Source organism: Maylandia zebra, linkage group LG16, assembly GCF_041146795.1.
Source record: "Maylandia zebra isolate NMK-2024a linkage group LG16, Mzebra_GT3a, whole genome shotgun sequence".
In the NCBI taxonomy this organism is placed as follows: Eukaryota; Metazoa; Chordata; class Actinopteri; order Cichliformes; family Cichlidae; genus Maylandia; species Maylandia zebra.
This window is the reverse complement of record NC_135182.1, coordinates 18169176-18236080: the sequence shown is the minus strand read 5'-3', so window position 1 is coordinate 18236080 and position 66905 is coordinate 18169176. Positions and strand designations below refer to the sequence as shown.

At 42.9% G+C, this 66905-nt stretch overlaps 3 protein-coding genes across 11 annotated transcripts; 1 reads left to right on the top strand and 2 right to left on the bottom strand.

The window, feature by feature from the left end:
* Positions 1–18154: 18154 nt before the first annotated feature.
* Positions 18155–48247, top strand: bcl9 (BCL9 transcription coactivator). Of its 2 annotated transcripts, none has more exons than XM_004557883.3 (10): positions 18155–18344; positions 20276–20442; positions 37761–38217; positions 40884–41188; positions 41375–41482; positions 41626–41812; positions 42428–42524; positions 42654–44817; positions 45326–45598; positions 45707–48247. In XM_004557883.3, the coding sequence occupies exons 3-10, from the start codon at positions 37931–37933 to the stop codon at positions 46747–46749; spliced, it is 4464 nt and encodes a 1487-aa protein (XP_004557940.1). In that variant the 5' UTR covers positions 18155–18344; positions 20276–20442; positions 37761–37930; the 3' UTR covers positions 46750–48247. The 2 variants fall into 2 exon arrangements, with proteins under 2 accessions (XP_004557940.1, XP_004557939.1); XM_004557882.3 differs by lacking the exon at positions 18155–18344 and adding an exon at positions 18385–18726.
* A 404-nt stretch (positions 48248–48651) lies between these two features.
* acp6 (acid phosphatase 6, lysophosphatidic) lies at positions 48652–54581 on the bottom strand. Of its 6 annotated transcripts, none has more exons than XM_076874903.1 (12): positions 54447–54581; positions 53963–54023; positions 53323–53548; positions 53106–53234; positions 52421–52551; positions 52165–52244; positions 51973–52060; positions 51668–51800; positions 51135–51235; positions 50930–51058; positions 50688–50853; positions 48652–50589 (listed from the first exon to the last, which is right to left on the bottom strand). In XM_076874903.1, exons 1-12 carry the CDS (start codon positions 54481–54483, stop codon positions 50455–50457), a joined length of 1416 nt encoding a protein of 471 aa, XP_076731018.1. In that variant the 5' UTR covers positions 54484–54581; the 3' UTR covers positions 48652–50454. The 6 variants fall into 6 exon arrangements, with proteins under 6 accessions (XP_076731018.1, XP_004557946.2, XP_076731022.1 ...); XM_004557889.5 differs by having other exon boundaries at positions 50930–51022; XM_076874907.1 differs by having other exon boundaries at positions 54430–54574.
* Positions 54582–56581: 2000 nt separating this feature from the next.
* On the bottom strand, positions 56582–65219 carry LOC101472662 (gap junction alpha-5 protein). Of its 3 annotated transcripts, none has more exons than XM_076874908.1 (2): positions 64922–65219; positions 56582–58944 (listed from the first exon to the last, which is right to left on the bottom strand). In XM_076874908.1, exon 2 carries the CDS (start codon positions 58842–58844, stop codon positions 57693–57695), a length of 1152 nt encoding a protein of 383 aa, XP_076731023.1. In that variant the 5' UTR covers positions 58845–58944; positions 64922–65219; the 3' UTR covers positions 56582–57692. The 3 variants fall into 3 exon arrangements, with proteins under 3 accessions (XP_076731023.1, XP_004557947.1, XP_076731024.1); XM_004557890.5 differs by having other exon boundaries at positions 64926–65219; XM_076874909.1 differs by having other exon boundaries at positions 56582–58884; positions 64926–65219.
* Between the last annotated feature and the right edge of the window lie 1686 nt (positions 65220–66905).

The window sequence follows — 66905 nt, the reverse complement described above, 5'->3', positions numbered from 1 at the left end:
TGTTGGCAATAACAGAGGTCAAACGTTTACTATAGGTCTTTACCAGGTTTGCACACACAGTAGCTGGTATTTTGGCCCATTCCTCCATGCAGATCTTCTCGAGAGCAGTGATGTTTTGGGGCTGTCGCCGAGCAACACGGACTTTCAACTCCCGCCACAGATTTCCTATGGGGTTGAGGTCTGGAGACTGGCTAGGCCACTCCAGGACTTTCAAATGCTTCTTACGGAGCCACTCCTTTGTTGCCCGGGCGGTGTGTTTTGGATCATTGTCATGTTGGAAGACCCAGCCTCGTTTCATCTTCAAAGTTCTCACTGATGGAAGGAGGTTTTGGCTCAAAATCTCACGATACATGGCTCCATTCATTCTGTCCTTAACACGGATCAGTCGTCCTGTCCCCTTGGCAGAAAAACAGCCCCATAGCATGATGTTTCCACCCCCATGCTTCACAGTAGGTATGGTGTTCTCGGGATGCAACTCAGTATTCTTCTTCCTCCAAACACGACGAGTTGAGTTTATACCAAAAAGTTCTACTTTGGTTTCATCTGACCACATGACATTCTCCCAATCCTCTGCTGTATCATCCATGTGCTCTCTGGCAAACTTCAGACGGGCCTGGACATGCACTGGCTTCAGCAGCGGAACACGTCTGGCACTGCGGGATTTGATTCCCTGCCGTTGTAGTGTGTTACTGATGGTGACCTTTGTTACTTTGGTCCCAGCTCTCTGCAGGTCATTCACCAGGTCCCCCCGTGTGGTTCTGGGATCTTTGCTCACCGTTCTCATGATCATTTTGACCCCACGGGATGAGATCTTGCGTGGAGCCCCAGATCGAGGGAGATTATCAGTGGTCTTGTATGTCTTCCATTTTCTGATGATTGCTCCCACAGTTGATTTTTTTCACACCAAGCTGCTTGCCTATTGTAGATTCACTCTTCCCAGTCTGGTGCAGGTCTACAATACTTTTCCTGGTGTCCTTCGAAAGCTCTTTGGTCTTGGCCATGGCGGAGTTTGGAGTCTGACTGTTTGAGGCTGTGGACAGGTGTCTTTTATACAGATGATGAGTTCAAACAGGTGCCATTCATACAGGTAACGAGTGGGGGACAGAAAAGCGTCTTACAGAAGATGTTACAGGTCTGTGAGAGCCAGAGATTTTCCTTGTTTGAGGTGACCAAATACTTATTTTCCACCCTGATTTACGAATAAATTCTTTACAAATCCTACCATGTGGATTCATGGATTTTTTTTTCACATTCTGTCTCTCACAGTTGAAGTGTACCTCTGGTGCAAATTACTGACCTCTGTCATCATTTTAAGTGGGGGAACTTGCACAATCGGTGGCTGACTAAATACTTTTTTGCCCCACTGTACTTCTTTGCCACTACGGGCTTCCTTCTCCTAAATATTAAGGCTGATTGTTTTTCACATTTCTCAATTCCCAACCTAGCTTGAGTACAGCAGAGGGCACATTTTGAAGCATTTGCACAGGTGTTCCTGAGCAAACCACTGAAACTTGAACTGCCCTGCAGCTGACACGATGTAAGGGGGGAAAGAGAAATTTTCACTGTAATAATTACAACTGATCAAACCAGACAAAGCACTCTGCATAAGCATCACGTTTTAGACTTGTCTTTTACTCACAAAACACATTTGCGTGAATCAACAGGATATTTGCTGGAATATTTCACATAAATGCCATGGGAAATAATAATAATAATATTTTTTAAGTAGAAACTTGGGCGCTTCATTAAAAAACAGTACCCAAACCCGACACTAGATGGCAGCCTACACTAGTGGATAACAATGCATGCTCAGTAACAATAAGACTACAATGCAAAATGGTTCCAGCAGAGCTCTGAAAACCTTCAGACATCGCCCAGTGTAGAGGGAAAATAAGCACGGTGTAATTATTTCGTGAAAAGACTTCATAAATATAGCAATTACCTTAATTTTCCAATAACTAATTATTCACACACACACACACACACACAATAGGAGAGCATTACAGCGATTCCCGCGAAAACTGCAAATAAGGTTAAAAATTGTGGTTTTGAGTGAGACTCAACACTTTGCATTTGGGAGTTAATTAAGCAAAGACGCTGAATAAAAGTACGTTGACCCCGCACTTCCATTAGCCTCGGTTCCCGGTGCAGCTTATTATAGTATAAAACTCCTGAGTGGCCTCACACTGCAGCATTATTCGGGGGCTTGGGTGTACTTTTTCAGACTCATAACCAACAGAGCTTACTTAGGTTACCCTTGCTTCACCGCCGACTGCATATGCGGGCTTATGTGAGTTTAGGGAGCCATGGAGAGTACGCCCAGGAACAGCTGACAATTTATGCTAGTGGGGCCCCCACATTCTCAGAGAGAGAGGGGGGAGTGAGGTGGGTAGGTGGGAGAGAAAGAGAGGGAAAGAGAAGAAGCTAGAGGAGGAGAGAGGGGGGGAAAGAAAAGGAGGGGGGACCGAGAGGGCAAGAGGGGTGAGGAGTAAGGATGGTTGGGGCGCGAAGCAGACGTGAGTTGTTGGGGCGCGAGAGAGGGGGGAGGAAAAAAAGGCGAAGGAGAGAGGGGGAAAAGGGAGGCTGTCTTGTTTGTAGCTTGTCAGCAATTGCTTGAGACAAGCTTCCCCTCCATGTGTGAAAGCTACTTGGCATGGAATGCTTGGACTGTACCAAGTGCTGGCAGGCTGGAGGGGGGGGACAGAGGAACAGACCCGGATTGAGGAGCCAGTGTGTGGCTGAAGTAATCCTTCGGCAGTGTCGGCTCTTTGATGTTGTATCTTTTTGGATGTGTGTGTGTGTGTGTGTATGTGCGTGTGCTTGGAGAAAGGAGGGAGGGAGTTGTGTGGGTGTGAATGGGGCTGGAGAGAGAGCGTTCTGTATGGATATGTGCTCTCTCTCCCCAGCAGCAACAAAAGAGAGGGAATGCTCCCCCCATCGCCGGCTCTCAAGAGAAAGAAAGAAAAAAAAAAAAGGAAAAGATGATGAAACCTGAAGTGGTCATGCAATGTGATTTGTGTGTGTGTGTTCATATAGGCACACCGACATTATGTGCGGTTGCATATATGTGTGTGTGTGTGTGTGTGTGTGTGTGTGTGTGTGTGTGTGTGTGTGTGTGTGCATGTCACTGTGGATAGCTTCTCCAGTTTAATCTGTTTACTAACAATCTGCTTGAATCCTGTTTGTGCTGTTTATGTTTTTGTGTGTTTCGAACATCGTCTGTGGGTGGGTTTGTGCATGCACAATTGTCCCTGTGCCTCTTTCAGTGTGTTATGTGTTTTCTCCCCAGTAGAGGATGTTATTGTCTTAAGATTATGTTGGCGTGTGTATGTGCATGCACTGGGGGTCAACCTCCAGTAGCCTGTTGCTTTCTGCTGCTGACTGCTCTCTCAGCTTCCCATCAGGAGGAATGCAGACTGAGACGAATTCCTGCAGGATTCCTCATCTCTGGCTTCATTATTCCCACTGCCGCTGCTGAACAAACAAACACACACACATACAAAAAGAAGAAGAAGAATACACACAAGCACACACGTTTCTGCTATTTGCTGACCAAAACAGGAATGGGCTATCCTAAAACCGGGAACTGACTCCAGTCTTAATGATGAACCCAAAAAATTTGAACGGCTTTCTCTGCTTTCTTCCCGTACTTTCCTCCTTATCTCTTCTCCCACTTTTCCTTGCTCCTGGGCTTTCTCACATTCTCCTGATTGCATGGTCTGCTGTTGGTAGGCACACCACTTTTGCTTCCATACTCCTTCTTTCTATCTGTATGTGTGTGTGTGTGTGTGTGTGTGTGTGTGTGTGTGTGTGTGTGTGTGTGTGTGTGTGTGTGTGTGTGTGTAGAAAAGCAGTAAAGTTTGACAACGTCCAGTCAGCAGCAGAAAGCTACAGAGCTGTGTCCTCCGTGTTACACAAGGAACTGAAAGCTCCTCTCATCCCTTCACCCCCACTCATCATCTGTTTCCAGGGCCCATGGTTTAAAAAAAGGGAAAAAAAGGAAGAGGCCAAGAAACTGGATGCAATTTTAAATGAATTAGGCCGTGAATAATTTTCATGATGTCAAAATGTATTGGGGTGAAGGCGTTTATGTAATTGGAGCACTTGGTTCACTGCAGCTTAAGACAGGAAATTTTTTATTTAGATGGGAGCGCATGCAATTCTTAATGAACACACACACACACACAAAATCAGTGGCTTACATGTTTAATTTGTGCACGTATGCACCAGCAAAACACCCACGCAAACACCTGAGTGATGTGATGAATACACTCGGCTGTGCTGACCTCATTTACATGTCCTCTTGAGGAGGTGTACTGTAAAGGAGGGGACAAGGCAGAAGGAAGCATGGGTTGAGGGGAAAAGGAGAGAAAAAGAAAGAGAAGGAGAGGTCGGGAGGAAAGATGAGGGTGAGGAAACTAAGGCACGAAAGTAGGTGTGTTGAAAGGAGGGAACAGGAAAGGAGAAGAGGAGCAGAGACGAGGGGGGTGGGGGGAGAAAAAAGTAAGAGAAGGAAGGTGGCGATGTTAAAAGAAGAAGCACTTTGCCATGTGAATATGTGGCAAAAAGGGGGACAGAAAACACTTGGATTTGAGGAGAGGAAATGATGAAAAGAAGAAGGTGTGAGATGTAAATATAAAGGGTGGGGGGATAGAAGGGGAGGGATGAGGAAATAAGGCAGGGAAAGAGGAAGCAGGTAAGGGCATTTATGGAGGAGTAAAAGATGGGGGGTAAAAGGATAGATGAAAGAGAGGGAAAGTTGAAAGGTAAAGGGGGTGGAGAAATGAATGAAGACTGTGGCCAAGGAAGGCAGGGATGGAGAGAGGGAGGGAGGGAGACTGGGAGAGGAGGGAGGGATAGAGGGAGGGAGCGAAGGGAAAGGGAGGAGGGTTGATCTCTGGGGTTTGAAGCACATTAGTATTCATGGGGAAGAGGAGGCCACAGACAGCAGAGAAACAGAGGGACCAGACTGAGAGCAGCATACCACACACATATACACACACTCAACATAAACACACTCACACCACATTTAAGCAAGCACCCACACTTCTCTCTGTATACGTGCCTACACACAAACACCGTTTTATGTATTGCGTGTTCTTCATTGGTACAGAGGTCCTAGCCACTCCTTGTGCTGATATGCAAACAGTATGCTAAAAGGCAGCAGAGACAACTGCGCTCCATCTATCCTAATATCTGCAGGTTGCGCACATTAACGTGGATATGGGCCCCCGGAAATCCTCCCAGGAGAAGCTTTAGCGGTCGAGGCCTGTGAAACCGCATTCACCCCCGCTGGCCTCGGATCGAATCCCGCCTCAGAAGCATCTCTCCTGTGTTTTCACCACTTTCCCCCTCCCTCCTTCTCGGTCTATGAAAGCAGAAGATACTAGTGGGCCGTGCATGACGTCTGTCTGCCTGTTTTTTCTTATTCTATTAATTTTTTTAAAAAGGAGATCTTAACGGCTACCGTGTACCTACAGACAACGAGAGGAAGTGAAAGCAGTGGAAGTGATTCGTTTCACCGTGGGAGAGAAGGGCCGGTCTGAGCTCTGGGGAGAAGGTGTAAGACAGAAAAGATTCCTATCGTGTTGGAGGCCACTTGCAAAACAACTCTGATGGTGGCAGGAGGAGAGCAGAGAGAGAGAGGAGGGGAGGAAAAAGTGGCAACACTCTCTGGGTGTTCTATTCTTAGTCTCCTCAGACTTTGGATGTATATGTGTGTGTGTGCATGCGCGCATGTGTGGGTGGGCAGGTGGTGTACAGCTGACAGTTGATTTGCTGTGACACCAGACACACTGGCTGCCTTGGACTCCCATGGCCTAGATATCAGAGTCTCCTGGAAGCCCCCTCACACTCTGTTTCACACACACACACACACACACACACACACACACACACACACACACACACACACACACACACACACACACACACTTAATCACATCCACACACTCATCTATGTCACTCTCTTTTCTTTCTTTTTCTCTTTTCCCCCCTACTCTCACTCTCTCATAGACCCACATATCACTTTCTGATTGGCAAGCAGGTGGTCTCTACTGAATGTCCTTAAGGGTTTGGGGAGAGGAGTGGGTGGCGGGTGTATGTGTGTGTTGGGGGGGGGAGCAGAAACTGGTAAAGAGAACGGCAAGGCAGCAGGCAAGACAAGTGAGAGAAGAAGAGGGGAGCTGGAGATGCGAGGAAGGAGAAATGGTGAGGGGAGGCAAAACAAGAGAGAAACAAATAGAGTGGGAAGCAGGGGGGGAGAAAGAGAGGGAAAGGAGTGAAAAAGTGCAGGAGGCTGACAGATAGATAGAAAAGAAATAGAGAGATGGAGTGAGAGGAAAGAAAAGAGTGAGATCCCATCATGTAAACAGACCGAAGCACCGCATAGAGATGGAGGAGGCTGTTGCCATGGCGGCAGAGGCTGCATCCTTTTGTTAAAGATGTCACTCAGGGGGAATCAGGGCTAATGAGGAAGGACTTTGCGCCTGCGCGTGCACGTGTGCGCGCCCGAGTGTTTAGTCAATGTGTATCTGAGCAACACGGTCTGCTGGTATTCTTGGAGCTATAATGGTTTCACTTCAGGAAATAGAAAAAAATAGATAGTGGAAAATGCAGTTGAGAGCAGAGGGATGAGTGGAAAATTAAAAATAGAGGAGAAACGGAGTCAAGCAGGGGTTACACGGTCCGTGCAGAGAAATGTCAATGTCGTTGGTTAGAATGGCGAAAGGCGGTGAATTACAGATGAATGTAACTGTGCGCGTTTGTGTGTCAGACTGAACTCCATTGAGAATTAGGCGAGGGATGTGCGTTTGCGTGTGTGCGTGTCTGTGTGTGAGTTTTGGTGTGGCACTGTGCTGCGTAGGTGGTTTGTTCTCCGTGCTCTTCATCTCGCCGCAAATTAGTGAAGAATCAAAGGGAAACAGGTTTCATTTAATCCTACCCTCTCTGTCTCTCTCCATCTTCCTTTCTTTTTTCCTCTCTTTCACTCTCTTGTCTCTCTGTCCTCGGCAAACAGCCTTGAGCCTCCCACAGAGTGAATGCAGACATCTGCCTGCACTTTCTCTCTCTTTCTCTCTTTCTGTCTCTCCCTCTTTTCTTTTCTGTCTTAGAACCAATACACAAACACACACATACACGGAGCATTTGTTTCCCTGTCAGCTCCATCATCAAAGAGGGTGAGAGAGGTCTTTGCGCCATTCTTCCATTCTACTCCACTTCCCTCTCCTCACTTCTTTTTTCCCTTCTGTTCCTCTCTACCAGTTCCCCTCCTTTTTTTTTTACCCCCCCGATCTTTCTCCCCCCATTTCTTCCTCTGCCTTTATAGACAGGGATAAATAATTTGATCTGGAGGGTTTTGAAATTCCACCACTCTGAGAGGCGTGACGTTAATCTTTTATTATCTGCTCTCTCATTCTTCCTCTCCCTTTCTTTTCCATTCCCTTTTCTCCTTATCTCTCCACCAGACCCTCCCACCCTCCCCTTTTCCCTTACGGTATCCCCCCCCGCCACCAAGCCTGTCCTTGCAGTATTCTAATGATTCATATTTCACATCCACTGCCTTTTCATTTAGCCTGTCTACACCGCTTCAGGGACAGCTACTCACGATCTTAATTGACTGAGGAGATAGAGAGGCTGGGTAGGTGGCAGAGGTAGACCTGCCATCCAACCCCCCACCGTATACAAACACACACACACACACACACACACACACACACACACACACACACACACACACACACACACACACACACACACACACACACACACACACACACACATATGTATATATATATAAATGTGTGCATGTGTGAAAGTGAATCCAGAGAAAGATTTGTACACATACGCTCCCCAGCATCCTCGCATCAGAACAAAAACACATCAGTGCATGGGCACGCACGCAGATTTGCACACTGTGGTAATTAAGCTGTCGATTTTTCTTAGGGTCAGGGGAGTGACGCAGGAGAGCAGAGCAGAAATGATGATGTGAAGGAAAGGATGCTAAGATGAGGAGAAATGAGAGGACTCACTCCCTCCCTTTCTCACCTCTCTCTCGCTCTCTCTCTCTCTCTGCCCCTCTCCTCCTCTCTCTGAATCCCCCACCACCCACCTACCCCCAACCCATCTCTCTGTCTGTCTGTGCCTCTCTTTGATCTCAGCCTCTGTCCCACACTGCATATTAAGATGCCCGGGCCCCTGTTTGGTATTCTGAGGCGGGCACCAAGATGCCAGTCTCCATATCCTCTCCTCGCTTCTCTCTGAAAGAGAGCAAAAACCCCTCTGTCTGTCTCAAGATGCTTATCCCGCTAAATGGGTCTGAAATAGCTGGAGAACAGGGCGGGGGAGCGGTGGTGGCGGCAGGGTAGAGAGAGATGCACAGAAGGGGTGGGGGGTGGTAGTAGGGGGGGGCGAGTATTAGACACACCACAGACGGGTGGTTGTGGTGAAGAAAGGGGGTGGAGGGGTGGGAAGGAAAGCGGGGGTAAGGAAAGAGAAGCAGAGTGATGGGGCTGATTTTAGCTGAGAGGATAATTAAACGCTATTATCACAATGGGCCAGTAATACAGGCAGCCTGTACATAGAGAAGCCAGCCCTCCCATGTTTGATTCGCTAAAGGGAGGGAGGAAGGAATGAGGGAGGGAGAGGAGAAGAGAGGAGAGGAGAGGGAAGCACAGATTAATAGGCAGAGGAAGAGCAAGAGAAACAGAGAGAGGAAGACAGAGAGGCACTGAGGGAGAGAGAGGGAGACAGACGGCAAAATAGGCAAACAGAATTAGAATGAGAGAATGAGTGGGAGAGTGTAGTGGTGGGGTGATTGCTCAGTGTTTGGGATTAGCATGACTCTCTCTGTCTCTCTCTCCACCTCTCACCCCCTTGCTCTCTTTATATATATGTATCTCCCTCTTTCTTTCTCTCCCTCTCCTTTATAAGCCCTGGGGATGGCACAGCTTTAGTTAAACTGCTCTATTAAACGACGCCTGCTGAGAAAATCAAATTATAACTTCCTTTAATCAGCGAGTATCAGTGGCCCACACAGGAGCAGCCGGCTCTGACAGCACATGGAGAGAGAAAGAGAGAGAGAGAGAGAGAGAGAGAGAGAGAGAGAGAAGGAGACTGTGACTGGAGACCTGAGGGAGGCCGATATGAACCTGTCTCCCGTCTGCTTCGGTTCCCATGGCAACAAGATAGAGTGAGGGGGAATATGGGTTGTGGAATGTCTGCATCTATCGTTTCCTCTCGGTAAGCATTCATACACAAAGATAGGAGGGAGAAAGAGAATATGCTCAGTGAGTCAGGGCGTTTGTCTGTTTGGGTGGCGTTTGGAAGCTGGTGCACGCATTCACAACTAATGCCATCCATATCTGCCACCCCTCCATCCCCCCTTGTGACCTGAGCCGTGCTATTAAATAACTAAGTACATTTACGTAGCCAATTAAGAAAAAAAAAAAAAAAAACGGTGTTCATAATTGATTTGATTTTATGTCCCCTCTTTTTTTAAGATACAAAATAGATACAAACATATCAAAGTACATGCTTACATATAACATATGTAAAACCCAGAACTAAGTTTTATTCACAATAGGACTAAGAAAACGTATCAAATGTTTAGACTTAGAAACCATTTACCTTTTGAAGTAAGAAAAAAAGAAGAAGGCAAGTTTAATATTTGAACTTTGATGGCAGCATCATGTCACAGAGAAGTTGGGACACGGCCATGTTTACCAACGTGCAGCATCTAAAGTCTGTAAAACTGTGAGCACTGAGCTGAAATATGCAAGGCCTTCCTCCCATGTCACATGGATGGGAGCATGTGTTACTCTAAAACCTGTATGTATCTTTCAGGACTAATGGTGCCTTTCCAAATGTGCATAGGTACACATTGGATAGGTACCAATACCCCACCATACCATCAGGATATGCAGGCTTTTGAACTGAGCACTAAAAACAAGCTCAATTGTCCCTCTTCTGTTTAGTCTAGAGAATTCTGTACCCATGTTTTCCAAAAGAGACTTTCAACTTTCACTTTGAAAATTAGATTTTGCCGAAAGAAGAACGTGGCGTTTCTGAATCTGAATTTATATACAGCTTCTTCTTTGTATGATGTTCACAGACAGGGGATTCCAGACATGATAATGAGCCTAAGCAGTGATTTCTATCACAGAATCATTACTGTTTTGAATGCAGTGCCACTCAAGGGCCTGAAAATCACCAACACACAGTATAGATTATGCACCCTGGCGCTTGTGCACAGGGATTCCTCCAAATTCTTGTAATCTTGTGATGTATCGCATACCGTAGATGATGAAATATTCAAAGTCTTCACAGTTTTACTTACAGTAACAACATTCAGATATTGTTCCACAATATGCCTCTTTGTAGAGGCAGTACTTAACTGGTGTACCCCTGCCAGTCTTTACTTCTGAGAAACTGTCCTTTTTATACCTAAAAGGGTGTTACTGTTTAGTTTTCCGTTTGTCTTCCCCATCCCAACTTTTGTGAGATGCGTTGCTGTCATCAAATTCAAAATGAGCTAATATTTTTCATAAAAAAATAAACTGTCTTAGTTTTAACATCTGATATGTTGTGAGATTTTCAAATGACCCAATTCTGTTTTTTATTTACATTTTACCTACACTTGTGGTGTTCCAACCTTTTGAGGGTGTGGTATTTATCTAAGACTATTTATGAATTCAACCTGTAAGAGAGAATCTCAAGTTCAGATTAACACATGATTTGATTATGCAACGCACTGTTACGCAGTATTTGCGAACTTCTTGGCTTGTGACCTCTTTTCTTGTTGTCCCATGTCACAAAAACAAATTACTTTTCCAATTACACAATTACTTTGTCCTGACAAAGACAGTTCCTGCCTGGATTGTGTTCACAGGCGGCATTCCCTGAGTCAATGAAGCACTAAATTTTTTTTAATGTCACACCTGTGGTTAGCTTCAAGCATCAAAGGCACTCCCAGTTTCTTTTATATGTTAACAACAGTGTTTGTCTCAGGGTTCCAGTCACTTTGCTCTTTTGTGCTAAACCAAACCTGCCCTGCCTTCCTACACTTAATAATGCTTTAGTTACTACAAACAAGTGCAAGGAAAACAGATGAAATATGTTTCCACTGAACTTCTTACAAAATCAACATGGTTATAACGTTGGAACTTGATCAGCATCTTTAGTAACTTTTGGTACATTTAAGTCGTCATCTGAAATCTTTTACGTCTTGTTTGTGTATATTTGAGTGGAATTGCCTAGCATGTCTTAATCTTGCTTTCTTGATTAACTATACTGGGTTTAACCTTAGCTTAACTTTAACTGGTTTCCTTTGGATCACTACTTGTTTCTACCCTTCAGGACATTTTAAACTTCTAACCAACATCACTGTAAATGAGCTCCAGCCCTCAGTGATATTTTGAATTCCACCCAGCAGTGATTTATCCAGCCACCATTTGGATCCAGCCCCCAGCTTCTGAACCTAACTGTCAGCAAAGTATTTACAACAAGCACCTGAAAGATTTGAAATGTGGGATTTGAAATCGGCACTTTACATAAGTATAAGATCTGATCTTGCAGCACAGTCTGAGTTTGTTTCCTTGTCGTCACAGTAAAGGCCTCCGCCATGTAAGCATAATAGACTCGCGCAATCATAAATCTTTCTCGTTAGGAGGCGATGTAATCGCTCTCGCCTCTGATTAGTCATTAACAGTCCAGTTAGTGAAATGGTGAGACGCAGGTGGGTGGGCAACTGCTTACATCTCCGGGGTCTGCCTCGACTCATTAATGATTAGTTAATTAACATTGTTTCGGTCCTCCAGCTTGTTTACACTAACCTGCCATGGGGAAGAGTTGGAAAACACTGCTGCAGGGGACAGTAAACACAGGGAGGAGGGGGACAGACAGCAGGGCAGAAGGGAGAAAACGAGCTGAAATATGGAAAGTTCGACTCGAAAAAAAATTCTGTCCTCAAGTTCAAGCGGGAAAAGAGCAGAGAGAAATGCAAGAGTGTGTGGAGAGGAGATGGACAGGTGGCAGAAGTGAGGAAAAGAGAACAGACCAAGTGGTAGCATCTCAGCACATCAGCCATCATTAGGGATCCCTAAGGCAGTGCTTGTCTCTGTTACTCATAGCAACACTGCATACCACGATAATAGGCTGACTGATGATTGGTCAGGCTGCCACACTCTGGTAAGTGACCTCACTGCTGTGTGAGTGAGCTCACTGTCTCAGTATTTTGATAAGCCATCCAGTCCTTAGTTTCCTTGGCCTCACAGCCAAACCTGTTAATGAACCAACCCAAATGCAACCAGTTTCTCCTGCTGTCAGCCAACACAGGAGCCCCGCGGATAGGCAAAGCCATTCCCCAACCTCCCGTTCTTCCCACAACCACTGCTCTCTGTCGATCCATTTTACAGATTTGTTAATGTTCTTTGTGTTAATTTGTCACAGTTACTGTCTTCATCCATTAAGTGTAATGCACCTCTGACCGACTACTTCATCCTTTCTGTCTGTGTGTCTCCCCAGCATAAGAGCGTTTATCGAAGCTTTAAATAATGCAGATGGTAATATGATAAGTGAACAGTCAATGTTGGTGTCCTGCTTAAACACACACAGATGATGCATGCACGCCTGTGCATGCAGGCAGATAGCCGTGCACACACAGTGGAATAAATGCGATTCAGTTTTTCCCCTCTTCTATTAAGGTAGCACAGGACGAGATCTGGATTTTCTTCTCCCGCTTCCAAAGCAGTCTGGGTTAGTCATGCCAGAGAGTTGCAGTGTTGGAGGGCCAGAACATCGACCTGAAGAGCTTTGCTAGTGTGCATGTCTAATGCAACCCATTCTGGGAATACTGCCAGTCTACTGTTACTCCACCAGTGGGGTTTATCATACACACTTGCACACCCACATGCTTACACAGTCACACACAGAACCACAGAGAGAGGCAGTGTAGGTGTGTGTTTATGTGTGTGTGTGTCTGTGTGTGAGAGAGAGAGACAGAGAGACAGGAAGAGACACAGCTTTGTGGTGTGTCACTGATCTGTGCTAGCATGCATGAACATGTCCGACGTAGCCATGGCTTGCTTGTCAAAAGTCACAAATATGCAGCTCTCATCCCGTGATTTTTGTGTCCCTCTTACAGAATGTTTCTGCACAGTATTCAGAGCCGTAAAAGGCTTCCATCTAGCTGGCACTCCACATCCATGTTTGCTTAATGTGGAGAGGCATATGGTACCTACAGGGAAAGAAGTAAAGAAAGAGCCAACGTAGAAACCAAACAACTACTTCTTATACACACAAAGATATAGTCCATATGAACTGTTTTCAAAAATGGAAGGATTTGATGTTCTCTCCTCTTGTCTGCGATTGATTTTTGTTGGGTTTTGAGGCTTCAGCTTGAGCTTTCGGAAATTCTGATTTTCTACATTTTTAAAATGTAAACAACAGAAAAAATGGTTAGTTATGGTGCACAAAACATCTTTTTGAGCACTGTAAGTTCAGTGTTGGGAAGGTTACTTTTAAAAAGAATACATGCCCCAAAATGTAGTTTGTAACATATTCCGTTAAGTTACTCAATGTGAGCAACATATTCTGAATACTTTGGATTACTTAATGCATTGTCAAGCTTTTTACAACTGCATGAAGGTAGCAATCACATCCTGCAACTTCTTGTTTCTTTTTCTCTACCAATTGGCTGTTAACCCAAATCTCCCTGAATAGACAATATATTTACTGTACACCAACATTAACAGGATGCTTACATTTACAGCCTCTTATTGCATGTTTTGTTTGGGTTTCCGGCAATGCGTTTAATTATCAAAATTAGTGCGGGGGATAGCCTAACATATGAAACAGGAAATGACTGCTGTGTAATCCATTTATTTCAACTAAGTAACTTTATTTAATTATGACCTATTTAAACAGTTGCTCTAATGAAATACAGTTACTCATATTTTGTATTTTAAATATGTAAGGCCAGTACATGTATTCCGTTACTCCCCAACACTGACAGCAAGTCTGCTGTTACAGTGAGCTGCTATCCCGGTATTTTGATATTTTGAGGCTTTTGAGCAAAGGAGTCCCTGGTGTCAACTCAAATTTAGTGACACGCCACTTATTTTTAAAAGCAGAGTACACGCCCACTTCTAACATGTACACGATACGCTTATACCGTCATGCACAAGAAACTGAGCCCTCACCCATAAAACATCTTTTGAAGAGGAAAGCTTCCACTTTGCAAGAACATCTTCACTTTGAGAATCTAAATCAGTTTGAGCAAAGAGAGAAAACCAAATGCACACGCACGTGGCTGCGCACACAACCACACACACCATAAGGCTAGCTAATAATGTGTGCACTTAAACACCAATTCATTCAATCCCCAGTTGTCTTGATTATACATCTGGGTTAGATTTGAAATGTATCTTGATTAAATATTGAGAAGGACCACTCTCACATCGCTTGTCCTTAATGTTTCACTCTTCCTCTGAGGCTTGTGATAGTCACTCTATGATGAATGTGTATGTGTGTGTGTGAGAGCTTTTGTGTGTGTGTGTGTGTACACTTTAGCTCAACATAATTTTATCTATCAAGTAGCATCTCTCTATTTTTAATGCCATTAGCTTATCATGAGAACTAGTGAACAACCCCAGGTTAAGAGATAAACGTAGTAATATGTTTGAGAAAAGAACAGTGATTAGATTAGTCTTTTTTTTAGTAAATACTAAATTTGCAGAAGTGCACCATCAGTGGTAAAAATCTTCAAATAATTTTAATGTAATGGGCAAAATATGACAAATATCTCTACATACAGCATTGCGCAAAAGTCTCGAGGTAGAAAAGCTTGTGGTACAGCAAATTACACGAGAATTGGAGTAAAACACTGTAGCAACAGGTCTTATAGAGTGATGAATCCAAATTTTTAACTTTTGGCTCAAGTCATCGTCATCATGTACAGAGGAGATAAGGAGAAAGTGTCTACAGTCATCTGTAAAACAAGGATCCCCAACACCACTGATATTTCAGCCAGTGGTGTTGGGGATTTGTCAGCATTAATGGAATTACCATCAAAAAGCACCATCAAATTTTGATCCATCGCCCAATATCATCTGGACAGACTAATTGGCCGGGGCTTCATTTTTCAGCATGACAATGATCCCAAGCATACTGTCAATGCAGTAAAATCATACCGGGAGAGAAAAACACTGACAATGATTATGTGTTGAAGATTAAATGCTGTCAAACTAAATAGTGACTTTAAATATTGACTACAAAGAAATTAAAGGTGTTTTAAGACTTACAAATCAACACCCCCACAAAGCCTTTTGGTAAATAGATATATGCACTATACACATATACAGTAACCAACTTCTTGTATCTCTTCTGGCCTCTTCTGTAAGGAAACCCAATTAGAAACACATTTTTCAGATTTGGAGTCATCACTCCATAGGACCTGATGCTACTGGTTTTCAGTCCAGTTCTTGTGTAATTTGGCATACTTGATCCTTTTCCTTAAGAATGGCTTCTCAACAGCCACCCTTCGGCTGGGACTGCATCTTTCAGGTCCTGAGACAGTACTGGATTTTTCCTGTTTCTTAAGGACATGACTTTCAGATACTGTTCATCTGCTGTAATTTTTCTTGGATATTATTTTCTATGTCTGCTGCTTCTTCTGTCGTCTTCCATTTTTCCAGTTTACTCAGATTTTTTAAGGACACACTGAATGCCATGCTGATATATGCCAAGTTTTCAACTAATAACTCTCTGGGAATCACCTTCTTGATGCCAAAAATAATATGCCTATTTTGTGCTAAAGAAATGGGAACAAATTATGTACAAATGTATGTACTTGTTTTATGCAACAGGCTTCTAGTAACAAAGTGCCTAAAGATACAATTTGGGTTCTAAAAATGGGTGCGGAAGGAAAGCCAATGTCCCAAAAAAAAAAGACCTCTAGAAAGCCTGGAGAACTATTGCTCAAGACCACATTTGAAAATTACAAGAAAATCTGGCTCCTTGGTGGGTAAAAGCTCTATAAATGAGGGGCAATACAAAACTTTTGCACAGCGCTGTAAACCTGAAACTAATACTGCACAATTATACAGGTATATGTGTATGTATATGTGTATATCCACACATGAACCAGGATGTTCATGTGCGTGTGTTAATAGGGCAGGATGGGTGTATCTTTACATGAAACTGAAACCCTGCTAACTTTCACATTTTAGGAAACTTACAAAAATGATCAGACACTGCCCCCACCAAATGTTTCAGCGCTGGAAAGGTATAGATGGGGAAGGTCTGTGAAACTATCCAACCATGTGACAAGTGCCTCTAATGGAGTGCTGGACCATTAGTTTTCTAAAACCACCGAGTTTAACACTGTGGTATTAAAAGATATTATATGTCCTCTTCTATATGATGACATAAACCTAGATGTTTATCAACTTTAGCTTGGGTTTAGGGATTAAATGTTATGAAAGAAAGCTTCTGCTGCAAATTGTATGGATGTTCAAATACATTTCCCCAACAGGATGCAGTCAAAGAAAAGATGCATGCATAATTGGAAGTTTAAGATCCATGTTGTTGGTATTTGTGAACTAAAAGGCTTCACTATGTTGATTTAAAAAAAAAAAACCCTGAGTTTCTCCTTTTAATATAAATACAGCTGTTTAATATAAATGCACCCATTCATAAAACAAGATTTTTTATTTTTATTTTTTAACAAATGTAATACTAAACTTCATCAAGGTAAATAGATGATCTAGACTAGTGATGTCTGGGGAAATTGGCTCCACTTACAGTCCACTTTGATCTCTCAGATATTGTAATATAATTAGAAAAATGGTGAAATTTTAACAGTATGTCTCAGTTTTTCTTATATGATAAAGAAGTGCTGCTGTGGTAAACAAAAAGATCTGTTAGCACAACTCTTTGGGCTTAAATGATAAGAAATAAATATGTAAAATTGTAGAAATAGTCCTGGCAGCTCATTGCCCAGACGGTTCTGTAATTATAAAGTGAAAAGGTTTTGTTAATCATCAGACTTTCTCTCTCCCCCTTCTCTCTCGCTCTCTTTTTAACTATGGGCCCACTGTAAAAACCTCAAATTTACTTAGTAGCTAGTGAAAAAGCAAAACTGTTTCGGTCATTTATTTGCATAATAATTACTTTATTACTTTGGTGTAATATGAATGGTGATGGGGAAAGTCTTTATCATTACCAAAAGCTGTAAAACCTATTAAAATACAGTTAAGAGTCTAAAACGCATGCCCTCCCCCACAATTTCCAAAATCATCCACTGGACTAAATTGCAGTCTTTCCCGGCCGATTCTGGCCCCCGGGCCTTATGTTTGACAATCCTCCTCAAGCATATCAGAGACAGAAACACAAAGCTACGAAATTCCTAAAGCCTTAAGTTTTTCTGTTCACATAGGACAGAAGCAACAAGCTCTTGTTAACTTGCACTCCCCCCCCCCCCCCCCAAAAGATGTCTAGACAAAATAGCTGCTGATTGATTTTATATAGATTCGATTAACCGTTTCAGCTGCTGACACCATGTGTCTTTTGTAGGAGGGGTGTATCAACTTTGAATAAAACGAAAACAGAAAGAATGTGCTGTGAAAAAGTTTCAAAAGTTTGATGCTTATCTACCGCGCATGGAAGAGAATTAGGGCCACTGGGGAAAAAGCGGGCACGTCTTTTTTTGTGTTTTCCAGAACTCCGACTTTTTTCCCCTCCGAATTCTGATTTTAATCTCAGAATCAGAATTCAGACTTTTTTTTCTCAGATTTGCGGGATTAAAGTCAGAATTCTGACTTTTTTCTCAGGATTGTGGAAAAGAAAAAAAAAGACGTGCCCGTTTATTTTTTTCCAGTGGCCCTAATCCTCTTCCGTAACTACGCCTACGCTCTTTCATATAGGGAAGTTCGAGGTAACTACTTTTATAGTTTACTCGGCAAAACAATCCCACGTAAACAGTTTAGTGTGTTTTTCCTTCTTCTCTATTTTCAGATGTCTTCTATAGTGTTTGCCATATCACATGGAGATGGACAGTGGTCTCTCTCGGCTGTCCGACAGTAACATTCTCACTGGCACACAGACCTGACCTAGAATTGCTACTTAGAATTCGACTAAACCATCTCGCAGTAACAGGGGGGTGGTGGGAAGCGACGACAGGAAATCTTGACTGGGATGTAATGGAGTAGGACCACTGGAAAGCTCCGGCGAATGGGGGGGAGACATATTCCTATTTTGTAATGTTACCGTGAAAATGTTGTGATTTGATAATTGTGCGGTGTAAATTCGTCGCTCAGGAAAAAGGGGAAATTAAGCTAGCATTCCAGGTGAGTGTTCCCCTTTTCACATCTAGCTGGAAAGTATCGCTACCACGGCTCGCCTCCTGGCAACGGGCACACGCGGGTCCTCCTCCCGGGGACATCTCACTTGGTATCCGTTCTTCTCTGCCTCTGTCCCCGAAGGCTGGCTAGCAAAACCCACGTAGCGTCTGGCCTGGCAGACAGTGAGCACCCTTTGAACCGTAAATGCCGATTTTTCCAGCGCAACAAAAGCGGATTATTCACGATGTTTTCGGCATGGTGTAAAACCCGCGGAGAAATATTGGTTTTTACCCCATTATACTGGAGGACCGCCCGTGCTTCGTGAAAATGAAAAAAGGATACAATGCAGCATGCATGTTTTGCATTCTTCGGGAGCTCCACACCGTTGGTATTGTATTTTCTTCATTTTAAACGTGTTTGGTATGATTTATAAATCCGAAACGAGATTATAGGCCTCGTCTGCTGATTGTGTCGGCCAGCCCTATCATCTGCCGAGCGATTTAATTGTTACATTGTTAACGGAGCGGGCAGAACTTGAAAATGAACGTTTGTCCAAGGCGGGCCTGAGTACTTTCATTAACAAACGAAGCCGTGGGATGAATATATGCGTGGGTTTTTGTGTGCTTGTGGGCGACGTCGTTGTTCTCGCTCTCAGCCGCCGTCCACTGCCTCCCTCTTCGGGGAAGACTTTGTTTGCGCTGGCCGAGGCTCCATGAATGCGAGTGCTGAAGTCCTCCCTTCCCCCCCAGTTCTCTGGCGAAACAGGAACAACTTCTTTTAGGAAAAAGAAAAAAAAGTTCCTGGAGTTTCAAGCGCCATGGAATTACTTTGTCCGCCAAGAGTTGTCCAGTGAGGCGCTGAGATTTCAGGGGGGAGTCTAATCCCTGTAGTTGCTGCGTGCTTTTACGTTTATTTAGCAGTTTTAGGTTTGTGTTGCTTTGTGTATATTTTAAGGACGACTTCCTCGAGTAGGCCTGTTCGTGGGTAACTTGTGGCATTGTGCTGTGCTACCTTTGGAAAAAGAAAACAAAGAGTTAGACATGGTAACGAATGTGATCACTCTTTTACATTTTACTAATCTTGTTTAACTTCAGGGAGGATAAAAAAAATCCACAGGTCCGACAGTGTGGAAATAAAAGCAGAGTAAAAACACAGTCACCACCTGGGAATTTACTGCTGATGAATAAAGTCTTATATTGTTCTCCCTTACCAAGTGATTTCTTTTGCCTCACTGAACATTTTGAAAGCATTCGTCAGGTTGCTAAATGCAATGTTTTTCCCTTGTTTTTTCTTTGTTTTTGTTTTTTTTTCCCTTTTTCCTCAAGAGAAGTCTGCAGCTTTTGCACTTTGTAGCAGTCCTTTCTCAGATCAGATGCTGTTAGTTCCTCTGAGTTAGCAGTGAGGAGGGGGAGGTTCAGAGTCTGAGGACAGTTTTGGAGCATACATACCAGTTGCTGAAACTGAACTGCAGACCTTGCTGGGTCTCTTCAATTGCTAGGCAACACTGCTGTCTGCCATTAATGTGCATCATTGCATAGTCTTGAAGCTGTTTCACATGCATCTTTTTGTTTTTTGTAGAATCACTGCTTCTTTTCATTGGGACTTTGTGTAGTTAAGGATTTACAAAAAAAAAAAGCATTTTTGTCTTTCCACTGTGCATTTTTGGTGCACAGAAGTGAGGAAGCTCTTAAAAGAGTATCACAGACGCTCTCCTAATCCCTTATGTGCACACAGGTCGATAACTGAAGAATAAATACGTGTCTGGGTTAAAAAACGCGAGCCTACACTGTCACTGTAGCCCCTAATGACCTCAGCTTTGCACTGTTTATGTGTTTGCTACATGTTGGACTTGTGAACACCGGCTACTGAGTGCTTTTTCTTGCCGTTTGCTTGTTTGTGTTTTGCCCGTTGAGCAAAGTCCCTTCCCTCTGTTCCAGGTGTGAATGACTTGTGGCTGTAGGTTGTCGTGAGGTGGCCAGGTTCCTGCACAGCCTCTGTGGCTGACTGGGAGAAGTCGAGTGGAGAGCAGACATCAGTGCCCAGGGGACCTGAAGGCCTGGTTCTCCATATGAGGCCCTGCTGAAAGGGCAGGGGGGCTTCTGAGGTAACCCAACTCAACTCTGGCTCTCTCTTCTTTTATTACACACTTTATCACACAGTTTCTTATACACACACACTCCCCTTGTCCTCTCTAGGGTGACAGAATGCTTGTAAATGGGCTTCCTCGTTGTTTTCATTGCTTAGGAGTAAGTAAAACAAGTAATGGCAGGATTATAAAGCCAGTGTCTGAAGTCACTCCCTGTTTACGATATGGCTAACTGTATTTACAGTGAACAGTTTGTTTTAAGTTTCTGAATTGTCCTTAAAAAAAAATCCTCATTGTGTTAAAATGTAGATAGTGGCCCGATGCTTGTCAGAAATAATGGAAAATCACACATGCTTGAAAGTGTCTGAAATCTGCATTTTTCTGCTTACTGTCTGGTAGATGACATGGACTCTGTTATACAGGAGTTGCTGAAAAAGCTAAAACAAAGGGGTGATTTTGGACAATCTGTAGCCGTAAGGCCTTTGTGTTCATTATATGTTGGAATAAGAAGAGCTAGAAGCACGAGGCGCATGTTTTTCAGCTCTGCTTTTTCCACGCTATAATTGCTGTCAAAAACTCACTGGTGCCATAAACTGATAGCTTAACGCTGCTGTGATGTAACCATAACAAGTCAGGCGCGGGCACTTTGCAACGCCGGTCACTATCTCTTGACATTTATCTTTGGAGGTGCCTGCTTTCTGATGATGGAGCCTTGAATTGCGGAGCAGGCAGCCTGTTTGACTGCTGTTGACGCTCAGGGGGTAGCGGCTTGAGGAAAAGGACCTCACCGCCGCAGTGCATTGGACTATCAGCGCAGTGTTTGGTCTCGCTCTCTGATCTGCACATGTTGAGGACACAACACGGTCAGGGCGCTCTTCCTGAGAACGCTGTGCGCACTGTTTATTTATCTGCTATCTAATCTGAAGTGTGTTAACCAAAAACCACAGCGAGGTGAAGGACGCGGGGAAATGGATATTGATGTAAAGCGGCAAAGGATTTATTTTTGCCTCTGAGTATTGGACTCTCATGTTTCTGTGCATTTGTTTGCTTCGTGGGTTTTCTAATTAAAACTCGCAAGCCTTGTGTTGTGTATGACGTGGAGGGATGTGTTGGAGAGGCAGTTTGTCTCTGTGACTGTGTGGCGGGTAAAGGGGGAGGGGGGGTCCCCTCCCTTGTCGTATAGTGGATTAGACTACCCGACTCAGTGTGTTTTTCTACTGCTTTAAAGGTTTATTTCATCTCTGTAGGACCTTTTTTTTTATTTGCACTAATGAAAGATCAGTTCATTAAGAAATTCAGTTAATTTCATGAATGGCTCTCATGGTTGTAGGATGTCCACAAGGAGAAGGGAAAATAAAGTTTGACGTTTAACTTGTATTACTAACATTATTCTGCCCTTAACTTAGCATTGTAAGATTTTGTGTATCTTTTTTTTTTTTTTTTAAGTCTAGCAGTGTTAAATTATTACTACAATGCAAGAGACCTGTAATCTAAGTACTTGATATACTGCAGTGTGGCCCTTAAAGGGAATTGAAACACTTCAAAATCACCAAACTCCTATAAAACAGGATTGTCAAGTACTGTGGTGCGTAGTTATATTCATCGTTCCCACCAGAACTGTAGAAATATGATGGTATAATAGGCTAAAATTATGAACTCATAGAATATATTTTTATTTAGTTCAATGGATGTAGAAAGCAATTTTTAACTCCTCAGATTGTAGAGGATTGCTCAAAACCACTAAAATAAGCTTGCCGCTGCAGGATGTTTCTGAGAGTAGGTGTAAGCGGATGAAGGTTAAAAGAAACTTTTGACTTCTTTGGCTATTGATTTGTATTTTGCTGCTGATATTGCCCGTTCACTCCTCTGGCAATTATAATGGACAGTTGATATATTTTCTCTCTCTCTCTTTCAGTAGATATAAATATGGACTTAATGCATTTGATAGGTATCTATGCCTACAGCAACTTTTTTTAATCTCTAGCAACAATGTTTCTCATCCTCGGCATGAAATTGTGAACACAGTTCTTCTACGAGAGTCAGTGTAATTAAAATCAACAATTAGTCGCAATCAGTGGGTTCAGAAGGTGCTATTTGGGGGGGAAAAAACGTTCGCTTGTATCGGATTGAGCCAGTTGATGAAATCGGTGATGAAGTTTAGGCAGCGAAATTGGCATTTAGAGAGAGAAAGTGGAAAATGATGATCTTCCTGCTGCAAATTGGGTTACACGGCAGAAGCCAGTTAGAACCAGTAACAATAGGAGGTGAAATGGGATAAAATGGAAGACAATAACAGAGTGAAGATACACAGATAGATTGATGGATGGATAATAACGTGATGGTATTAAAACAATACAAAACTTTTATCCTGTTGTAGAAACATGGACATCAGTGCTTTCAGTGGATAAAATTACACACTTCAAATTTGCAAAATCTCTGAATTCTCAATCTGCTACAAACTGTTGTACAAAAGCGAGCGCATCGGTTGTGTGCGTCCTGTTGATCACAGTTGGTCCATCATAAGAAATATTAAGATTAATTACTATAATAATAAAATATAAGGGGTACGGTTAAGGCCTAAATATGTAAATTCACAACATGGAGCCCGTAGTAATAAGTCTTTTCCGCTTTCCTACCAGCTGCAGCTGAATGTATAAATGTGTTTCTCTAATAGCTGCAGTTTCACATCGTTTTAGTGTAGGAGGTCACGGACTCGTGTGGATGTGTGGTGGGATTGTTGCCCATACAAGATCCTCGGGGATGTGTCTGGCTGAGTCAGAACGTACCAATCAATCTGCTTTCATGTTTTTTTCGCTGTGATTGACAGTTATGGCACAGACAGGCTGCTTCTTCTACAACGAGGGAAAGGGCGCTCGCAAACAGAGCTGCTTTCAGGTGGAACCTGGGTGGTGGTGGTTGTGGGAGGGGGGTGGGGGGGAGCTCTGTGAACTGCATTTACCTCAACTGTGAGCCACCAAGCAGAGGGCCTTTCCTGCTACAAGGCTGACACTTTTTTTTGGGTTAGCCTAGCTTACCATATGACCAGGACTGATTTCACACACTTACTCACAGTGGGGCCGACATTACTTAGTCTGTAATCTGCCAGCTGGCCCAGTACAAAGTCAGAGTGATGTCTTGATTGTGAGATAACGGTGTGGTAAATTCACAGCTAGCAGGTGGTCATCCTGTGTCCTGCTTTCTGCATGTTTCATTCAGGCGGCGTTCTCATCAAAAACACTTAAAGTATTTCAAGAAGTGAGAGACGTTTGACTCTGACTACAACCTGTTGTGTGCCACATCTGTGAAAGTGCAACTTTGGACAACATCCCCACTGTAAAAACGCTGGATAACGTCCAGCGTTTTCATGAGTGAAAAATGGCTTTAACGAATAACAAGGTGGCCACAAGAAGAAAGCATTGTATCGTGATGAAGTTGACTAACTGGGAGTTTTTTATTGTTTCATTTCTTTATCTTTGGTGATCCGATAAGATGCCCAACAGTGTTTGTTTAAACTTTAACACAATTCAGGGAGCTCAGTTTTAATTTGAAATCTCAATTTATTCATCTGCTGTGGTAACTCTTCATCGGTAAGTATTCTTTGACTAAGCGATCACTGTAAATATGAGGAAGATTCTGGTGCTCCAGCCCTTTATTCTCTTTAGTTGAGCTTCTGATAAGTGATAGTTTCAGCGCTTTGTAAAAAAAAATGCACTGTTTTAAATTAGTTTGTGAGAAATAAACAGAGCTTCATAGAGTTAAATGTTGTTTATATGGCTGAAGTGATTAATCTACATAATGCTTGCCAGGAAATTGTTTTGCAACTAAGTTGATATATTGATGTAAAGCAAACATTAATTTAAGTCCATTTTTAAGCAAAAATACCAACTCTACCAAAGTGTAAGCTTCTCAGTTGAAGAATGATGCTTTTTCATTAATGCTTAGTTTTGACTGTTTTCTAACAGTAACGTCAATAGATAATTTATAGTGAAAAATCACAGAGTTGTGCAGGGGTTAGAATAGAATAGAATAGAATAGCCTTTATTGTCATTGTACAGAGTACAACGAAATTGGAGTGCCACTCCCTTGGTGCAAGTTTCAATAATAAATATAAATGTAAAATATAAAAAGTACAAAAAAAACAATCGTAAGTACTCAAACAATAGTATGTACAATATATACAGGATAGCAGCATTAATATAATGACAGTAGCTGTGCTGCTTCATACCAGGAAGGTCCTGGGTTCAAACCCATCGGGCATCTGGGCGGTTTGGAGTTCGCATGTTCTCCCTGTGCTTGTGTAGGCTTTTCCTGGGCTCTCCAACTTCCTTCCAAAGTCCAAACACGCACATGTAAGGTTAACTGGTGACTCTAAATTGGCTGTTTGAGTGAAGATTAGTGAAAATGTTTGTCTGTTTCTCTCTCTTTGTTAGCCTTGTGATTAACTGGCGATTTGTCCAGGGTGTAACCTGCTTCTCGCCATATGACAGCTGGGAGAGGCTCCAGCCCCCCTACCAGCCTCATTTGGTTAAGAAGATGGAAAAATTGTAGTTTATACTGGACTTGAGTCTTATGGTCACTGCATTTGAAAAGCTTGCTCAGAATAAAGCCCCCTGCATTAGCGCAGGTATAAGAGGAGAAGAATCCAGAAGAATCAAGCAAATAAATCACAGTTTTCCCCTCCAGGAAGTCTTATCTTTTCAAGCTACTCGAGAATCTTCCTCTGTATAATCTGGGAATCTCTGAGCTCCTTTATTTATATAATTGAAATGTCAGTAAGGGCTGTCACGGCTGTACACTTGTGTATAACCTGGCTGTGTGTATATTAGGTTACAGAAATTAAGAGGTGCAAGAAATAGCCCTCTTCTGCTAGTACTTACACGGCTGCATTTGAATCGAATTGACTCGTTTTTTCGGGTTTTCTGTTAGTGATAGCACCTGGTACCATGTACTCTTTTAGTACTTGCTTGGCTGGGGTTCCAAGTGAGCTGAGTTGATCGGAAAATGTAATGTCAGCAGACTGTGTGCCACCGATTGGTCAGTCAGTGGTGTCATGAGAGTGACTCCTTCCCAAAAATTAAAACTGTCATTTTTGAAATCCAGCATCGAGGAAAGTAGCGGCACAAAAATCACGGCCCGAGTAAAAGCCCTAGACTGAGCGGGTATGCTATCGGCTCGACGTCGTTCATTGTTGTATTGTTTGTGCCACATACAAAGGACATCACAGGACATTTGGATGTGTTGCTAAAACAACCCCACGCACATTTAGGTGATACACAGTTGTAGTAGAAAATGAGTCGAGCTGAGTAGGTACCGCGTCCCACCACTTGGGGTGAGGGTAACAGTGATGCATATAAACAAGGGTTCAGACCACACAATGGTCACTGTGTCAGTTTAGATGAATATAGAGTTATGATATCCTGCCTTTTCGTGACTGAGGAACATGGCAGACTACATGGTGCTACCCAGTCAATCATGCTTGCAGTCTTTCCTGATACTTTATGCTTTCTGTGAAAAGAATCCAAACACACTGTGGCAGTTGAAGCAGTATGATACTGGTTGACTAGTGGTCATTTCACAGTTCCACCTAAACTAAAGTGGTAAAATCATTCTTCATCTTCTTTGCCATGCCTGCAGTTGTTCACAGCTGAACTTTTGAGAAAACTCAACAGCTGGCACAGCGCTCTGTACTGATATTGATGAACCACACAGGAAAGACAGAAGTGCCACGAAACACCCAGAAAAATGTCAACATGCTAGTTTTTTTTTTTTTTTTTTTTTTTTTTTTTTAAATGTATGTATTATGTGAGAAAAATCAACTGCCTATTTTCATCCTGTGTCACCTAGATTGGGCCGTAATTGGGCACAAGAAGATGCATATCGTACCATCTTAACCCACTAAGAGTCAGACTTTGATTTTAACTAGAATGGACCAAGATCTTTAGATAGATGATTCATGGACTATTCACAATGGAGTAATTTCAATTTGGAGTCACCACTGTTTATATTGTAATCAGATCATTTATAACCAGTAGCAAAAATTAGCTTTTGTTTTGTTGCATATAAACAGTAGTTTCCAAGCAGACAAAATCAGATGTTAGCGCCTTAATTATCTAAATCAGCTAACTTAAAGGTAATCTTTTATTTTTATATTTAGACCGCAACTGTAAGCGCTTTGTTATAGGAGGCAGACAAAGGGGATTTTTCACACGTTGCTGCCTATAATTACAAATGTCATGTGTCTTGGATGTGGCACAAATTACACACACTGGTTTTATTGTATTATAAGCTCATCGCTTCAGATGGGAATCTCAAGAGACCTTCCAATACAGATGCTGATTTGACATGTATTAGGGCCCTTTACTGAAGATGCACTTCTTTTAGTGCATCTGTATTTGATTTTTTTTTTTTTTTTTAACCCGCTGTCGAGTAATTCGAGCCACCTGCTTGTGGTTGTGAGCAAAGGACTTGAATGTGTTGTTTCTTAATCAGTTTTAGATCATGAATGTGAGGAACAAAACAACTCTAAGCTTCATTCTGAAAATGTATTTTCTTGAGTTATGTTGGCAGTTAAAAAACATCGCCTTAAATGGTTATTGGTGAATAAATCGCATAAAAAGAAACCAGGCAGGATGCTCAGCATGCATCTGATATCAGGATTAAGAAGCATCACCATTAATGTGAAGATTTCATTTTAAGTTAGTTCACCAGGGGCGTGGCTTTTGCATGGCTTTACATATCACTTATTGCTGCGATTCCATGGTTATATGCAGGGACCTAAAGGAAGCTCAGACAGAAATGCACACGAGCATGCTCTGACTCATGGGAACAGCACATGCCATAAACTTGAAGCAGAGTTCTCAGTGGATCTCCGACATTATTAGGACAGCTAAGTACTGCCTCATGTTGGTATTTGTCTGTGCACCAGTATAGTTATGTGCGTGTATATTGCTCTGTGACTGTATATTTAATTAGGCAGGTCTTAGCCAGTGTGTTTAAAATTCCATGGGTATGACACACCAGTGTAAACTGGGGTAATTCAGGGACACAATCTGTCTCATATTCTCTCCAGAGTGCTAATTTTGTTGTACGATAAAAGAACGAAGATAGAACATCTATTATATACTCTTTGTGTGTGTGCGCGTGTGCTTGTGTGTAGTTTCTCTCTTTAGGAAATACCAGGTCAGTAAAGATGCCTGAGCTTTGTTACGTGGTTTGAAAGGTTGCAAAGCCTGTTTCTTGTGGGCGCTGTGGTTTGTAAAATACAGAAAAGAATGTATGGAAAATATTTTGCGTAAGCACGTCTTGAAGTTTTGCATAGTGTGTTGTCATCTTTCCTGCTTAATATTCTTTTAAAAATTTTGATGCAGTTTGATTAATGAAACGTTTTAACTAATAACAAGTTGCTTGCAAGAAAAGCTTGTTGACCGGTGAGGAACGCAAATTTCTTTTCCTCTTTACCTCAGTGGTCTACATGGCTGCTGAAAGGCCTGGCCGTTGGGATTTCCCACAATACTTGTAGTCACAGGGAGACGTCCTCCCAGCATGAGCAAGGTTGGAATGTGGCCCGAGTGTGGGAGCGACTGTGCGGATGAAGGAAGGGGAGTCACGGACCAGAGAGCAGGGGAAGGGAGGAAAGAAGGGGTCTGCACAGAGGGCAGCAGAGTTTGTCCTAACTGAGTGCTGTTCCTGTGTTAATTCATATCTGAGATAGAAATGAGAGAAATCATTATTTAGAGAGGAAAAATGCGTATGTGTCTTACTGTTTACTGCTCATATTTGCCGCAGTGACTGCTGATTCCAGGAGTGTTCTTGCATTAATTAGCAGTTCTACTGGAGGTCTTCATGGGTTTAAAATTTTGATCCTAAAGGGATCCAGAGGGGATCTGAAAAAATTCATACGCAGTCTTAAATGGACCTTAAGATAATTGGACTAGATCTGAAATGCAGTTGACCTGAACAGACCCAAAGAGAGACCACCAGCAGTTAATTGGCAGGATGATGCACCATCAGCTAACAAGCAGACTTAAAGAGAGGCAGTTAAATTTTTTTTCTTCCCTCTTTTCTTTGCTGGAGTTTTCTTTTGTAGGGCTGAACGATATATCGCATTTGCGATAATATCGCGACATGATCAAGTGCAATTTTCTAACCGCAAAGGCTGCGATTATACTCTGGACATGTCCAAATTCATGGGCTGCATCCTCCTGAGGCCGCATTTGTAGACCGATTACGTCACAGCGACGCGCCGAAGGCTGTCCAAATTACTACCATATCCCAGAATTCATAGCGCGGCCCAGCCAAACTCCAGTTTCCAACAATGGCGGCCGCTACTAAGTTTTAAAATTACTCATACTAATCTTTCTGGGTCACAAAATAAACTTTTAAAATATTTTCAGGCGAGAAAGTAGTTGTGTAAACATCAAATATCTGCTCGGTTTATCAAGATATCCCATATTTGCAAAAGTGCTTCGACGTTTTCAGAGGCGTCTGCTACCCACCAGCTCGACAGCTAGCCGGGAGCTCGAGGGTTACTGATGCGGCCGAGAACGGCACAACTCCCGGCACATCATTTTCAGATCACCGCGGAGTTTCGCTGCTCGGGTTAAACGTAATATATAAGTCACTTAGACAACCTAAAAATGTTATTGTTGGGCTTTTTTCAGTGTTTTGTTTGTTCGTGAGTAAATCGGTTTGGCTGAGATTAAAGTTATTAGATTAGATAAAATAAAACTTTATTAATCCCCCGGGTGGGTTCCTCCTTGGTTTTCACACAGCTGACTAAACGTCAAACAGAAAACTTATTAAACAGAAGTATGAGACAGTCGAGAATTTACGCCAGTGTCTGGTTATATTTTAGATAGCAAGAAGCAGACGGCCGAGTTTATTAAACTCCACCGAGACAGCGGTGACGCTAATCAGAACTAGACCGTCCAATTTCACGCCTTTAAATTTTAAAGGCGTGTTTGTGTGTGTGTTTATACAATTGCTATTATGTTTGCACTTTATGTGTAATGTTACTGACTGCAGAGATCAGTAAGATGTGTGTATTTTTTATTTATTAGTTTTATTTATTTAATATTATTTTTTAATTGAATGACTGTCTAGTAGTTCACAGATGTCGAAAAACTGAGTGTGGTAAAGCCACTGATTTTTTTTTTATGTATATTTCTGCAATCTGCACATTGTACTGACTTTCATTTTAATGTTTACACCAGGGTTCCTTGTCAGCACTTTATGCTCAGATGTTTGTAAGCTAAAAATAAACTATTGTGTATGTTCAAATATACTGTTGTGATTGAAGAAGTTAAATAAAAATGTCAGTCATCAATTCATGCATCACCTCATGTCATCATAACAGAGGTCTGTCTTCCAGGAAAGAACAGTTTAAAATTAATGTAATATAGTATTGGCCATACTATATGATGTATTGCTTGTCTTTGTTTAATAATACAGAAGACAAAGACCTTAAAAAATAATCGCATATCGCATCGCAATCGCAATATTGGGGCAAAAAATCGCAATTAGATTATTTTCCATAATCGTTCAGCCCTATTCTTTTGCCTCAATCACTTTGTACTCTGCAGTGTAACACAATGTATTTTGATGTCACAGCTGAAAGCAAATCTACTGGGATACATGTACATTTTAATTGTGGAGTTTGCATGTCGTCCTTGTGACTGCATGGGTTGACTGCAAGGCTACGACCTTCTTAAAAAATGGACAGATTGGTGAACGTAATCATTCAGACATCCAACCCAGAATTAAACTCCTTAGGTCCAGAATAAGGTCTCTCATATTATGGTATGTCATGAGTTAGTATGGCTTACTATGCTAAGATGTGCTAGTCATGAAGTAGAATTAATAGAAGGGTGACCAGCTTCTAGGTATAATGGTTAAGAACTGGACCCACAGGCATCGATGTTCACAAGCTCACTTCCAGCTCTGGTCGTCTTTCTGCTTTCTCCTGCTAACAGAGTATACTTCAGTAGAAATCTCAGCTACAGTTTGACCTGATTGGTTTGATCCAAATGGACATCGAAGGGTTTTACAACCAGTTTTATTCTTGTATAAATGTTTTCAGTGTGATTTATTGTTCCAAGTCTTATCTGGGATCCAAAAGTTGTGCAGTCTTTGATGTTTCATCTATAAAGTCCAAGATGTGCTGTATTTTATAAGTGAGAAATATTGTCGGATTCTTTTTACCTTGATACCTTTTAAAAATCTTACTGTCAGGTTTTGATACTAGCAACCCCCTTAATTTGCACTTCTTGTCATAGAAGTACAGGCACGTTCTTGCCAGTTATCCCGTTGTCTTTGTCTCGTATTGAGCACAAAGGTGTGTGTGTGTTTGTTTTGTGTGAGCAAGGCACAGTCACTTAGCCAGGGATGCAGAGACAGAGGGCAGATGGAAAGAGATGGAAGTGCGGGGTGAAGTGTGTGAGACGGAGATCAGAGCAGGCCAGAGTGCTGAGTGCCAGTCCTGCTGCTGGAGCTGGCCACTACACATGGCACCATTCCCAGGCTACGCCAGCAGATGTGCCACTAGTGAGTCAGCGTGTGTGTGTGTTTGCCTACTTGCACTCGACTGGGAGACAGACACCCACCCGCACTCTCTGTGAAGACAATGGCTTGTGTAATGACTACCGTATCACACCCCTTTCCCATCCTCCTGTTTTCGTTGCCACTTCCATCACTGTGATGGATACGGTGAGGCTTCTGTCACCACGATATGATATGACACAGTGTGACATTACACACATGTCGCCTCCCAGCGGATGGTGGGCCTGGTCTGCAGACCAGAGGAGAATGTGTTGTGGATGGTTTGAATTGGGAAAGCTGTTATGCAGGACCAGTAGGAAAGCTAATATTGGAAGTAATGGAGGGAGCTGAGGAAAAAAGGAGAAAGATGGAGGTGTGTAAATATTGGACTCTGGGAGCAGTCAACAATTTGGAAAATACAGAAGACTTTAAGTTTCTTGTAACAACTTGATTTCAGTTGAAAGGAAGCCTGGTCATACTTGTGCGTGCGTCCTTGAGCCTCTCACAGTGCATGCATAATGTCAAATGTTAGTCTAGTGGCGTCACAGCTCTATCTTTAGTGACATTCAGGATTCTTTGCATTCTGTGTTCACTAAGTGTAAATAATGAGCACAACGCAGGGTGTGGAATGCTGGCAGAGTCCTTTCAGGAAGTCACCTGAACAGGTGAGCATGCAGGTGTTTCCTACACTGTGGTATTGTTAATGTCCAACAGATATCTTTATCTTACTTTCATTTTTTTTCTTACTGTTTTTTTTTTTTTTTTGTCTCACTTCTTCAAGACAGAAAGTAGCTGTAATGTTTGTGCAGGTTGTGCTGTTTATTACCTGAGCTAAAGCTGCATATCAACATCATCGTCATCATTTTAGATTTGCATTAAACTTTACATAAACTAAAATGCTAGTATTTTAGCGGTGGCAGCTTCATAATGAAGTAGAATTGCAAATGACAAGTTTAATGTATAAATAATAAAACTCATTGTCCTTGAGTTCAACAGATTGGCAAGTTTTGCTTGCTGTAACTCAGTATTTCTGTTTAAGTGACATTACAGCCACTATTCTTACTTTGTGGCCCTGCTGTCTTACTACTCACTACATACTCATGCTTAGAGTATGTAGTGGCAGTATGTAGGGGCAGGAATAGCTCAGTAGGTAGAGTGGTGACCCCATGATCGGAAGGTCGGGGGTTCAACTCCACTGAACGGCTACCCTGAGGTACCCCTGAGCAAGGTACCGTCCCTACACACTGCTCCCTGGGCGCTGCATTGGTGGCTGCCCACTGCTTCACTGGGTGAATGGGTTAAATGCAGAGGAACTATTTCCCTATGGGGACTAACACTTACACATTATTATTATTATTATTAAACTCAATTCATATCACAAATAGAGCAAACAGATATAGAAGATTTACCTGTCCTTCAAGAAGCTAAGATGCAATTTAAGGTATAGTACAGCGCATGTAGATTGGAAAACCATAAAAAAAATAACTAAAGCAAAAAGTAATATAGTCAGTGAGAGCAGCCATCATAAATTTTATAGTCCAGTCTAACATTTCAAGCCCATGTTGATAAACACACAGTAGCAGTATCTGACACAGACACCACTGTGTTATGCTTTGTTCCCATTATACACACACAGTACACTGACAAAGTTAAAGGACTGACTCAGAGAGATTTTGTAAAAGTACAGAAATTCAGTGCTGCTATCCTGTAATCACCACCTGTGGCTTACTTTGACAAAGGGGCGATCGTGGCTCAAGAGTTGCCAGCTCGTCTTGTAATCGGAAGGTTGTCGGTTCGAGCCCCAGCTCTGACAGTCTTGGTCGTTGTGTCCTTGGGCAAGACACTTCACCCGTTGCCTACTGGTGGTGGTCAGATGGCCCGGTGGTGCCAGTGTCCGGCAGCCTCGCTTCTGTCAGTGCGCCCCAGGGCAGCTGTGGCTATAATGTAGCTTGCCATCACCAGTGTGTGAATGGGTGAATGACTGAATGTAGTGTAAAACGCTTTGGGGTCCATAGGGACTAAGTAAAGCGCTATACAAATACAAGCCATTTACCATTTACCAAAGTTATCCAGATTTTCACTACATATTTAACTCCAAAGGGAAGAAATCAAACATCGTTTGAACATTTGGAAGGTTTAAAATGTGTTTTCATTAGAAAAGGGCATATTTTGGCATAAGGCACATCCTTATTTCACCACTCTGTCAGATTAAAAAAAAAAATCATTTTGTTGCATATAAGCTTTTATTCATGTGACCATTTCACTAAATTGAAGTGTGTGTGTATAAGCTATTGTGATGAGATGTAGAGCGTTGTTTTTTTAAATTTTGTTTTATTTTTCCTGCTCTGAGTTGGCTGCTGCTTTTTCAGATTGTACAGTTGGTTGCTGATGGCCATGTGTTTTGTATATTCTTACAGAAAACTGTGAGAAGAGGTGGAAATAATGCTTTTTGATATTTCCCCTAAACAAATAATGGGCAAAAGCAATTCTTGAGATGGAGGGTGAACAGACGGAGAGTGGGTAGGGAAGCTAGAGTGAGAAAGAGGGAGCAATACTCCATTGTGACTGAACTGCAAAATGGGATTTGCATAAATAAGGCTGAAACATCAGCAGGCCCTTTTACAGCCACCAGCAGGGCTGAGATGAGGGAAGAGGGATGGCGTGTGTGTGTGTGTGTGTGTGTGTGTGTGTGTGTTGTTTTTTTTTTCTTTTTTTTAAATAAATCTTTGTTGTGTTTAAAATTTTCAGCCAGTGGACTATGTTGACAGCAACATAGTTCTTTTCTTCTCGCTGATCCCACACCTTACCAGCGGAGTATACCAGTAGATACTGCATTGCTATAAAGCCTCCCACTCCCCTTCAGAGGAATTTGGGTGACGTAGATTGGAAGGGTCTACTCTCTAAGCAGGCAGCATACAATTACTGTTACATAAGCATGAAAATAAAATAGTCCTCCAGTGCCACCCGCATCGGAAAGCCCAAATCTAATTGAATTGAACTATTTTCTGCCCCCTTCATATTTATATCACAGGCAAAAAGCTCATTTTTGGAGCGTCATTATGCTGTTTTCCCATTAACTTGCATGAACTGCATCTCCTCGTGTTTGCCGTGATAGACAGTTCAGCATCTTTACTGGAGGTGGAGGAAGTGAATTCTCTGTGATTACCTCTATGATGCTTTCTTGTTTAAATGTGTGTGTGTGAGACATGCTGGAACGTACACACCTGATGTGTGTGTGTGTGTGTGTGTCCGTGTATTCCTTATGACAATCATGTCAGCAAGCTTTCCAATTAGTGTCTTGTTAGCGTGCGATTGGAAAGAACAGATGATTGACAGTTCCTGCTGTTTGCTTCCATGTACGCGCACAGACTTGCATCACACGCATATGCTTGTTATTGGGGTCTAGATTTAGATGAAGCCCCTCCAGGCTTTACATGCAAGTTGGAGTTGAATGAAGTAGAAGACTGGTTCTTTGATATATTATAAACTATATCTACTAATGCAAACGAAATATATATATTTTAAGTGATTTTATTTTATTTTATTTTTTCTTGCTCTTCTCTCAAGGCTCTCCTCCTTTTGTATTGCTCCATAGTGAAGGAGTCAGTCAAGGCCAACTACTGCCTGATCCCACCAGGTCCGAACATTTTTAACTTGCGCTGGACACCTTCTCCTAAAGGGTTCACTGAGCTTTAAGCAAAGTGCTTGTGATGGTTGAAAAGAGTTTAGTATACATCCCTCAGCACCTTGTGAAGAGGGAATAGAGGAGCCTAAATTTCCCTAGCTGGCAATCATGCCCAGTTTGTGCAAAGTAAATGGTGTTTTTAAATGTCAGTCAGCTTTTTTTTTTTTCTGACGTTCATTGCTCTTTTTAATGTACAAATGAAATGGTACACCCTCTAAAAGTCCTAGTTGTTACTGGTGTCCTAAACATTTTACCTGTTTAAAAACACCAACAATCACAATCAGATGCCACTTTAGGAGTAGCCTTTATTAATATCTCATTAGGTTTTGTAGTGTACATTTAAATTTTTTAGGAGCAGGAAGGTTCATCCAATTAGATTTCTCTTGGAGACAGACGTTAAATTCAGTTTACATTGTTAAAGTGAAGGGGAACCCTGAGCATGTTTTTGTGGCCGGTACACAGTAGCCGATAGCATCTGATATAGTGTCATCGTTAGACTCCGCTCTAGCACAAGCTCCAATTATAGAAACAAGACGTTAACAGCAGAACCTGTTTTCTGCGTGCCTGTTCAGCTGGTAGTGTGTAATTATTCAGACACAAAGTTTAACTGAACTTTTATATGGGGACTGTCGCGTTAACAGAAGCTCTTGTTTCTGATTTATGCTGTATATCACAGCTGCAGAATTACACGTGCTTCAATATAAAATGCGTAAAAGAAGTTGCCTTTCGTTACATTTTTAATAATGAGCCTAGCATTTCTCTGAAGTGTCTCCACTACAGTATTTTTTTTACATTTAAAGGTTAATCTAGTCAGTTTAATTTGGTTCTACAAGCCGCCTCTGTTTCTGTTGAGAAGCCAGCGTCTGCCTGTGTGCAGTAATCTGTGCTCCTGACTGCTGTAAATCACTTCTTCTTCTGTGACCAGTGAGAGATGAGTGTTGCTGCTGTAGCAGGAGTCGGTGTATTTGTCTGCTTCCCAGTGCTGCCACCATCCCCCCATACAAGTAGAAAAGGGGGCGACACAACCCCCAAACACCATTCCACCTCCCTCTCCCCAGGGGGACTCTGGAGCCAGTTACAATGCTGAGTGTTTTGGAAGAGCTCCTAAATATTTTCAGGATGACAATGTAATCTCACTGACTGGGCTGCTCTCTTGAACAGGATTCTCGTGCAGTTCTCGCTCTCACTCACCAACACACACAAAAGACAGTGATTGGTGTGAGTCACAGTACCAGCTCGACAGCTCTACCACATGTGCCAAAGATAAAGAAAGTATCAATGACTAACCTAACTGGTGTTTTTTTTTTTTTTTATAAATTGTAAAATCATTATATGTAAATCAACAGATTTCTTTTTTCCAGATAAATATTGGTGCTCTCTGGTGGACAAACTAAGCAGTGGTGGCAGCGTTTGGGCTGTGACTTAGTTTTTATCAGTTACTATTGAACCAGACTACATATCAGCTTATAGTGGAGCATTTATATTATCAAGCACCTTGAGATGATTGATCTTGCATATTGATGATGTATAAATTGAATCAAACTATAGAGTTAGTGGAGGGGAAGACTGATGTTTTGTGTCTGCTGTTTTTTTACAGTCTTTGTTCTGTCAGCTGTTTAAATTGGTCAGTTGTTTTAACTAACACATGTTGAACAATGAGGATTGAAATTATGTACGTACTTCCAGAGTTCACTACAGATTTAGACTGTATTTGTGAGGGGTGTTTGTAGGAACACCCATGAGCTTCCAAAGACAGTGTATGCACAATTTCTTAAACAAATTATTAGATTATTTATTTTGTAACTTTTTCCTGCAAATACAATTGTGAAGTACTTGGTGATTATTACCGGAGCATTATAATCCGCCGTCTCTGTAATGAGTCTCTTATCCTTCACCGTTTTGGACTGCAGCTGGATGTGGTAGACTTTGTCTGCTCTGAAGCACTCGATACAGACGCATGAACCGGTTCTCCCCCAGTCGGTAGACCTTGAGGACACAGCAGATCTGTAGAGTTGAAGAAGATTATCATTACCAGCTGCAGTCTAAGGGCTCCAAGGCGCTTCTGCGGTGGTATTGCAGACAGACAGCTTTGTGGATGGCTGTATACATGTTGTAGCTGTTTACTGTCACTAGGGGGCGACGCCACAAACAACTGATCTGTAGGCTACTTTTACTTGCTTGTGCTATTGTTGGTCCATCACTTGTGGACAAAAGCAGGTTTATAACTTGCAAATTGCTTAAGTGAAACCAAGTGTTCAAAATAAAGAAAAGCGTCCACTGCAGCTTCTCATGCTGCTCCTGTTTGTGGCCCACTCTTCAAGCCGTCAGGGTTCAGGTTATGCATACACTCATCCACGTCGAGCTATGTGCTTTTGTTGTTGTTGGTTTTTTTTTTTGAGGACTTTTGACGTTGGAGTTGGTTGCCTACGGAGAGCCTCTCTGCAGACAAATACCTATGCAAACAGACACAACGTCTCTACCATAAATTAAGTATAAGACGGCGCATGTAATGTGTCCATTTGCAGGATGCGATAATCTTGGAAAGCAGCTGAATGATGTTGAAAGCGGTCATAGTAGAGACCAGGCTGTTGATCTGCTGGCAAGCGGGTTAGCAGTGTCTGAATTTTAAAAATGAAAGCAAAGGGTATTGTCCATTCGTTGCGGATGGCATCATTCTCTCAGATGGATATGGAATAAAGCTAAAGCCAGTCTCTAAATGTATTTGGGCGGGTCTTAACATACCTGGGCGGCCTGCCCATATAAAGTCTGTGTGTGAAGCACTGAGTGTGTTGAGGGCGAAAAAAAAAAAGCACTATAAGCAGACATTTCAGACACTGGGGGAAAAACAAACATGCTGAGGTTACAATTAACAATGACTGAAGTCTGTGTAAGTCGTCAGGTAATGAATTTGACCTACGATTTTCTTACTGAATAATGTCAGAATTACTTTATTAAGCCCTGTTTTGCCCAAAGCAACTTTAAAAGAGGGGGGGAAATAACAAAGATTGATAATAAGAAGACTTTGGGTAGAGTGTCACTTTGAACTCTCTTGAGACGGCGTCTACCTTTTCCAGTTTTGTTAACAGTCCTTTTTCTCCTTCTTTTCTCTCAACAGTGTGCCCAAGGGCCGTTGAAAGCCCCCTTGGGGGAATTTCATAAATACACACTGAACAAGAACAAGAGAAGCCTTCTGGACTATTGTTATTTTTTTCCACACTTTTCCCACACACACACATACACTTACACACATACACGCACACCCACACAGACAAGGACGTAGAGAGAATGTTGGAGGTCCAAGAGGAGAGGCCAGCGGCGGCAGGTACAGCAGCGACACATTTCAGCAAGAGGGAACGAGGAAAGAAAGAGAGAGAAGAGGCCAAGGACGGTCGGGGAAACCTGTCGAACATTGGGAATCCTGTTCCTGGCTCCAGGAACGTGCGTGCAAAAGCGCCGCTCACACACACAGGCAGTCCTCACCAGCTCATCACTCCACCCTGTTCTGTAGTCTTGGGAGCTCCATCAATGAACTCCAATAGGCTAAAGAACTCCCCGTCCACCAACACACAAAGGTGAGTGGATTCATACAATGTGACAACCTGTGGATATTGCCCTGCGATACTTCCTTTCTAATAATGATCAGCTATTTTGTGGGTGTAACTGAAATCTAGGTTATACTGGCTATATATTAAAGCTATGGATTAAAATAATGTTTAATCCAGACTGTTTATGATGGACAGCAAAGCATTTTTAACTGCATGAAAATCTTTGGAAGTACATGGAAATAAAACTTTTTAAAGGGTTGTTTGAAAAACTACTACCCTTTTTTTTTCTCCTTTTTTTTTGTTAAGACAACCTTCCTAGACAGTTTGGTGGACTATTAATGATGACTAAACCACTTAAGCTTGTTATTTAGCTTCAATAACATGTAATCAAACTTTACTGAGGAAACATCTGTCCACGGCAATTCTTTTTTTTTTTTTTACGTAATTGGAAAAAAAGAAGAAGAAAAAAAGCCAAGGTCATTAACAACAGTTAAGAACAAGGGGCAAATTGAAAAGCTCTGCCTGTTTTTCCAGCTTAGATTTAGTCGAAATAAGAAATATTAACTTTAAAAATCAGCAAGACCGAGGCCACATTAAGGCGGCCTTTTTGCTCATATGTACTGTACTTTCTAGAGAGCTGTTGTTCTAGTATTTGAATGTAAGAAATAAACATATTCCTGCTGTCAGATCTGTTTACGCTGCTTACAATCAGCATGTCGTTTAAACCCTTATAGCCATCAAGAATGGGGCAGCTCTTTTCCTAATTGATGCATGTGGGCACAGAGTTCAGTTCAATTTCAGTTCACTTCTGGTTTATTTAAAGACCCTACAGTACTCAGAAAACTCCAACGATTAGATGATCCGGTATGAGCAAGCATGTTGTGACAGTGGGAAAGAAAAACTCCTTTTGAACAGGAAGAAACCTTTGGTAGAACCAGGCTACACGAGGCACAACTGTCTGCCACGACTATTTGAGGGAATGAAGGCAAAGTGAAGAGAAAAACGGGAGCACAGGGAGACAGGACAGTTATTTCTTTTTCTATTCCAGCTCCTAAACCTGGTAGGAAGACCTAGTTTAAAATGGTGTCTCTTCTCTAGTTTGGCTAGAAAAGCTAGCCATAGTTAGAAATTACTCTTAAGTAATCTTTTTGCATGGACATCATTTACTTTTCTGTAGCAGCAGGCAGAAAATGCGTTTGGATAGCTGTTAACACAGAAACTAGGCCCTATCTAGACTCTTTTGGCTGATTACTTTAACTTAATTACCTCTGTCTGCTTGCGCTTCACCAGTGGCTGTGGCTTAATGATTGTAATGTTACTTTTTCCTACACACTCGACAGACGGAGTCACTCAGTCCCTGCAAGGACCCTGAGGCACACACGTTACCTACAGGGCTTTCTTCTTAAAGAGGAAGGCTCGGCCGTTTATAAAGTCATCTCACTTGCACATCTAAAATTAAAAAACAAAAAAGTAAAATAAAATAAAAACAATAAATAAAATAAAGCTAACATGTTATCCTTATGCTTTTTAAGGTTATTACTACTCTGGTATTTTCATTTCTCTTTACTGAATTGAACTTACTCTCTTGATGTCTTTAATTGTAGCGGTATTTTGAAGTGAGGCTTGTAAGCAAGTATGTCTACACGATACCTGATAAATCTATAAGAGTTGCATGTTGGCAAGGTCAAGAAGGTGGTACAAACCTGAACAATTTGCTTTACCTGTATGGTGTGGAAATTAGGTGTTGGTCAGGTGTAATGCTAATGTAAAATCATTTTTTGTGAATTATTAGTTTAAGGTTTTGATGCGTGATCCAGAGCTCTTCCAGGGTCAGGGAGTACACTGGGCTTGGAAGTTTTCCCTGCTGACTCATGGTTCTGGAGCCTCTGGAAATGACTGCACGGACTGCCAAACTTATGGCTTTGCCTTCTTGTTCTGCTGGCTGTGTGTCTCTCTACATACGTACAGTGTGCAGAGCTGTGGCTGAACCTTTTGGACATGTTGGCATATGTTATGCTACTTGTACGTGTGTGTGTGTGTGTGTGTGTGTGTGTGTGTGTGTGTATGAGGAAGAAAGAAAGAAAGATATTAGGGTGTGGTATGGAAGTTCTCTGCCAGTTGGATGTTTCCTGCTTGCCTGAACTGAACTGCTCTCAGAGCCGGTTATCAGCAGTCATTTGTAGGTGCCCTGTCTCTTTGCAGATGAGATCTGTGTGCACTGAATTCCCCATACCGGTAACTTAATCTTGCGTTCACAGGCATCTATGCCAACTGTTGGTTGTCAAACTGATGCTGTGTTTAGCAGTTGCAAGTTGTTTTTTTTTTTTTTTTTTTTTTTTTTTTTTTGGGGGGGGGGGGGGGGGGGGAGGACTAAAAGAACACAAAGTTCACATTTTCCTTTGGTTTTCTCTCTGCCACCCCTCTTGGGTACCATATCGGAGGGGAAAAAGGCACATGTTATGACTAGGTGTCGTGGGATTAAAGACCCTATGGATGGCAAGGTGCCTCCGCATTTATCTGTGATTTACCTGGTTCATTCTTGATTCCAGAAAATGATTATTAGATAAGCCTGCTAAAATGCCCCTGGCCTTTTGTTGTATCCAAAATATCTGATGTTTTTCACAGATTTCAAGGCAAAGTAGCTGTTTTAGTTCATGGCGTAAATGTATCCTTATCTATTCATTGTTTTTCAGCCCTAAACCTAAGACGGAGGCCATGGTACGATCACCTCCTGTCGTGTCTCCCTCCACTGCCGCCCAGAGTGACTCTAAAATGCCCAATCAGGGCAAACCAGGGAGTACGGGCAGCCAATCACAGCCCTCACCCTGTGACCCCAAGACCAAAGGGGCTCAAAATGTTGCAGGTGGAGTGGGGCTTAAAAACGGCCAGAGCCTAAGCTCCGGCCCAAGCTCCAAGGTGAAATCCAAAAGGAGCATGAACAACTCTGCAGAGTCATCCGAACAACCAGAGAGTGGTACGCCTACCAGTGAGGAAACAGGTAAGAATCACCATAGCCAGTACAGTATTATCAAATCATCTGCTGTGTTGTTTGCTAATACTACACACTCTGCCAAGAGAATACAAATTGGACATCTTGAAAGATGTACTTTGCAGTCCCTCATTGCCAGTCACACTGATAAACCTAAGGCCACTGATGGCTTTGTGTGTGCGTGTGTGTGTACAGATAGTAGCAGGGCGAAGAGGATATGTGTTACGGAGAGGAGGGCGCCGTACAGTGGAGCTGACTGGTACTCTGGGGGAGAAAGTGACGAAGATAACAGAGGATTCTTCAGTAAGTGTGTTAACATGTGCATTCAAGCATATATAATATTCCCTCCATTAATCAACTTGACTTGACAGCGGTTTTCAGTAGAACTACATTTCCCATAAATCTGTGCTTAAAGTCGTGGGTGATACCCTGTTCTCTCCCTGCAGACTCAAACTCCAGCGATGTGAATCCCCAGGACACTGTCACACATTCTACCTCCAATGCCGGACTCAGTCGCTCCTCAACGCCCTCCCACAATACACTGGGAGGCCAAGTCTCCACAACAGAGCCTGCTAGTGGCCAGAAACAAGGCTCAAAATTTGTTTATGTCTTCAGCACAGGGATAGCTAACAAGTAAGGAAGCCAGAAGTTACCTCTTCTATTACTTCGTATTTGTCATATATTTTTTGGCTTAGAAATAGAATATTCCTGTTTAATTGTTGGTGTTCACAGTTGGTTTATCTAGCCAAGTTTTAAATATTAATGAGTTTATAGAAAGTAAAACATTTTTTCTTTTACATAATAAAAACCTACATCTGCAGCAACACGATTAAAATAGAATTGCTAACAGTGATATTTTCATTGAGTGTATCTTTGTGCTTCTGTCATCAGTGACTGTTAAAGCTGTTTGTATATGTGGGACTAAGGCACTTGGCTTCCTCGCCTGTCCTTCACCCAGCTTTTTCAATTATAGCCTAAATATTTTGTGTGTATCTGCACAAGCACGTGTGTTTTTCAGTGGGAGTACATGCTTTGCTTAGATTACCACTCTCTTTTGGGAGTTGGAGATCAAATATGTGGATGCCCAATAGAAGGTGTGCACGTGTAATACTTTTCTTAGTCTGCTGACCTTGGCATTACCTTCATGGTCGCATCTAAGACTCAGTCATGTGGCTCACTGTCTCACACACTCACACTCACTATTGTGTCTGATGACTGATATCTAACCGTCTGCCTCCTTGTCCTCAGGGCAGCTGAAGAGGTTATTAGTGGCCGTATAGAAAACATCATTGTCTTCCACATTACAAACATCTCCAACAACAGGGACATAGCTCACCTCCTCTTGGTAAATACTCATTTCATAGTAAATAAATACTAACATATATACATGGCATATGAAATTTTATATATATATGAACATGATTATGTTGACACTGCTACATCTCAATCCCGTTTCTCTTTCTCTGTGTTAAAGAACAATGCAGCAAACGACTCCAATCCTCCCCAGCAGCCTCCGTCCCACACCCAAGATCAGAGCCACCAGCCTGGATCCAACCCGTCCTTACCTGGCACGTCAGAGCCAGCCCCACCACAGCCTTCAAATCAAGGGAGCCAATCTGGTGTTCTTCCGCAGGAAGGCTCATCCTCTACAGGCATGGAATCCAAAAATATTCCCAGCAGCAGCCCCAGTAACACTACAGCCCCAGTTGACCAGGTCCCTGCAACCCAACCAGAGGCTGGCCTCAATCCCCCAACATCAGGTGAAAGTGGACAGGGTGGAGGAACTGGTGGAACAGGTCTGACACCCCAACAGCAGCAGCAACACCAGCAGCTAACCCAGGAGCTGTTGAACATGGAGGTGAACACAGAGGGTCTGTCACAAGAACAGATAGAACACCGGCAGCGCTCTCTGCAGACCTTGCGAGATATTCAGCGCATGCTTTTCCCTGATGACCGTGATGCCCCGCCAGCTGGAGCTCAACAATCTCATGGTGGACCCCATGATGGGGGTCCTGATGCGCCACCCCGGAGGTCTGAGCAGGGCCCCTTACAGGCTATGATAGCGCAGTCTCAGAGTTTAGGCCCACCAGGTGGACCAGTAGGACCTCGTCCACAAGGTCCACCTTTTGGCCCACCCCATGGTCCCAGGGACATGCCCCCATTTCCACAGGATGAAATGGGTCCACACATGGGAGGCCCAGGTGGATGTGGAGATGGAGAGCAGATGACCCCAGAACAGGTGGCGTGGCTGAAGCTACAGCAGGAATTTTACGAAGAGAAGAGGAAGAAACAAGAAATGCAACACCGGCCAATTGGTCCTGATATGATGATGCACCCCCATGGTCCACGTGGCATGATGCGAGGGCCCCCCCCTCCTTATCAGATGGGCCCAGGAGAAATGTGGGGAGGACCCGGTGGGCCACCGGATCACTATCCAGAGCGCATGAGCATGGGTCCTGGCCCCAGGGGTATGCCCCCACATATGCAGAGGATGCCTGGCTTCTCTGGTATGATGAATCCCGAGATGGAGGGCCCCCCGAGGCCTGGAATGGGATGGCCTGATGAGTTGCCTCCCCGTATAGGAGAAGCGCGTTTCCCTGGAGGACCTGGGCCAATGTTTGCTGGTCCAGGAGCTCGTGGTGAGCGTTTCCCAAACCCTCAGTCAGTCCAAGAGGCAATGTTTCACCAAGGAATGGGTGGAGAGAAGGGTCTTCCTCCTGGGATGATGATGGACATGCAGAGGATGATGGGACACCAAAGAAGTGGAATGGAACCAGGTAATGGCATGGGTATGTTTCCCAGAATGCCCAGTGATGGTCCCATGAGTCCTTCCTCTAGACTGCCAGGAATAGGGGGCCGAGAAATGGGACCTGAGTTCGGCATGGGGCCTGGCCCGGGGCCAGGACCTCATATGCATCCTTCAAAACTACGAGATCCCCCCATGAATATGAGCCCTGATGAGATGATGAGAATGAGAGGGGGTGGAGGGCCAATGGAAAATATGGGTCCACAAGGCAGGCCCATGCAGGGTCGGTCATTCCCTGAGCAGACGCAGCCAGGAGACTTTCCTATGGGGCCTGGGAGATCCTTCCCTGGGGGTGCTGGAGGAATGAGGGGTCCACATGCAGACCAAGCATTTGGTCCAGAGCACAGATCTACACCAACTGGAGGCAATGGCCGTATTAATCATATTCCCTCTGCTGGGGGTCCTGCACAAGGCCAGAGGGGCCGCAAGCCAGCAGATCTGAATGTCCAAGCAGGAGGTGGGAACTCTCCCAGTGTTAATCCACTTAAGTCTCCTCCTCTGAGGCAAGTGCAGTCCCCCATGATGGGCTCTCCCTCGGCTAATCTTAAGTCCCCTCAAACACCGTCCCAACTGGCTGGCATGCTCACCGGTTCCACAGGCCCTGCTGCCCCCCCAGCACCTCCAACTTCAGCACCAATGAAGTCTCCTCACTCCATGATGGGATCAGCAGGTGCTTCTCCTGTTCATATGAGATCTCCTTCTCTCCCTAACCCATCTCCAGGATGGGCTTCCTCACCAAAACCACCCATGCAGAGTCCTGGAGTGCCCCCTCAGGGTGGCAAGCCTCCGCTCAGTATCACCTCACCAAATATGATGCCAAGTATGGAGCAAGGTATGCATTGTTTTTCCTTTTCTGTTGTTATCTGTACCCTTTTCTTGTAAAAAGAAAATTCCTAAATAAAAACAATGAAAAAAGAGAAGTTGTATTCAGTTAATATTGGGATTTTATTTTTTAAATGATTATTGGGTTGAATTTTAGTTACAGTTATTGTCTCAGTGATCACATTTCAGATATTTGACTCAACTTGTTGAAACAGAATCAACCTAAAAACTGAAAATGATATGGATCTGATGTGTCTATCTTCCATGTTCATCAGATCTTTCAGATTAACACATCTGTGGGGTGGGGTTGGGTGGGTTATGGTCCAGTGGCTCCCTCTTCTGGCCACATAATATAGTAGCCACATTATCTTACTAAGTCTTAATTTGCACACAAATTGCAAGGAATGTCACTTGTGGTAGTTTAATGTGAAACAATCCACAAGAAGCAAAAAAAATCGACTGTTGTATTTTATTATTTCTTTGTCATGTCCTCTGTTTCTTCATATGTTGTCGTCTAGGTGGTAACGGCCCTCCCTCAGCCCCTCCTTCATCAGGGGCTCCATCTGGCTCCATGTCTCTCCCAGGCAATGTCCCGTCTGGTAGCCCTTACACCATACCTCCTGAACCAACACTATCCCAGAACCCGCTCTCCATCATGATGTCACGCATGTCCAAGTTTGCAATGCCCAGCTCCACCCCACTTTACCACGATGCCATAAAGACTGTTGCCAGCTCTGATGATGACTCACCGCCAGCTCGCTCCCCTAACCTGCCGTCAGGGAACAATAATGGTAAGACGTGAAATATCTTCTGTATAATATTTAATTTCAGTTCTCTGAACTTGAGCTACTTTACCAGTCGCTATACTCTGTATATAATAATTTCTTTTTGACTTATAGGTATGGCAATGAATCACCAAGGCAATCCACGTATGATGGGACCTGGAAATGCTGGACCTATGCCTGCCCTCAGCCCTCTAGGTATGAATCCAATGGGATCCCAGCCTCTCTCACATGGCATGCCCCCACAGATGCCCTCTCCCAATGCCCCAAATATGGGCCCAGGCATGATGCCTCATGGTATGATGATACCACCAAATCCTCAAGACCCTGGAATGGCCAACCCTCAAATGATGCCACAGGGACGCATGGGTTACCCTCACCGGGGCCAGGGATACCCCCTAACCCAGTCACCTTCCCAGCAAGGCCCTTTCTCTCCGCACAATGGTCCCGGTCCCCAAGGCTTCCCTGGCCATCCTATGGGTTTCCAGGGAGAGGGAGGACCTATGGGAGGACGGATGGGGAATATGTCTCATGGGGGAGGGGCTGATGGGGTTATGTGCAAACCCAATACCCCTGGTGGGCCAGAGTTCAATAACATGCAAGGTGGATTCAGTGACGCAGACCTTCATGAGGTAATGCGGCCGGGAGCTTCTGGTATTCCCGAGTTTGACCTGTCCAGGATAATCCCTTCAGAGAAGCCCAGTCAGACTCTGTCTTACTACCCTCGAGGTGGAGGAGACAACCCCGGGGGGAAACCGCCACACCCTTCTGGCTTTCCCATGCAGAGCATGATGGGCGACGGCCCACCAAGGATGGGGATGCCAATGCAGGGGATGGGGGGAATGTCAGGGGGACCTGGTCCTGGGGGAATGGGCCCTCAAGACATGCCAATGGGCAACCCTGGCCACAATTCAATGCGGCCACCGGGATTCATGAGCCAAGGCATGATGGGCCCTCAGCACCGGATGATGTCCCCTGGGGGCCCAGGAGGGATGATCCAGGGGAGACAAATGGCCCACCCAGGTCCTGGAGGCTCACCTAACATGATGATGTCACTGCAGGGCATGGGCGGCCCCCCGCAGCAGACAATGATGATGGGGGCTCAGATGAGGCCTCGTGACATGGACATGGGCTTCAGTCCGGGCCCTGGAATGTTCTAATCCAACAGAAACATTGTATCTAGAATGTTCTTGGACAATACACAAGGAAGGAGTAATGATATCGGACTCTGGAGAGTATTCATTAAACTGATGGACTCGAGTAAAGGAGGTAAAATATGAACAAGATGGCGTACCCAGAAAATGAGCAGAGTGGAGATAACCAGTCACCTGGTAATGTCCTGTGTGAACTATTCCGGCGGAGACTGTGATAGGGCCGCATTGGAGTACTTTTTGCCACAAGAACATTTAATTTTGACTCATGAACTTCAGAATGTATGGGATTGTTGTGGTCACACAGTTTTGCAAAACTGTTCATGTGGGGGGGTTTTTGGGTTGTTTTTTTTTTTGTTTGTTTGTTTTTGGGTTTTTTTGATTATCTGACTGTAAAGATGACTTCGACATCAAAGAGGAATCAAACCTAACTAAAAGTCAGCGTGGAGATGCTACAGTATATGTCTACTTTTTTGAAATTAAAAAAACAAAACAAAAAAACAAATTTGTCGCGAAAGTGGTATGGAACAAGAGAAAGGAAAGAAGAATTTGTGCTTTGTGAAGACTTTAGTGGAAATCCATCTTGTCTCTCGCTCCATTGTTTTGACTGTATCTGTACAGTATATACGTGAGAGTGCGTTGGCGTGCTTGACCGAATGTGCGTTTGTGTGGTATGTATGTATGTGTCTGTATGTATAGGCATTCTATCAGTGACCTCTCAACTCCTCTTACCAAGCTTTCATTGGGGGAGGAACGTCCCCCTAAAAATACTGTACTGTTTACCATTGGTGGGCTATTCAAATTTTAGTCTATTTTAATTTTCTTTGTAACTCCAGTGTATAACAAACCAAACTATGACCTCATTAAGATAATAGTATTATTAAAAAAGCACAAACATGGACCATCTGCAGAAAGCGTCTTCTTTCTCTATTTTTACCATTGAGAGCAAACACATTTTAAGTGTGATGATCCTGGCAGCTTTGCAGCACCATGATAATCTCCAGTCCATTTCAAGTTGTAGCTGACATTTGACTCTGTGCTCCAAAACTTTCAGGACTTCCTACGCTCGCCAGCGTGAATACTATTGCTAATACCCAGATGTGCTGTGTTCTTCTTGTTCCTGTTGTGTTCCTGTTTTGTTTTGACTCTCTTGTTGACTCTGGGTAATGATCATTCCCACAGCAATAATCTCCCGATGGTCAGCAGAATAGGACAGGAGTGGCTGTACGCCGCAGCAGGTATGCCAGGTATTATAGAACTAGAGCTAGGTAGATCTGGTATAAAAAATTTAAACAGATAAAATAAATTTTTTTTTTTTTTAGTAAGGCAGGTGTGGTGTCCGGAGTGAGACACAGAAATGTAAACACGTACTGCTTACCATCCAGTTGACTTCTTCTCTTTTCTCTATTGTATAAGCTTGTCATGTGTTTCTCCATTGGCTTTGGTGCAGAATAGCCTACCAGGGCTGTGGTGATGGACTACAAATAAAAGATATTCTTTTGTTATATACATGTCTATGGAGTGTGTGTGTGTGTGCACACGTGTGTATGTTTCCACAGAGGAGTCTTTACTATTTCACTTACAAGGACTAGTTACGCGTCTTTGTCTTGTACATACTCATACCAGCTTACCAACATTCTGCTACAAGAAGTGCAAGTCATATTAAGGAGCAGTGTTGATATGCTGACATTTTATCAGGAGGTACTAAGTGAGACTATTTTCAGAGGACACCACACTTCTAAAATAGATTCAAGCTTGTTGATGCGTTCAAATGCTTCTCCATTAGCTTCAGAAGAGGCCTTGAGGTTTTTCTAACCTGTATTTTAAAAGTTTCATTTGGCCTGTGGGAATAGTTCAGAGCCTCTCGCAAGATGTGAGCTTACAGGGGGGAGAAGAAAAAAAAAGACTCCATATTGATTAAAATCTGTATTCATGTCACACCAAACCAAAATAAATCTTTACATTTTGAGTGGCAGGTCATGGGAACCTCCCACAGATGAGGTACAACGTGTGTTTCTGGAACAGCGCAACGCTTGGGTCCGTGTGATTCAAGCATGCATTGCACTGTGGTCTCACAAGGAGGCAAAATGTTGCATTCAAAACATGTAGCAGAATAAGTGTTCTAACACAGTCTCTACTCCACACCTTTCTAAACACTTGATCCAGTACATTAAACTATACTTCCCTGAAGAATGATCGAACCGTATATGATGAATACAGTTGGGAGCGCAACTGATTTGATGGAATAATTTAATCAGCAATCAGACACAGGCCACATAATACAAACCTGTCCATATATCAGTGTGATGCGTTATGCATCAGTAGTTGTTTAAAAGTGTAAAGGAAAGGTTGAGAATGCTGTTGGAGATGTTAACAAACACCACCCCAAAAAGAGGAAAAACAACAAATTTATCCTATGAATAAATATCAATGCTAGACTAAAGCCTGATGTAATACATTCCAATGTGCCATAAAGGCCTCATTTCTAAGTTAATTAAAAACACAAACCACATCATTTTACTGACTGAGATGTCCCCTAGTTGCAAAAAACATGATTTTCTTTGCAGCATTCACATATGCTTTATATTTTCCCAGTGCAGCAAATGCTTGCAACCATAAAGAATCCCAAACAAATGTAAACCTTACTCCTGTTCAGGTGAGTTACCAGTTTATTCTTAAAAACGAAGCTAATTGTGGGGTTAACAATTAGAAAGTATAAAATAACTTCAGCCTTAATCAGTAAGCTTAACTTGCATTCAAATATAAAGCATCTATCACACTCTTCCACTTTGCACTCAGCTGTTATTGAACTAATCGTTTAACTTAATTTTAAAGGTTCTATATATCGGGTTTTTCATATAGCAGCAAAAAGCTATTCATACAGATGTAGTTGAGTGATGATGATCTTAGCAGAGGACGAAGCTGCAAGCCTCCTGCGTGTTGTAAAATGAGTGTCTTTGTTCTTTGTTTTTGTAGCCACATGTGCGTTAGTGTATGAGTCCCTCCCTTTGAAAATGTTTGTCCTCCCTGCATTTATAAAGAGACAGAATGCAGTTCAGAGTATTCAAATGGTGCCCCACCCCCACAAAGAGCACAAACAGAAGAGGCAGGGGAAGTCAAGGTAATGTTACTACAGTTTATGACATTACCAAGCGCAATAAAAGCACCCCATCAATTGTTAGTCCATCTAAGATGTCAAACAAAATCTGTGTGTTTTTTTTTTTTATTTTTAAAAACACACATCCAATCTGAATGCAGGACAAAAAATATGGGAAAAGTGCCGCTGATGGTGGGTGGGCATGCAGCATATCACAGCCATTTAATGGCTTTTACTGTGTTTGCATAGAGTGATGGTCGGGGCTGGATGCCTTTTGTTGGCTCACGTGTGCACAACCTTTCTGTTTGTAAATGAATTGCAGCGAGAAAGGGGGTGGGGGGGGGGGGGGGTGATTGCTTTGGTCTTAAGATGCCAGTGCTTCAAAATGTCATTTATAGCACCTTTAATGCGATTGCCATGGTAACAAGATGATGTTGACTCCTGAAAGCAAGCGGTGTAACCCGAAAGCTCTACAAAAGTGGCTGTACTCCAGCGTGCTCTGACAGTGAGATGATAATGACTGATGCCGGCTGGATGGAGAGAGGACTGAGGATGTTAAAAAGGCATGATGCGTGCTGGCTGTCAGCGGTGTGCCGATGCGAAGGCTTGCTCAAGGTTCAGGGTTCGGTCGGGCCTACGGTTCTGTTGCAGTGCGAGTGGTAGTCTTCAGGGCTCAGCGAGTACGTGGAGAGGACCCGTTTGAACTCCTCCAAGGGGCAGTAGACTGCACTACAACCCCCAATGAGTTGATCCTGCAGAAAGAAAAAGTAACTTGAGGTTATAGAAAGAAAAAAAAAATGCAATTTTTTTTTTGTTTTTGCTCATCCTGCGACACATTCTCAGCTCCTACCTCGCCTACATATGACACTTTAACAAAGGCCTCATTAGTTTTCCGGTTCTGGTGCAGCTCCACAGTGAGATCAGCGGCATACGGTGGCCATCTCATGTCAAAAATCCCCAAAGCCAAGAGACAAGGAATCAGAGTGGTGTCATGTGCGGAGTACAAAAACACCTTCCTGTTCGAGAGAGCATTTCAAGAGTGAAGCATTTGAAGACCAACCACAGTTATGTGTGAAATAATGCGCGTCCAACCTGCTTGGCTCTGATGAGGTGCCCTGTAGTTTCTCCTCGATGTTGTCCACCAACATGTGCAAGAGAGGTCCCACAGACAGCTGCAAGCTCTCTCTGCCACAGACAGCAAGAGAAAGGCAGCCTGTGAAGCTGAATGCACAAGTGGTAAATCTCAATCTGGCCTTTTAGATAAGCCCCTGGGACTGGTGACTTTGGTTAATCTGACCTCTTGCTGGGCTCGAAGATATGGCACATCATATCCACGGCTCTTTGCTCCACTTTATCCCTCCAGGTGTCGAGCACTTGAGGGCAGGGCAGGCCGTGTGTCTGTTAATGCAAAGGAACAAGTCGCAAGTCTTCAAATAACTCCGTATAATTTCTGTTTAAATAGCATGAAGCTAAATGCATTGATTTCATTTGTCTGTGAGAATTAAATGACAACAGATAGACATCGACACCACCGCTGACTTTGACTAGTGAGAACCCTCCAGAAAAACTGCGGCTTCCTACTCATTAAATGTGATTTCACCCTCTATTGTGACACATGGACACATGCTGTCAATCTTAATATCTGGGTTAATATCAGGCTGGATCTCAAGAAGATTAATGAACTCTGATGCTGAGTTTCATCTTACATAAGGAGCAGCTTGCGAGGTTGCGGCTTCCTGGCCACGTCTTTACAGTAAATCCTATGTAATTCTGATAGCTTGTGGCAAGAGCTGGCAAAAAGTCACATAAATCACAATGTGGCAGTGTCACCTCTCTGGCAACCATGTCATCCCTAATGAGGATGAAGTCAACTTTCTGGTGAGCAGCAATCCCCAGCTCGCTCTGGATGCTCTGCAGGTCTGCCGCGATGTCTGGCAGAGTGGTCGACTCTGCCCAGCGGTGGCTGCAAAGAACACACGCGGTGTCAGCCACAAAACACAGATACACCGTGACAACCTGTCACAGGCGCCTCAACTCTGCTCATAATGTTTCCACAGCACATTATTTCAAGGCTCCAGTAGGATGGTTTAGGCTTGATGGGACTCTATTGCTAGGAAAACACACTCTCTTCATACCCGCAAAGGATTTTAAGCATCTTGCATCCGTGATAGTTAGGATACAGGATTTCAGATTCGGCCTCCGATGTTAAAATAGGCACAATTGCTGCAAGTAGAACAGGAAATTGCAAAATAAATGAAAAATTAAATAAACAGATGAGATGAGACAGAAAAATGGGATAAGTAACATACTGCACATCTCCGCTCTACCTTTTTGTTTTTGCTGGAAGAGCCCTGCAACCAGGCACTTGGCAGACTCAATGGTCCTCACAATATTAGTGGAGCGCACGCTAGAAATAAGGAGGAAAAAAATAGGTCATGGAAGGCACCCAGTTCTAAAATAGTAAAAGCATTTAAACTCATATCCTTTGTACTTGCACTCATAAACCCAATCTATCAAAATGTCAGAGCACAGATATGAGGGTTTTTTTTCTCCTTGCTCCTCATTATGATTTGGACCACTTACTAGACCTCAGCTGGGTTAAATGTGGAGGTAAGGAAATCGCTTTCTTCAATGTATCTCCCCCTTAGTCTTTTGCCCAACTCATACAGCTGCTGCATGCCCAGTGTGGTCAGCTGACCAGGGAATGTGCCACCCTGCCAAACACAACAAACAGGATCAGGTTATATACCCACAGATGTGGCCGGGCAGACACACACCTGTGATCACATGCAGGAATCCGGGCTGGATGTGGTACAAGAATGGCCGGAGTCCATATTGGGGGATTTAGTTTTCTAAGCTAAATCCAGTGAAGTTAAACCTCTTTAGCAAAGCAGCTCTCAGCACAGGAAAGTAACAGCTCCACGGACACTGTGACCGGACACGATATGTCAATAGGAAGCTCTACGTACAGTTCAGCGGCGAGTGAGTGAGCTCAGGCCAGTGATGTCTGTAGTGGCACCTTTAAGCCACTAGATGGAGAAAAACTACATGAATTGAGGAGAGTAACAAGTGTGCTACACACATAAGGTCTATGGAAAGCCCAGAAGAAATGTGTTCAGACATTAACTTTGTCATACCACTAAAAGCAAAGCAGCATTATTAGGTTTATTCCATCATTTTCATAGTGAGAGTCAAAGTCAACTAAGCCAGATGACAGCCAGCAGCCACATCACACCTATTTAAAAAAACAAAAAAGACAATGACTCACACTAAGTATGTTTTTCCGATAGCTGTCTTCTATAGGAGCCGGGGGCCTGGGGCCACCCTGAAGATCTGTCACTACATAGTCGATGCTGGTGTGCGGCGGTGGCTCCAAAAGCGTTGGCACCCACTGGGCCTTTGTTGAAAAAAAGAATTTGCAGTTTTTTTTCATGTGTGAAACATCATTTTCTACAAAACATGCTCTTAACGGAAGACAGTTTTACCTCCATAATATCAGGTATTGACTTTAGGGGCGTTCGGGCGCCGTGCCGGAACAAGATCTGGACCAGCTTTAGCTCGTAAGGGGAATCAGCGTTCGTGTCAGCAAGGTTGGAACCCGTAGCAGCCTTTTCCGGTTTAGTCTTCTGCTGTGACCACAGCATCGAGCCAAACGCCACGGACACCGACCCTAACGCAGCCGCTCCGCCCCAAAGTCCCTTCATGGCTGTGCTGTGAACAAAAGACACCAGCTGTCACCACAGAGCCACTGAGAGTGAGATAAAGCATATGCACAGGATCGAAACGGTCTGTGTCCCTTACATAAGAGATAGATTAGAAAGTTGGAATTTGATCTAAAAACTATTAAAGCTTCCAAGTGCATGGTTTTAAGAGACTATGAAAACATACAAACATCCATTTAAAACTCTTTTAAACTAAATTATTTGGACATTCTGTTTGAACAACATCCGTTAATCAGCAGTCACAAATCCTCATCAGTCTTTCAATACAAAACTGTGAAAACTCAAAGGATTTCAAATAAACAAGACAAGAAAAGCAGCAAAAGCCTCACATTTAAAAAGCCTTTGTTAGGCCATTAAAATCAGTCTAACAGCTGCTTCTGCTCTTTTCACTAACCTGTGTTACCTGGCACAGTTAGACCTCCTGTCACGGTCAGGGATGTCAGAGATGATGATGGTGTGGCCAACTGTAACACATTGAGTAAAGCGGAAGTTGTTACTACAGACAGAAGCGTGAGTGTAGAGAATCAACGTTAAAAAAAAAGATGACGGTTTCTGATGGTGCAACACTGGTGCAATGAGCTCCCCAGGATGTGACGTTTTCCTCATTAAATATTTATTTTTTTGTAACACTATCTACTTCTGCTATAAAACTCAGATTATTAGCATTTCAACAGCACAGGGCACAGGTTAGGCAACAGGAACTCAGTGAAACACGTTACGAAAACGGAGCTAACCGAGGTGAACTCTAAACTAGCGAGGTGCAGCAGAGGGTAAAGTCCCTGCTGTCAGCCTCGATGCCAGTATCACCAAGGAAGATCACTGCTACCACACAGCCACGGCATTACCTACAGATACAGAATAAAGTGTTACCCTCGATTAAAACATACACGGCGTCCGGGAGATGACAAAATTCACTTCAGTCATTCAGCAACTAAGTTTCCACCAGTACAGAGGCGCAAGTCATGTCGGTAACTGTAGGCCGGCAAATAATGCTTCAGAATAGAAGAAAATGAGAGAGAGGTGAAGATTAAACTACATTTCCCGACATCCCCTCGGAGTACTGCCGCTCTTCTGTTTTTGTTTGGAGACTTGAAGGGGAGAACACCACCAAAGTACGCTACTCCCCTCTACAGGAAGAAACTGTATCTGCATTTCGAACTAAGAGGATTTGTTACTTTAATCTATTTTATAAAGTTATAGATCAAATATATTCGAATTTGGACAATTTGTTTATCCAAAAGCGAGGATTTTCTGGGCTTTTTTTGTTGTTGTAATCTTTAATTGCAAATGTACACTACTGTGCAAAAGTCTTGAGCAACCAAAGACAATTCTTTTTAAAAATTATAACTTGAGATAAAAATGGATATGCAGTACATTACGGTAAAACAGAGTTTGTGGAGTTCAGACAAGCTTGAAAGTCAATATTTGCTATGACCACCTTTGTTCTAAAGCACAGCCTGAACTTCCCGAGACAAGTTTTCAGTCTACTTCTTGCGTAATTTGGCGTACCTCAGCACCTTCTCTCTGTTTCCCTTCCTTAAAAGCAGCTTCTTGACAGTCACCCTTTCACTGAGAGCATTTTTGATGAAGCTACAGTGAACAGTAGATGAATAAAAAAGGGCCAGATGCATACTTCAGGTCCTGCGGCAGGGCTTTGCTGGAGTTTTTTCTTGGTCAGTTGCAGGAAAATTAATGAAAAAAGCCTGGAGTTTTGTTGCTTAAGACTATTTAGAAAAAATTATAAGAATGTTCAGGTCCTTAAGGAAAATGTAAAGAAGAGGGCTGACCCTGATCTGGATCTCAGCCGTCTTATGGCACAAACGTACTTATTCTATGTGTGTTATATCAACAAGTTTAGCTGTTTTTATTTTAGTAAAAGATATTAATACTTGTCTGAATTTCCCCCCAGTTTTTCCTTCTAACTACAGCATGTAAATCTATTAAATTAAATTTCCAAAAGTCTTAAGCAGAGCTGCAGAAAAAAAACAAGAAACATGCCCCATTTATATTTATATAAGATCTTTAAAAAGAAGACTTTTTTTCAGGAATTAACTTTTTAAAAAAAAAGATGTGAGTCACGCATTCACGTAGAGATACCTAACGCATGACTTGCTCACGAATTCCAGTCACACTGAAGGGACCTTCATCTTCCATGTTGCCAGAGTCCTCTTAATCATTACTGAATCATAACTCAAGTAAAGCAAAATCTCCTTGAGCTTACTCTTGTTTGGAAAGAGGTCTTAAAAGGACACCAATTGGAAAAGATATATAACACTTAATAGTTTTCACTGTAGAGTAACTTATAAACTTCCTTGTAGGTTTTACATTTGTATTAATTTTAGTTTGATGCTTAGTCTCGTGTTTGTCTTTCTTTAATGTATGACCATTTATATCCTTTTAAGCTGATTCTGGTTCTTGCACAATTTTCAAACTATTTTTTAAAAATGAATCCTTTAGAAAACAAGACAGGAAAACATTTTATTAAGCAGCAAATGTGCTATCACCATCCTGGTCTAACTCAGAATACACAAATATCTCTGTGAAGCTCAATCTCAGAAAGCTCTGAGGGTCCACAGAAATAAAAATAATACAAAAGCAACAAGGATTTTCCAATTCAGCTTCAGCATGTGGCAGATTAAGCTGGATACCAGACCTCAGCATCCTGGCAGAAATGGCGAGACAGTCTCTGTTTGTGTAAACATTGCTTATCTTCCACAATCTGTCTCCTGCAGGTCCTTTGTGAGGACGGCAAACAGAAAGTCGCTGCAGCAATGGTACAGTGATTCAGAAATGCTGGAGACTCTTCATCTTTGTTCGGATCTGGAAATTGCATCACTTTGTCTTGATTTCAGCATTTCTGCATTGAGCACGTTATTTAAATGGTAGTTGTTCTAAATGTTCATCTTGTGCAATTCTAACAGTTTAGTGTGTGCATATTTACATATACTAAAGTCTTTCTATGTTCATACGACAGACAAATCAAAGGCAAGTGTTGTACGGCACTGAATAAATCACACGCTGAGAACAACAGAGCAGATTGTACAGCTGATCATTTATTTATTTGTTGTGGGTTTGCGATGACAGTTATTGCATAAATGTGTGTGTGAAATAACCAAAGACTGCAGTGGATGTACAGCAGGATGGACAGTTCTTCAAATATTATGCTATGTTTATGTACATATACATGTATATATTTTAAAAAAATCATCTTCCACTTGTAAAGACGTATATTCACAACATGGTTATGAACTACCCGCACAGTTACTGTGCTACAAGAACAATACATTCAAAGACACCAACCGACTCACACACTTCTTAGGAACACACTTTTAACACAATGGCTCCGGGAGAGAAAGGGGGAAACGCTAGTGCATTGTTGCCACCTAGTGGCTGAATCCATTCATAACAACATCCAAGCAGGACCGCTTGCTTTTTCTTTGAGGGACCTTCAAAAAGAAAATCCTGTAAAAGGCTACATTCTCTCATTTCTGTGCACAGAAGACTTCTGACTAGTATAGGACTGACTTCACTGACAGGCTTTGAGATTGCAGTGCTATTATTTCCGAGTTAGGTTTTTATGTTTGCCTGCAGGTATAGTGCAATCAGGTCAACAAGTGGTTCAAATGACAGTCTCTACCACGGCTTTTAAATAATTACAAAAACAATGTCATAAGGAAATAGATATTTCTGACGCTTGATAAGGCACTTTATCGAAGAGCTTCACAGTTTCTAGCATACTGCGATCTTGTCTATTTATTGCAAATCTTTTTTTCTTTTTTTTTGCATTTGTGTGTGACAAAAATCAGCTAATCTGTAGTTAACTGGTTTAAAATGAAAGGACTCTCTACTCCTAATGTGCAATAGTCAGGTGTCAAACCTGTTACTCTGTTCTCATTATTCTCCTTTACAGCTTGTTTTGCAGTTTTTCTTTAGAGCTCTAGGACACAAAGCTCACACAAGTCAAGTTCACATTATCCACTCATCACATGTGCTCAAGTGTCAGGCCTTGGTGCTACAGTTCATAGTTAGCCTCAGCTCATGCCTCCATCACAGAGATCTATCTCCCAGACACACATTTCTTCCGAAGGTCCAGCCCTTCTTCCTCTCTTCCTCATCCACCACACTTTGTGAATTTATACTGCCAGGTCATCTTGGCGAGCCCTGCTGCTGGTCCCGCTGGTCTTGCTCAGGCGCCGTTTGTCCTTCAAGTACACTGAGTGTAGCAGAGGCAATGGCGAGCAGTTATTGGGCAGGCCTGTTGGTACCTGGTTGTATCTCATCCTGAGGAAGTCTTCATCATCCTCCAGGTTGTCGCAGCTACGATGTCGCTCAGTTGCCAGATTGGCTGAGTTCTGCTGCAGCGCCATTCTGGTGTTGAAGGGATGAGAGGCCATGGAGGTCATGCGGTTTATGGAGGCGGGGGCTGTCAGGCACTGGTTGAAGTCAGGAGGTGGGGTGCAGGAGACTGAGGGTTGTGGTGAGGTGTTGGACTCCAAGGCTGCAGACACCGCTACCGTCACAGCTCTCTGCTTGCTCTTTTGCATCATCTTTTTGTGTATGCACCTCTTGATGCTCTTCCAGCCGAGATGGTAGAGCTCCAACACAGAGAGCAGCAGAGAAACGCCGGCCACCACCAGCATGAAGACGATGAAGACATTCTTCTCCGTGGGCCGTGACATGTAGCAGTTAACCGGATTGGGACAGGGCAATTCCTTGCATAGGTACAACGCATCGAGGAACACCCCATAGATAAGATACTGCACCACAATGAAAGTCACCTCCATCATTGTACGGATTAAAATGCTCAGGACGTAGGTCCGCAGCAGCGCCCCTTTTAGGCGAACTCTGCCACTCCCGTCAGCAACCACCTCCTTTCCGCTCTCCTTCTGCTGGAGGTACTCCTTCTCCCCCTCCAGGTCTCCTCCCTCTTCACCTCTCGCCTCTCTCTCCTCCTGCTCCCTCTTTCGCCGCTTCTCCTCCCTGCGCACTGTGTGCATGGCGTGGCCCATATAGATGAGGGAGGGCGTAGAGACAAAGACAATCTGCAGCACCCAGTAGCGGATGTGTGCAATGGGGAAGGCCCTGTCGTAGCACACATTGGTGCAACCTGGTTGCTGGGTGTCACAGAGGAAATCGCTCTGCTCGTCCCCCCACGAGGACTCTGCCGCCGTGCCCAGCACCAGGATACGAAAGATGAAGAGGATGGTGAGCCAAATCTTTCCGACCGAAGTGGAGTGTTCCTGGACTTCCTCTAGGAAATTCCCCAGGAGGGTCCAGTCCCCCATCACTACTCACGGCCTGGGCGCACACCTGAAGCACAAAGAGCTGGTAGGAACAACGGGGAAGGTGAAAAGAGGGTGCACCGGAGGGGGAAAGGGGGAGTTTCTGAGGTGGAGGATGAATAGAGTGGAAGAGGAGGGGGAAAAGGGGAAAAGAGAAATACAAGCAGACAATCAGTGACAGCTGTAGGTCATCTGCATTCCCGCTGATGGGAATGACCTGGTGTATGAGTGGCATTGTGTGGCACAAAAATAGCCTCTCTGCCTGTGAATCGCTTTAGGGCTGGATACTGTCACATGAGAACAGCCATGTTTTCCCCTGAGAGACAGACGGAGGAGAAGAAATTTGGTAGCCATGTAAAAGAAAATAATAATATTATTATTAAACATTAGATTATGTGTGTTTACATTCCCTCTTGTCCTGTTCCAAATTATTAAAACAGATTAAATTACAGAAAGCGAAACACACCTCCATCAAAGGGGCGAGTCAGCACAGAAAGACTTTGCCCTTTTTCAGTGCTGTGACCTGGCCTGAACTGGACATTTCCCATTTCCCCCCGCGGCACACCACTCACAATTTCAGTGCAATGGTTTAGATGGCCACTGTTCTCCTTTGCTGTGATGAAACCCTCCTTCAGATTCCAGTCTCCATCTATCTGGAGGTGTCAGTCAGACTGCTTCTTCTCTCTCTTTTTTTTTTTTCAAACTAATCTCTTGACTTAAGCATTATTGAGAGTCTGGGTAAGATCCAAACATGGCAGTGACAGGCTGGGAAGTCTCAGCTGAGAATGACCCTATAAGGCGGTTTACTAGACAGCTTTATGGGTGACACAGATGACCGCCATCATGGAGGGGTTAAGAAAACCTGTCAAACTGGATCAAGTGGTGACTTCTAACATTTATGGGCTGAATATGCATGTAGCTACTTTTAGCTTTTACTACGCAATTAAGAAATAAAAGCCGGTTAAAACACCTCAGAAAGAAAAAAGGGTTGAAGGTCACAGGTCAACAGGTTTTTCCAACGCGTCACGCATTTGAAGTTAATGCTCTGTTTGGTGGTGTAGCAGAACATGTAGACATTACTCTAAAGGAGCCAAAAGCCAAATATACTTTCATGGAAGGAAATTATATACAGTATAATCCCTACAAGCAAAGTAAGTAAGCAAGATTTTATTTATACAGCACCTTTCAAGATAAAGTGCTTCACAATAAAACGCCAGAACATAAAACTAAAAGTTAACCAAGCACAAGTCTAAAGAGAGAGAGAGAGAAAGAGAGCTACAAAAGCCACAGGGGATGTTAATATGATTTCTTACCACCTCTCATCTCTTCCTGAAGGAAATCCTCGAGCAGCTGTTTCCATAGCAAATAGCTGTTTGGTCCACAGTGCAAGGTTTTGAATCGACTGGCTAACACTGACTCTGGTTATGTGTGACAGCGAGATATGGTCTAAATGACCATGACCATCTGTCTCGCCCCCTCCCTCTGTGTCTCTATGAAGTATATATATGGCAATAAGATGGAAAATCAGGGCATTGTGCTCCGTATCTCTACAGCACAGAGTGGTAGAAAACAAAACACCAGTATGACAACATTTTGGAAAAGAAACTTTTAACCTCCATCCACAGCCCAAGGCTGACAAGCCAATGCGCAGCACAGGAAAACTGCGCTGTGCTATTTTTCCAGCATACATCTGACACCTTGGATAACTGGACAGCAGCTGGCCCAGAGCCTTAAACGGATAAAAAGCTCACGATCTTTACTGGAAGTAAATCGCAAACAGCCGCAGAGTTGAGGAAGTGACTGAGAATCCAGCCAGCACAATGCCAGGAGACCGCACATTAAAACAGCCACGCTCTTATCAGCTGATACTGACAACAAACCTGTGCAAACCTGGGTAACAATGCATTTCCCCCTGGGCTATGACAAACTATGTGACAATCTCTTGCTGGTTTGCATGTGTCATTTTCTAAATGAATCCCAGATTCGAGCCGTGAGCATAGAAGAGATCCAGAACAAGTCATTTTGTAAAATGATGTTCTTTAAGAGGATACACGTTTTTAATGAGTTTTGCTTTTTAAAGGGAGATTAGGTGAAGACTGATTGTTCCCTAATCTATTTGTACAATGGTACAGTGGTATTCAGACTCTCACACAGTTTCTTAATTTAATGCAATATTAGTTTCAAGGCTGCCAAAGTTCCCCCCGTGGTTCTAAAGCTGTGCACCATTTAGATGCTGATATCTTGTAAGCAGGATTTGATTGCGTAAACTGCCTCTTTTAGAAAGGACTTATAGTCCGTCAGTCTGGGCACATGGTGTACATACACAGCGATGAGAAAGGAAGGCAAAGCAGAATTCAGAACAAGTGGTGTGAGGCTGTTTTCTTGGCTACGGTCTCCTTCCCTCGAATACCTCTTCCTGCTCTCAGAGGAAGCAATCTCAAACAATATGATTTCCTGTGGACAGCAGGAGCAAGACATTGAAATGAGCAGAAGGTGAAAGGGTGGAGGTCAGAGACGAGCTGCTCCTATGAACCGTTTCTGTCAAAGTGCCTTTTACTGCTACTGGTTGTCGATCACACCTGTGCTGCAGGGATTTACTGTGATCCACTGTGCCCTTTTCTGAACAGTGCGCTTTGCCTGTGCACCATCACAGCTGTCAGGTCTGTTTATAATCTCAGTGGTATTGTAATGGAGGAGTAATGGAGAATCTAGTTAGGTTGTATTCAAAATAGCAAAGTGCGTAAATGCAACATTACGTATCCCTGACTTATTTCCTTTGACGCTGATCGAAGTGCCTGTGTTTGCACTGAGAGAGCTTCACAGAAGGAATGTTTATGTGGTGGAGGGATCCTGTGATGAACCAAACAATAAGCTTAGCTTTCTACGAACTGAAGGAAAAACGATGATGTTTCAGCACTGCAAGGTCAACTCAAACCGGGCTCACAGTGTGCAGCCTTATTGTAATTTCCAGTCAGAACATCAGTCAGGCAGCTGGGACAAGTTAAGAGAAAAGCAGCAGCTACTTCACTGAGAGGTGATGGCTGCTGCTGTGACTCACTGTAGACCAACAGGAAAATTGTTGTGTGTTTTCTCTCCCTCTTGCGGTGCCAGAGGGCGGTGGAGCTTGTTTAAGAACCAGTGAGGCTGGTGGCAAGGCCCGAGGCTAGGGAAATCTTACAGGAACACGAAGCTATGTTTGTATTGCTATAAATTTATGCCCACCAGAGTCACCTTGTGTCATAACACAAAAGAGACATAGGCACATTCCCTCAGTTGTGGTTTCTAAATCTTAGACAATAAAATCCTTTTGATGATATTTTACTGATGAGCTTTATAAACTACACACTCTTTTTCCAACTCCCCCTCAGCCTGCAGTGTATCCACAGCCCGGTAACAACAGGGGGCAGGGTTGATTTAAACTTTCCTTCAGTGATGTGCACCTTTCAGCACTAAGCCGTGTTTGACAGACTCCGGATGCTCTCAGGGGATCAGGATACACTGGTTGATCTGCGCTGTCATCACAAGCACACAGACAGTAAGGTGGTGAGTTATACACTTTCCTGGCTCGCTTCCCTCTGATGGGGCATTGTTTAGACTACCATCAGTGGAGGAAAACGTATGTTGTGCATTAAGAACAATCGTGTTATTCGTGTCTGAAAGGATTTGCTGAAGAGATCAGGAAAAGTCATTTCTTTCCTACGGAAGGACAAATTTGGCCTAATTGTATTTTGGAGTTACCAGCATACAAAACCCTGTTAACTGAATAGCCAAACTAGGGAAGAAAATGGTCATGTGCGTTATTTGAAGATATTTAATCGGCAGCTATAAGGCCTGATGCATTTATAAAGCCTCTGTAATGAGCTGCATGCGCTAAGATGGTTTTTTAGTGTCAGAAATGTGATCAGTGCTGGGAAAAAACAAAACAATCCATAACGCTGCATAGATTTCTGCAGGAAAAAGTTAAATAAACAGCAAGACACTAATGGTGCACATTGTGTTTTAAGCACCTAATTGTTTTTACATGAACCAGAGTTGGCTTGTTATGCTTTTAATTCAATTTTAAATCTAAAAATTATGATATATTGTAGTGATATTCATCTCTATCACATCCTCTAACCAGGTATAGCATACAATAAAACTTTATTATCTGAAGTTTTTTTTTTACTCTTGTCACTATTTTACTCTATGACCTTGGTTGTGTTGTGTTGTGTTCCTCTCAATGAAACAGCCTCAGTATAGCTTTACTACAGAACCGCCATGTGTTAAAAACAGTACATACAAGTTTTCTGAGCTTATTTCAGTTAGATATCAATAGCATAGTGGATAAGGATATACAAGTTGAAGTCACTCACACTTGGTTATTTTTACTCTCTCGTACTATTTTTCCCAGTTACAATGCACACACGTATTTATTTTTCTAATGCTTGAACTTTAGCACGTCTCCAGAGTCAGTCCCAGTCCTGCAGCAGCTGTTTGGGTTAGGGACTTGTTCCTGAAATGCCAGGATTACAATCGAGGATGAGCGTGTTTAAGTTTAGCTATAGTGGCACGCTGGCTGGTGTTAGATTGGTGTAGGGTGACCTACAAAGTGGATCTGATTTGGCACGAGAGCGAGAATTCTTCGCTCTCATGTGAGTCACCTGTTGCCACTTCTTACAGACCCGCACGGGTCTGGGCTCCCATATATCAGTCACACCAGCAGAAGCCAGCAGGCCGATGTGCTGTCTGCTACCTTACATGGCTGTCTGGCTCTTCATCTACCCACTACTGTACACAGACCCACAGCCCTGTTATGATCTATTGTTGTGCTGCATATGGCATTACGCTGGAACCTTCAGGCCAGAAAGCTGCAAGGTGTTTCAGGGAGCAAAACAACCTCCTAACAACCTCCTGATCATGAAAAGCAGTTTTATCTATTTTTATTTCGGTGTTTACTTATTTGAAGACAGTCTATATACTCAGTAATACACATACCATTCAGCCGTGGCATAGGGCACTGCTTTCAGATTAGCGAGCTGGTAATCTTTTATCTTTTACTGGCAGGTATTTAAACAAATCTCTTTTTTTATGATGGCAGAGGGAGTCTCGATTCACACTAAGACATGCTAATGGCTACTTTTAAGTGTGAATGTATCAGCTGTTGGTGCTTGAATGTCAAACAGAGGAACACTGATACAGATTTAGGTTGAATATCCTGCTGAAATCACAGAGTAAGATTTTTTTTTTTTTTTTTTTACTGAGCATCACATGAAGTTATAAATCTGTTATTTTGAAATATGAAGTCCTAAAAGTTCTTATTTCCTACATAAAAACGGCACTTTTTGGGGAGTAAGTTAAAAAGAAATGTACAGTTCATCTTTGAAACAAATCCCTAAATAGTAAGTAAAGGAGAAAAAAACGCCCCAAACTGTATCATTACGACATTAAATACCGCCCGTGTATTTAAGAGGCCTCTTTGATTATGAAAAACTTGCTTATAATAGAGCAGTTGAGCTCCGTAGCACTGTTACTAAAGAATTTAAATGTCTTCCACCGTTGTTCAAGCCTGCTTGAACAAAAGAGTCCTTTAGTTTTTTGTTTTTTTTCGCCTGTATTTCTCTATGAACACTCAGAAGAGTAACTGGTATCTACAGGCAACTCATTAATTTGATTTTTATCACTTCTCTGTAGAAGAACAGAAACTGTAAGGGTAAATTGTGCTAGCATTAAAGTAGAATTATCACGGCACAGGGATGACGATTTCTTAAAGTCTTCATTGAGTAGGTATGCATTGCTGGTGGCTCTGTGCTTTAGGTTACCTCCAGTACTGTGCTTTGTTTGAGTATATTTGTCTTATATGAAAGCCACGAGGGAAGAAGAGCGAGACGAAAAGAGTTAACGTAAGTGGGTTGACAGCTGTACCTGCCGGGGAGGACAGGGGGTTTAACACAGACCAGGCCTCTCACTCCATCGTACCTCTCTTCAAGATATCATCACTCCCTTAAAGACTGCTTTAGTAAGATGCTCGCAGCTTTTTACCAGACGGTCTGCATCATTTCACTGAAATGTCATTGAGTATTATTAGAGGCTTCTATGCTTACCCACCGTTCTGCTTTAGTGCCGATATTCGAGAAGCTGCTTTCAATCAAGCAGAGATGGTCCCTCAGAGGAACTAAGTCTTCCTTAAGTTAGCGGACAGATGGCAGGTGTAGATGTAGATGACCACAGCGCGATTGTAGGACCACCTTCTTGTGGACATCAGCAGAAGATGACTCTTGACGCCGGCATCTGAGCGTCGTGTCTTCCCACCACGAGCTGTTTGTCCACACAGGGGGCACGAGAAGAAAAAACAGGGCATCACGAGAGAGTGTTTCCCCCATGGACCTCCCTTCTCTTTCCCTCTCTCTCTCTCTCGCTTCCTCCTCCTCCATCTCCTCCTCTTCCTCTCCACACTCCCCCTTAATTCTTACATCCCTGGTGCTCTATTTTTTGCTGGGAAGCGTTCTCTGGAAGGGGAAGTTGAATTGTTTGTCTGGGATCAATGGCAATTCCTGTCAGAGTAAACTTCAAGACAGTTATTTACCATGCGACTCTTGGGTTTACTGCTGAGTTTTCTGTGTTCAGGGTGAAATTCCCACAGTGTGAGATGTAAACTGTAATGAGGTGAGGTAAATCCAAATTATCTAGTGAAAATGGGATTAGCTTTAATTCAACGACCAACAACTTTACTCTAAGTTGTGTTTTCAGGAAACCAGTAAACACAGGAGAATCAAGATTTTGGTCAAAACACCGTACCTGCTTTGTTCACTTGTTCGTCTCAAGGTTTCCCTTCATCCCTCCTCAAAAGTCACGCAGACCTGCAACCAGTTGGTGAAGTTTGGGATTGCAACAAAGAGTCACAAACAAAACCAAAATAGCTCATCCTCCTCTTCCCTTGTTTCCCTGTTTGCTGAATGTAATGTGAGTGTCAGCCGAGGACCCCCTGTACTGGCCTCTGCCTGCAGACACATGTTCTATTATATAACAGGAATCTTTCAGGTTTAATTCCTCCTTGCTGGAGGCCATTCCAACGGTTATAATGAAGCATTGAGAGCAAAAACACACAGGCAGATAACTTCCCTTCTCGCATGTCCTTAACGTCTTTCAGAAACATTCAGGTTTCCCACCACTTCACATTTCATTTTAAAAATAATACTAGGTCATTTAGGAAAATACATGTACTTTATGTGGAACTATACCCATTATGCAGTGTTAGCGTCATAGAAAATGTAACAGCAACACCAGACTGGTTAGCTTGGCTTCCAGGAAGTTACTGCACCTGGCCAGGAAATAACCTGCCTCGTACCCACGCCTATAACCACAACAGGGAGGAATGAAGATTAAACAGGTCCTGTAATCAGACGCGAGGTTATTTGCTGGGAACAGAGAGGAGCTGCTGGGGACAATTTACAAGGTTTACCTGAACTTGGTTATTGATGAGAAGATTTTAATGTTAAATTTACAATAGGTCTACATACAGAGTTTTAAAGGTAATTTTTTGTGGGGTTTGTTATGTTGAATCAAGTTGTCGTCGTTTACTTGATAATAGTCTCTCACAAAGATTATGCAGCATATTGAAGAGCGGAGCTTTAACTCAAGCTATAAGAGGTACAACTACTGTACCAAAAATGTTGTGACTTTTAGTTTCTACTGGTAATTTAATTAAGAGGATACTTCAAAGCCTACAAATGAAATTATTCTAAGTCAGATATCAACAATGAAGATTTGGCTTGCACCAGATTACACTGCCTAACTGTCTTTTTTAGCGATACTGAGGCCTCGAGGTCTTCAGCGCTGATGAGTGTCCAATAAAACTCTAAAAATGCTGGGAGCTAAAATTTTGTTTACTATTATGTACAAATTGTTTTTTTTCCCTAAACAACACCAGGTTCTGGAAAGAAAAGCAGATTTAACTTACAGACTTACAGACCTTTTTTTTTTTAAGCATTGTAGTCCAGTCTTCCTTTTTTGAAATGGTTTTAATGCTCTGTCTAATTGTCTCAAGATTCTGGGACAAAGAAAAACCCTTAATAAAAATGTCTATTC

Coding starts and splice junctions, on each gene's coding strand:
- bcl9 (XM_004557883.3), top strand. CDS start 37,931: ATGTTGGAGGTCCAAGAGGAGAGGCCAGCGGCGGCAGGTACAGCAGCG. Junction 42,525..42,653: donor ACATAGCTCACCTCCTCTTG/GTAAATACTCAT, acceptor TCTGTGTTAAAG/AACAATGCAGCAAACGACTC. Junction 45,599..45,706: donor GCCGTCAGGGAACAATAATG/GTAAGACGTGAA, acceptor TTTGACTTATAG/GTATGGCAATGAATCACCAA.
- LOC101472662 (XM_076874908.1), bottom strand. CDS start 58,844: ATGGGGGACTGGACCCTCCTGGGGAATTTCCTAGAGGAAGTCCAGGAA.
- acp6 (XM_076874903.1), bottom strand. CDS start 54,483: ATGACTGAAGTGAATTTTGTCATCTCCCGGACGCCGT. Junction 54,024..54,446: donor TGTCATCTCCCGGACGCCGT/GTATGTTTTAAT, acceptor AATGTGTTACAG/TTGGCCACACCATCATCATC. Junction 52,245..52,420: donor TTTAACCCAGCTGAGGTCTA/GTAAGTGGTCCA, acceptor CCTTATTTCTAG/CGTGCGCTCCACTAATATTG.